Genomic DNA, 71,511 nt, shown 5'->3' with positions numbered 1-71,511 from the left:
ATAGTAGCTGAAAATTTTCCAAAACTAATGAAATGAAAGACAACAAACCACAGAGCCAAGAGGCTCTGGAAGTCTCAAGCAGGATAAATGCAGCATCCCCCGCCCCCCACACACCAGTCTAATTAGCATGTTCCATTGACCGAGAAAACCTTCAAGTGGCCAGAGGAAAAGAAACATTATATAATCACAGATGGTTTCACATCTGTGCAAGCCAGAGACAATGGAGCAACAAGTACAGTTGTACTCTTATCCATGGTTTTGTTTTCTGCGGTTTCAGTTACCCATAGTCATCTGCAGTCCTGAAACATTAAATGGAAAATTCCAGAAATAAACAACTTATAAGTTACAGAGTTTAAATTGTGTGCCATTCTGAGTAGTGTGATGGAGTAGCCGGCACACTCCCTCCCTTTGTCGTCACAAGAAGGATGAGCACAGTACAATAAGAGACTCTGAGAGTGAGAGGGAGGCCACATTACGTAACTTTTATCATAGTATATTGTTATAATTGTTCTATTTTATTATTAGTCATTGTTAACCTATTTCTGTGCTTGATTTGTAAATTAAACCTCACCATAGGTGTGTGTGTGTATAGGGAAAATCACATTAATACTACATACAGGGTTCAGTAAGATTCACGGTTATGGGCGTCCGCTGGGCTCTTGGAACAATCCCCCACAGACAAGGGGGACTGCCATACTGAGAGGAAAGCTGCCCGCCTAGAATTCTATACCAAATGAAATTATCTTGCAAAAATGAAGGTAAAATACAGATTTCTTTAGATAAACTGTCTGTGACAACATATTTCCAGCAAACAGACGCCGAGAGAATTCATTTACGCAGACCTATGCTGGGATTCCGCGCTAGGTGGAAGCTGGTGTCCACACACACATACTGAGAAACACTGAAAACTGTAAAAATAAGAACATATGTAAAAGGAATTTTTCTTATTTTTAATTGCTTTAAAAGACTGTCTAAAGAAAAAATAGGAGTGACATAGAGTTTATAGCTACGTGGAAGTGAAATTTATGGCAATAATGGCATGAGAATGGAAAGGAGAAAGCCATGATGTTGGCTTCTCGCGCCGTGTGGAAGCGGCACGTTGCTGGAAGAGGGACTCGATGAGTTGGAGATGCATATTGTAAACCCTAGAGCACTCACTAAGAACTTTTTTAAAGATATATAACTCATAAGCAAATAATGGAAGTAAAATAATGGAGGGTTTTTTTTTTTTTTAGCTAAATCATAAAAAATAATCCAAAAGAATGCAGGGAAAAGAGGGAAAAAATGAACAAAGAACAGATAGGACAAATGGAAAACAACTGGCAATATGACAGATTTAAGTCAAACCACATCAATAATTACAATAAATGTAAAAGCCCCAGTTTAAAAACAGACAGGTGGGTTAGGTTAAAAAAAAGAAAGAAAAGCTCACTTTAAATATAAAGACACACATTAAAAGTAAAAGGGTGGAGAAAAATACAAACGCTAATCGAAAGATGGAGTGGCTATACTAACAGACTATTTATTAACCACTTGGGTACGGTGCTCACCAGCTGCGAAACCGCGCCCACAGCCGACACTCACAGTCCGCACGGTGGTCTGTGCTGTGCATTGATGACAGAACCGTTTTGCTCTTGTGTGATGAGGAAAGCTTGAAAGCGCTGACAGCTTGTTTTACTTTACAGGCAGCTTTCCTTGTAATGTAAATCAGAATGGGTATAACATACATCTATGTTTTCATTACATTATTTTTAAATGCTCACAATTTTATATTGACAAATGAAAAATTAGAAAAGTCATATCAGAGCTATAGGCTAAAGTCCACGCTCAGCTGTGCACCTTCATCTGTGGCTGCTGACTACAGTCGACACTGGGCTGTGCACATTCATCTGTGGCTGTCAGCTATAGTAGACGCTGGGCTGTGCACATTCATCTGTGGCTGTCAGCTATAGTAGACGCTGGGCTGTGCACATTCATCTGTGGCTGTCGACTATAGTAGACGCTGGGCTGTGCACATTCATCTGTGGCTGTCGACTACAGTAGACGCTGGGCTGTGCATGTACATCTGTGGCTGTCGACTACAATAGACGCTGCGCTGTGCACGTTCATCTGTGGCTGTCAACTATAGACGCTGGGCTGTGCACATTCATCTGTGGTTGTCGACTACAGTCTACGCTGGGCTGTGCACATTCATCTGTGGTTGTCGACTACAGTCTACGCTGGGCTGTGCACATTCATCTGTGGTTGTCGACTACAGTCTACGCTGGGCTGTGCACATTCATCTGTGGCTGTCGACTATAGTAGACGCTGGGCTGTGCACGTTCATCTGTGGCTGTCGACTAGTAGACGCTGGGCTGTGCACATTCATCTGTGGCTGTCAGCTATAGTAGACGCTGGGCTGTGCACATTCATCTGTGGTTGTCGACTACAGTAGACGCTGGGCTGTGCACATTCATCTGTGGCTGTCAACTATAGTGGACGCTGGGCTGTGCACATTCATCTGTGGCTGTCTACAGTAGACGCTGGGCTGTGCACATTCATCTGTGGCTGTCGACTATAGTAGACGCTGGGCTGTGCACATTCATCTGTGGCTGTCGACTATAGTAGACGCTGGGCTGTGCACGTTCATCTGTGGCTGTCGACTATAGTAGACGCTGGGCTGTGCACGTTCATCTATGGCTGTCGACTATGGTAGACACTGGGCTGTGCACGTTCATCTATGGCTGTCAACTACAGTCTAAGCTGGGCTGTGCACGTTCATCTGTGGCCGTCAACTATAGTCGCTGCTGGGCTGTACACGTTCATCTGTGGCCATCAACTACAGTAGACGCTGCGCTGTGCACGTTCATCTATGGCTGTCAACTATAGTAGACGCTGGGTTGTGCACGTTCATCTATGGCTGTCGACTATGGTAGACGCTGGGCTGTGCATGTTCATCTGTGGCTGTCGACTACAGTCTACGCTGGGCTGTGCACATTCATCTGTGGCCGTCAACTATAGTCGCTGCTGGGCTGTACACGTTCATCTGTGGCCATCAACTACAGTCGACACTGCGCTGTGCACGTTCATCTGTGGCTGTCAGCTATAGTAGACGCTGGGCTATGCACGTTCATCTGTGGCTGTCGACTATAGTAGACGCTAGGCTGTGTGCATTCATCTGTGGCTGTCGACTACAGTAGACACTGGGCTGTGGACATTCATCTGTGGCCGTCAACTACAGTAGACGCTGGGCTGTGGACGTTCATCTGTGGCCGTCAACTACAGTAGTCGCTGGGCTGTGGACATTCATCTGTGGCCGTCAACTACAGTAGACGCTGGGCTGTGGACGTTCATCTGTGGCCGTCAACTACAGTAGACGCTGGGCTGTGCACATTCATCTGTGGCTGTCGACTATAGTCGATGCTGGGCTGTGCACGTTCATCTGTGGCCGTCGACTACAGTAGACGCTGGGCTGTGCACATTCATCTGTGGCTGTCGACTATAGTCGATGCTGGGCTCTACACGTTCATCTGTGGCTGTCGACTATAGTAGATGCTGGGCTGTGCACATTCATCTGTGGCCATCGACTACAGTCGACACTGGGCTGTGCACATTCATCTGTGGCTGTCGACTATAGTCGATGCTGGGCTGTGCACGTTCATCTGTGGCCGTCAACTACAGTAGACGCTGGGCTGTGCACATTCATCTGTGGCTGTCGACTATAGTCGATGCTGGGCTCTACATGTTCATCTGTGGCTGTCGACTATAGTAGATGCTGGGCTGTGCACATTCATCTGTGGCCGTCAACTACAGTAGACGCTGGGCTGCACACGTTCATCTGTGGCTGTCGACTATAGTAGACGTTGGGCTGTGCACATTCATCTGTGGCTGTCAACTACAGTAGATGCTGGGCTGTGCATGTTCCTCTGTGGCTGTTGACTATAGTCGATTCTGGGCTGTACACGTTCATCTGTGGCTGTGGACTATAGTAGACACTGGGCTGTGCACGTTCATCTGTGGCCGTCAACTACAGTAGACGCTGGGCTGTGCACGTTCATCTGTGGCTGTCGACTATAGTAGACGCTGGGCTGTGCACATTCATCTATGGCTGTTGACTATAGTGACGCTGGGCTGTGCACATTCATCTGTGGCCATCAACTACAGTAGACGCTGAGCTGTGCACATTCATCTGTGGCTGTCGACTATAGTAGACGCTGGGCTATGCACATTCATCTGTGGCTGTTGACTATAGTGACGCTGGGCTGTGCACATTCATCTGTGGTTGTCGACTACAGTCGACACTGGGCTGTGCGCATTCATCTGTGGCCGTCAACTACAGTAGACCCTGGGCTGTGCACATTCATCTGTGGCTGTCGACTATAGTGATGCTGGGCTGTGCACATTCATCTGTGGCTGTCGACTACAGTCAATGCTGGGCTGTGCACATTCATCTGTGGCTGTTGACTATAGTGACGCTGGGCTGTGCACATTCATCTGTGGCCGTCGACTACAGTCGACACTGGGCTGTGCACATTCATCTGTGGCTGTCGACTATAGTGACGCTGGGCTGTGCACATTCATCTGTGGCCGTCAACTACAGTCGACACTGGGCTGTGCACATTCATCTGTGGCTGTCGACTACAGTGACGCTGGGCTGTGCGCATTCATCTGTGGCTGTCAACTACAGTAGACGCTGGGCTGTGCACATTCATCTGTGGCTGTCGACTATAGTGACGCTGGGCTGTGCACATTCATCTGTGGCTGTTGACTACAGTCGATGCTGGGCTGTGCGTGTTCATCTGTGGCTGTCGACTATAGTGACGCTGGGCTGTGTGCATTCATCTGTGGCCGTCAACTACAGTAGACGCTGGGCTGTGCACATTCATCTGTGGCTGTCGACTATAGTGATGCTGGGCTTTGCACATTCATCTGTGGCTGTTGACTACAGTCGATGCTGGGCTGTGCGTGTTCATCTGTGGCTGTCGGCTATAGTGGTTAACAAGGGTGAAAAGGAATATCACATAACGACAAAGGAACCATGTCATCAGGAAGGCATAACAAGTGTGTGTGTGTGCCCGCAACAAAACAGCTTCAATTTTTATAAAACAAAAATTATAAAACTGAAAGGAGAAATAAACAAATCCACAATTAGGTACTCCAACATTTCTCAATAACTGATATCATAGATATAAAATCAATAAAGATACAACGGATCCTCAAACAACGTTGTTTTGTTATATAGTTGATGAGAAAAAAAAAAATCACTTCCTGTCTGGGGTCACTGTGTGGAGTCTGCCCTTTCTCCCCATGTCTGCATGCATTTTCTCCAGGTACTATAATTGCCTCCCACATCCCAGAGATGTGCCTATTCAGGGAAATTGTGTGTCTGCCTGGACCCGGCCTGAGTGAGTGTGGGTGTGTGCGTGAGTGTACCCTGCTGTGGGCAACTCCTGTCCAGGGTAGGTTCTCGCCACCTTCCCCAAGCTGCTGGGGTAGGCTCTAGCCACCCACGGCCAAGAACTGGAATAGTGGGTTGGAAAATGGATGGATGAATGAGTACAAATTGTTGTAAAATAAAAATTCATAAAGTCTACAATAATCACACAAATGCTTGACAATAAATGATGCAATAGGAAGGCACTTAGCAAACCCACTGTATTTGATCTTGTTGAACTGGCAGATGGCAGGGAGTGCTCCTTACGATGATTATTCTGCAAACGTTCATTCCTTGATTTAACCTGCCTGCAGTGAGTACTAACGGTGCGTTCTGCACCCCTGATGTCTATGGCCACAAAAAGCAGATAAAAAGTGTTACAATAGAAACAAAGGTATTAACCAAAGTTTTAAAGAGTTTTGAGGAGGGACAAGCGAGGCGTGGATGTGGAAAGACTCACCCATACCCATCACCAGTGATGGGGACTGAGCTTCCCTCCCCAAACCAGCCACCACCACAGCGTCAGGCACTGATTCACCAGAAATTGGGCTAATAATTATCATACTTGTTTTCATTCTTTCTTAAATGTACATACAGCTCACATGTATTTCACTGTTTAGTATTAGAAGTGTTTGGGATCTTTATGAGCATATTTAGAAGTTTGGTGATATTTTTGTGACCAGGACGATGCCATAGACACTTAACTCTTATTTTTATCGTCCAGTCTATGGTAAAATTTGTTTCATTACATGTCATTTCACCTAAAGTCACAGTTTCCAAGAATCTAGTCAATGACAGTGAGGACTGTACTGTATAGAAACCCTAAGCAACATCATCAGCCACTCGAAATGCACGGGCTGCCCGCCACACAGCCGCTCGCGCCTTGTTCTCCGATGCGTGTGAGCACTCACCAGGACAGGCCACGAAACACTTGCTGGGCCATTAAACAAGCCTGATCAAATTTAAGAGAATTAAACTGATATAAAGTGTGTTTTATGGCCACAATAAAGTTAAACTAGAATCACAAACAGCCATCTGGAAAATCCACAAATATGTGGAAATTAACGCATTTCTAAATATCCTGTGAGTTGATACAGAAATCATGAGATGACTTAGAAAATATTTTGGAGTGAGTGAAGTACAATATATCACACATTGTGAGACACACCTAGAGCAGTGCAGAAAGGGAAATGAATGGCACTGGATGCTTTTATCAGAAAACAGGAACAGCCTCAAATCAGTATTCCAAGTTTCCACCTTAAGGAAATAGGAAAAGAACAGCAAAAAATCAGGAGCAAGCACAATGAGGAAAATAATATGAGAGCAGAAATGAATTACATCAAAAAAGAAGAAAAGCGATGGAAAAAGAATCTATAAAACTGAAATCCAGTTATTTGAAAAAAATCAATAAAATTGGTAAAGCCAGAGTGATACAGAATAAAGGAAGGAGGCATGCATTGCTGAGAGCAGGGATGAAAAGCCAGACTCTGGCACTTCCCATCGCCCGCAGCGGCCTCCACCGACCCCGGCCCCGCGCCTGGCTCCTGCAGGGTGCTGCTGAGCTGGACGACCTACTTCATGGGGCGCCCGGTTGCTCGGCTATGAAATCGGGCTCAATGACTTCCAAGCTTCTGTCTTCAGAAGCGTCTCTAGAAAGACGCTACATTGGTCTGCTCTGGCTGCCATGGCAAATCCACAGGCTGGGACCTTAAACAAACGCTCACTCTCCACAGTCCTGGGGGCTGGAACTCGAGATCAAGGTGAAGGCAGGGTTGACTCCTTCTGAGGCTCCTCTCCCTGGCATGTGGGTGCTGCCTCCTCGCTGTGTCCTCATGTGGCTGGGCCTCTGTGGCTGTGTCCTCATCCCCTCTTCTTACAAGGACGCCAGCCCTGTTGGCTGAGGCCCCACCTCTGTGACCCCACCTTCGCTTACTCACCCCTCTAAAGGCCTGGTCTCTAAACGGTTGCATTCTGAGGTACCTGGGTATCTTAGTCCATTCTTTGTTGTTTTTACCTGAGACTGGGGAATCAGTAAAGAAAAGGAATTTATTTTTTACGGTTGTACAGGCTAAGCCTGAGGTGGAGGGGTGCGTCTGCGAGGGCCTTCTGGCTGGGGGGACCCGGGAGAGTCCGAGGTGGCCCAGGGCATCGCGTGGTGGGGCTGAGCTGCTGGCTCTGGTCTCTCGTCCTCTTCTCACAAAGCGCAGTCCACCGCCATAGCACACTGACCAGGCAGTGGACGAGCCGCCCATCGGCCAGGGCCCTCGCGGCCCAGCCACCGCTCAGGGTCCCGCCGCACCGGGGGCAGTTTCCGCAGGAGCTGTGGAGGAGACAAATAATCGGCAGTTAGGACAGTGAGTTTCGAGAGAAGGCCTAAGTCAGGCCACAACAGATAATGTCACAGCCTGGTGTGGAGCCACATGGCCTCGGGGCACATTGGCCAGGCCTGAGGAGAGAGGCAACTCGGAAAATAGCAGCTGGATGAAAAGAAGCTGGTTTCCACATTGCTGTGTGATTTCCCACTAAGCCTCCTTGTGAATACGTGGGATTTTCTGTCCCATTGTTTTGCTGCCTGGTGGCTGGCTTCCCTTCTCCTCTGTGCCTGCAGTCCTAGTGCACTTTTCTGCCTGGCTCCTTTTCTTTGACTTTATAAAGAAATGAGCCCCTGAAATATGACTTCAAGGGCAACTTCCTCCTTGGAGCTGCTTGGATGGGAGGTCCTGGTGGAGGAGAGAAGAGCCAGTGCCCTGGCCTGGGCTGTTTGCTTCCTGGTCCCTTGAGGGTGCGTCCTTCCAGAAGGCCGTGCTGCTTTCCTGCCCTGCAGAACCATGGAGCTGTCCCCAGGATGTTGCTGTCCCATGCGGCACACCGGAATTCTGGTTGTAGGGTGCTGCCCGCGTGGGCACTGTGCCTGTAGGAGACCTTCAGCAGGGGCCTCCGTGGCCCCAGCTCCTAGGGCGAGGCTGTGTGCTGCATGGTCAGTAAGTCCAAGGGGCACCACGGTGCTTGCTGTGGGCGAATCCATCCCTCTCCCTGGCCTGGACACTCAGCGCCATCTGTGAGCACCGGCTGGGTGCACCCACACCTGGTCTAGGGAAGGAAGCAGCTCAGGACACGTGCTGGGAAGAGCCAGGTGGGCAGAGGATGGTCCCCAGGTTTCCATCCCTGAAATGGGCTGACAGAGAGCGGGGCAGTGCAGCTGGGCCCCTCCCTGCCTGGCCCGGGCCCTCGGGTTTCCCCAGCCCCTGCCCTGTTCCATTGGGGGCTTCTTGGTTTCTTGTAAAAGATGCGATTAGAGTAACCCTGAAGCCTCATTCCCACCTTGTCTCATAAACAACAGGGAAATGCCAGTGACACGCAAGCTGTTCCTCAAACCGCCTTGTTTTTACGCTGTGCAGTGGAAACACACCACTTCCTCCCTGAGTCAGGCGCCTCCCGCCCGGCTCTCCCCGCCGCCGCCCAGGTGCCAGAAGCCGTCACTCTTTCCACCAAGCGCTGTTCTCCCGGTGGAGCGCGGCCCTGCGCGGGGCTGTGGGTTGGTGGGTTGTTGTTTTTGCTGTTGTTGTTTGGGTTTTCTTATATTGCATAAGTCACTAACTAGGTTAACAGCAGTGAGGCGGGTGTGTTCACCTGCTCGCCGGTGCCCAGCACGCACTGCTGGGGCTCCCCACGAGGGGCCCTGAAGCACAAGCAGAGGGTGGCCAGTAGACAGGCACCTTCTTGTCCTTGCCGTCTACACCTGCCACCCTCTTGGCTGCTGAATTCTGTCTGTTCTAGAAGTATCTGTGTGCTGCAGCTGGAATCCCCTCTCCCATGGCGGCCCCCACTCGTGCCCCTCAGAGCCCTCTGCCTAGCGTGTGAATGGACAGGTGACACCTGCTTCCACTTCCCCTGCAGGAGCTCCGCAGCCTGCCCTCTTCTTCCTGCTCCTGCTGTCAGCCCGCAGGGAGCCAGGAGGGGCTGTGCTGGGGAAGGGCCCACCGGCAGGCAGGCCCAGAGCCCAGGGAAGCAACAAGAATTATAATCTGGGGCTGGAGTCTGGGGGACAGGTCACAAAAATCTCTATAGAAAATGTGACTTAGCACTGAGCCAGGACCCCTGGCCATCCTCCCGTTTCCTCCCCGCTGGGGTTGTGGTTTGGTCTTTGATTTCAAGCTCATTCAGCATCCATTCAGCAAAATGCTGCCGAGCACATTGTCAAACGGATTCGCCAAATACTCACCGAAAGCCTGCCTTGCGGGGCGTGCTCCTGAGCGCCCAGCCCGCACCTCCCTCACAGCCCTGCGGCCGCGCCCCAGTCTTGCTCCCTGGGCGGGTCCTCCAGGGCAGGACGGCTCCCAGCTCACATCTTAGGGCCCAAGGGAGTGTTTCTGCTGGGGCTGGAGCGTGAGGGGCCCGAGGACACAGCCGCTGCTCAGGAGCGGCCCCTGACCCGCACCCGCGCGTGCTGGCCACTCCATATGCGGTTCCGACCAGCGCCCGCGCGTGCCGACCGCTCCACACGCGGTTCCGACCAGCGCCCGCGGTGCTGACCACTCCATATGCGGTTCCGACCAGCGCCCGCGGTGCTGGCCACTCCATATGCGGTTCCGACCAGCGCCCGCGGTGCTGGCCACTCCATATGCGGTTCCGACCAGCGCCCGCGGTGCTGGCCACTCCATATGCGGTTCCGACCAGCGCCCGCGGTGCTGGCCACTCCATATGCGGTTCCGACCAGCGCCCGCGGTGCTGGCCACTCCATATGCGGTTCCGACCAGCGCCCGCGGTGCTGGCCACTCCATATGCGGTTCCGACCAGCGCCCGCGCGTGCTGGCCACTCCACTCGGTCGCGCGCTCCCAGCGGCCCTGAGGCCGTGCGCTGCCACCGCCCCCTCTAACAGGCTGTGGCAGCGAGGCCCTCCCAGGCACCCAGCCATCAGCAGCGGAACCTGGGCCATACAAAGACTCTACCACGACGTTGGGGGTTGCGCACGGGAAAAGTGGAGAGTGCAGAGGTGAAATCAAAACCACCAACCGTGGAGGGTTCCGAGTGCTGAAAGGAGTGTTTGGTTTTGTTTTCTAAGATAGTGTCATGAGCTGAGTACCAGGAGCATTTCACGTGGGAGGGAGAAAATGACTTGGGTCCAGTGGGTTGAAAGTGTAGGAAAAAAGTGTATTTCAATTCAAGAAAAGGAGACATTCTCTGATGGCTGGGATTGTCACATGAGAGAAGGGTTGTCCCGGGTGGAGTGGCGTGAGCTTCCTGTCCCTGCACAGGGTGAGCTGAGGGCAAAGGGCCCCAGGGCAGACAGAGACGCACAGCCCTGTGGCCTTCCTTGCTGATTGCTAGTACTTGAAGGGTCACCTCCTGGCGGCTCCTACCCCTTCCGGTTCCCAGAGTGTCCCCTGAGAGCCCACTCCCAGGCTCTCTGGCAGCCCTGTGCTGGGAGGGCCTGAGCCATGAGGGTCACCGCCATGCACACCCACTCCCGTTTCCCTCCCGCTCCCTGGGACGACCACCCTAAGGACCTTGCTCTCCTCCCCAGCTGAGCGTCACTGCGGGCCTTAGAGGCCCAGCCTGACCTCCCCACTGGCGGGCCACCCCGGGATGAGACAGCAGTGTTCCAAGGGCCCAGGCAGGGCAGGGGCTCCTCCCTCCCGCCCTCCCCTCACTCCTTCCCTTGAGTTTCTTGTACTTTCATTTTCTTCCATCATGCTCCTTTTCAAGTTGGTCACTGAAATACCAAGCACAGCTCGTTTCCTGCCTGCTTGCGTCCCTGCTGCGCTAGTCCTCACATAGCTGTGCTTGCCTTTACTTCCCACTGCCCTTGTTTTACCCCAGCCAAACATTTCCACGGGGAACTTTCTCTCTTCCCAGCTTTTCTGGCAAGGTCAGTCTGCAACTCCTGCCCTGCGACCCCCGCCCTGCGGGAAAGCCCTGCCCTGCAGGTGTGGGGCTGCCCCCTTAGTCCCATCAGAAGCACCCACCTTCCTCCAACCAGTTGCTGGTGTCCCCATTTGCAGCCGGCCTGAGCCCAAGAGGCCCAGTGATGGCCTCACTCTTGGCCAAATGCTCTTTCCAAAAGAGGCACAGAATAGCCTTTCTAGTCCCTTCACACACCTCTTTGCAGCACACACTTTTTCTCTTGACAAATTCAAACACACCCTTCCATCTTAACAATTTTTAATCTTTTTGTTAAGAAAAAAAAAATCTTTTTGAATCAAAAGAGTAGTTTATTATATCTCAAACAAGAAGCAGTACAATTAATCAAAGTGTGCACCTAAATTATCAACACAGTTTTGCCATCTTAATGGTAGCTTGTTTATGCCAGCAGGGAAAAGGTCTGGACAGTGAGTGGTGATGAAATTGCGAAAGGCGTTTTCCACAGCTTGTTGAGAATTGAATATTTTTCCCTGCAAGACGTGGTCGAAAGCCTGGCAGAAGTAGGGTAGTCAATTGGTGCAAGGTCTGGTGAATATGGTGGATGACAGAGGGATTCCAAGTCCAGCTTCTATAGTTTGAGCAGTGTTTTTTGTGCAACATGTGTTCAAGTGTTGTCTTGCAAGAGGATTAGCTTGTCTCTGTCTACCAATTTTGGCTGCTTAATCTCAAGCATCTTCATCATTTTGTCCAACTGGTTGCAGTAGACATCTGCTGTGATCCACTGACCAGGTTTCATGAAGCCGTAGTAGACAATACCAATGCTGGACCATCAAACAGACACCATTAGCTTTTTTTGATAAACATTTGATTTTGGACTGTGTTTTGGTACTTTGTCTTTATCTGATCATTGTGCTGAATGCTAATTATTGTCAAAAATGACTCATTTTTCATCACACATAACAATGTGGTGTAGAAATGGATCACCTTTATGTCGTGACAGCAAAGAAAGGCAAGTTTCAAGACGATTTCTCTTCTGATGCTTATTAATTCATGTGGAATCCATCTATCCAGCTTCTTTATCTTGCTGACTTGCTTTAAACGGTCCAATATTGTTGGAATAGTGTCATCACACCTTGCTGCTAATTCAGACATAAGTTGAGATGGACTCGCTTCCACTACAGCTTTCAGCTCACCATTATCCACCTTGGTCTCAGAGAAAAAATATTTTAAACATACTTGAAAGTGACTGAAAGTAGTATCATGCCCCTATTACGCAGCCTTGGTAATTGTCCAAACTGGCCCCAAATTGGCCCCAATTGGTCCAAATTGGGTCTCATCCCCACTCCCATTTTTACCTTTTTTGTTTTTTGTCTTCAGACAGAGTCTCTCTCTGTCACCCAGGTTATAGTGCAGTGGTGTCATCATAGCTTACTGCAACCTCAAATTCCTGGGCTCAAGTGATGCCCCTGTCTCAGCCTGTAAGTAGCTGGGATTACAGGTACATGCCACCACGCCCAGCTAATTTTTCTTTATTTTGTAGAGATGGGATCTCACTCTTGCTCAGGCTGGTCTTGAACTCCTGACCTCAAGTGATCCTCCCACCTTGGCCTCCCAGAGTGCTAGGATTAGAGGCCACCGTGCCTGGCCTTTTTATTGTATGTTTAATAGTCATTGATTTATAAAATATGAGACAAGGAGCTATAAATGAAATCAGTAGCATTCATAAATGAATATTTATCTGCTTGATCACAACAGAACTGCACACATATGAAAACAGTAGCAGCAACTACAGGTGCCAGGCACTGTCTGCCCAGACACTCTGCTTGGTGCTCACCTGGATTTATGGTACTCTGTAGCACTGTGTTTCCCGAAAAATAAGACCTACCCATAAAATAAGCCCTAGAAGAATTTCTAAGCATTTGCACAATAGAAGCCCTACCCCGAAAATAAGACCTAGTGATGGGCGTGGCTACATAGCGCATCTGCACAACCCATGCATTTCGTCACAGAGCAGTAAAGAAGACGAGCAGCCCTTCTCATCTGCCCCATGAGAGCTCTATTGCTCGACATGAAAGATTGGGGCCAATGGTTCTAAAGGAAATACAGTAGCAAGAAATTCAGGATGGAATTCAGGGTTTGGAGAGTGATGATGATGTTCCAGAAGAAGACGACTTAATTATATTTGAATAAATGTAGATTGTTGTACCGTACTTAAAAAAATAACACATCCCCTGAAAATAAGCCCTAGGGTGTCTTCTTGAGGAAAAATAAGTATAAGACCCTGTCTTATTTTCAGGAAAACATGGTAGCTATATAGCCACAGGCCCAATTCTTTTCTGCTGTTCTTTAACATTTTACTTTGAAATAATTTAGACTTACAAAAGTTGCCAAGATATTACAAAGAATTTCCTGTATACCCTCCACCAGCTTCTCCAATGTTAGGACTTTACCACTTGCCTTCCTAGTCCCTCTCCAGCTATACATTTTTTCCTGAGCTATGGGAGAATAAGTTGCATACATTGCAGCCCTCCACCGCTAAATTCTTCAGCGTGTGTTTCCTAAAGTCAAAGACAAAGGCATTTCTCACATAGCCACGCTATAATCATCTGCATGAAAACGAACGTGGACATGGTCCGATCACACTCCAGACAGTCTCGCAGTCTCGCCAGTGCTTTTATAGAAAAGAAGAAAATTGTTTTTTTGGTCCAGGGAGCCATGGAGGCATTCAGGTGGCATTTCACCTCCCGCAGCTTGGGACAGCTCTGTACTCCGTCTGTCCTTCATGCCCTTGAAAACTCCTCGTTATTACCGACTTATTATTAGCTGGAAATCCAGCGAGGAAGCCGTGTTACTTCACTTGCAAATTCTTTTCTAAATGACAGGCACTATTTTCTCCAGCCCCAGAGTGCTGGAGAGAGCTGGCTCTTAGGGATGCTCCCCTGACATGAGCCTGAGAGTCTGCAGCAGCCTGCTGGCCTCGTGGGGCCGGCACCCAGCCACCCTGCACATCGCCGATGCCCCGGGAAGATGGCCAAAACAACAGGCATCATGAAGGCCCTTACTCTTCCCTTGGCTCATTTTCCCCTGTTCTCTGCTTTAGTTTGGGCTCCCAACTAGAAAGTTAGGAACTCAAAGCGAAAAGCTGTGCAAGAAAGGAAATGTCGCCAGAACGCCCTGCTGGGCCCTGCCCGCTCCCAGCTGCGGCTCTGCTCCTGGGATCCTTGCAGAACCCACTTCCAGACACAGCGCAGAAGCCTCGGTCGAGAGTGCCCAGCAGAAAGCCCACGTCATCAAATTCAGTTTGGTCACAGACAGAGCTACACAGCCAGCAGGAGGGCTGGGGACAGCCATGTCACTGTGTGGGCGGGGAGGCCAGACGGCTGCAGAGGACAGCCTTGTGCCTTCCCTGGTGAGATCACGAGATCCCACTGAAAAGCTCAGGCCCGGGCACAGGGTGTGCACACACCCCGGGTGATGCGGACATACCTGCAGAGGCACAGGTGGAAGGACCCATATGCTGGCTCTGGGCAGGGAGTGCGGCTGGAAGCTTTGTTCCTATTATGCGTCTTGCTGTGCCCCACAAGTGTCATTGCCTTGATACGTTTTTTTAAAGACCAGTGAACTCAGAGGAACTGGATCCTTGTCTTGGTTTCTTGTCTGGGGATAGCTCCCTGCCTGCTTGATAATGAGTATATGCTTCACCTGCCCCCGTCCCCCCGCAGAGTTGCTGCAAGGCTCAAGGAACATATTTAGTATTTACTAATCTCTGTGTTCCAAGTTGTGGCAGTAGTACTAGTATTGCATTATTATTCTTAAAACAGTGCAAAAACAAACATACATTAAGACACTAATGAGAGCCATGTGACATCACTGAAACAGAGAGAGAATGTTATTAGGGAAAATTTGGGGTGGGCTCAGATAAGGTGAGGTGTGTATTCACAAAGGTGCTAGTCACAGTGAGGTTGCACACGAGCAGTACGTGGACATAATTACTCAAAGGGTCATGCCCTTGACCCACTCCCTCCATTTCTGAAAATGTATTCCCTGGAAGTAATTATTGATGTACACGAGTACATCTAATGGAACCAACCAAGATGTCAACAACAGAAAACTAAGTAATAAAATGTGGTACTTAATTGTGCTGTCATACCTGCAGCAACATAGGAAATGTTTATGCTGCTACAAGCAGGCAATAAAAGTACACTTACACTACATTATAGCCATGTAAAAAACGATGTGCACAAGGACAATGGGAGATCATTTTCTAGGTTTTCACTCATTTCTCTATTCAACGACCATTTGCACTCCGCGATGTCCCAGGCCCTTTGGGGAGCCCAAGAGAGATAGCTGGGGGTCTGGTGCCACCGTTCCCAGGCAGTTGTCGCTGCACAGGAGAAATGATGGTGATGCACAGCATTTTCTCTCCAGAGAAACTTGTTTTAAGGGACATAATCTCTGATCAGGAACCGTGATGGCAGACGGCTGTCCCCGCAATCAGGAAGCCACAGAGGTGGACACAATGAAGCTGGAAGAGGTGGATTTAGGAAGGACTGTTTCACAAAATATGCAGTGAATCTGTGACCTTTGTTTGCCCTGAGAATTGTACAAAATGAATACACAAATAGGTTCCCAAAGCTTTAAGTGTACTGACCAATGCCAGATCTGTCAAGTGGTGTCTGGGGGAACATGGCTGTCGCCATTGTGAGCAAGCGAGCCCTTGTGTCACAGAAGCCCAACTACCACCAGAAGCCAGGAGGCCAAGGCCTTTGTCCTCCACTCCTGTGCACCCCTGCCTGAGGGTTGCTGCCAGAGGTCCCTCCCCACCCTTCCCTGCACACAGGTGGACCTGGGGCTGGGGGACACAGGCAGACATTCGGATGTGTCCTTGAACCTGGATGTTGACAGCATGGAGGATGGTCCTGCATCTTTGGGATTTTCCCTGGCCTACTGGGTTCCTGAGCTTGGGGGCACCCTACCCAGGGCAGGTGCATCCAGAGAGGGGAGTCTTCCTCAGGGTTTGTACCCTCCACAGGCAGGCTCCTGCTCATTGGCATTTTCCATCAGGTGGTGGTCGTAGGGGATGGAATTTTGCTAAAGCAGGTTACACTCCTTTCCATGTACTGGCCTCATCATTTGGCCTCCTTGGAGATGGACACATCTGGAAAGAGCTATGAGAACTCACCCAGATGTGTCTCTAGGGAGAATCAGGAACAACTGTTCTTGCCAACCCAACACACGTCCTGGGCCTGACCCTCCTAGGAGGGCAGCCAGGTACACACACAGGATTCTCCTCTGTCAATTCTGAACCTGCATCCCACCTGCACCCCAAATAGGAGCCGACTCGGGCTAGCCCATTCTGACAGCCTATCCTTCCACCAGGACCACAGGTGCTGGGCAATGAGGAGGCCACTCTCCTTGGGACTAGAGACACCAGAAGGATTTGGGAGGGAGCAGAGTAAGTGCAAGGACCCTTCCATGGGTCCAGGGTGAACCAGGATTGTCAGCCACCCTACACTTATGAGAGGTCCTCATGTTGCATGTCCTGGTGTGGACGAAGTGCCCACAGGGAATGAAGGCCTGCCTGGGGAAGGCTGCAGCCGGTGCCCTATGCGCAGAGCACAAAGGGAGTCACCTGCAGCATGCATCCTGCCATCAGCCCCACCCACCCTTTTAAGCCCACATACATGACAATGGCGTCTGAGCATGGTGGTGTGAAGTGCAAGGCCTGTTTGTAACTAGAACTGCACCCAGCCCCAGGCTAGAGTCCCATGGGCAGAGCATTGGGACTGGGAAGAGGGGAGATGCAGGAATGCCTGGGCACTGGCACTGGGCACACAACTCCATTGTGTCCTTGAGAGGGGATATTAAAAATTGGTGCTCAGTGCTTAGCACTGAAATTGGTGCTTCCTTCTTTGCAGATAAGCTTGGACATGTTACCTACTTCCGCAGATGAAATGTGAGAGGAAGCGATCCCGTCACCTCCAGGTGGACATGTTAAAAACTAGTAAAGACAGAGCTTCAGTGCAGTAAATAATGACCCAGTTTCTCCAGGAAGCTGTGGAATGCAAAGGGATGGGATGGGATGGGATGGGATGGGATGGGATGGGATGGGATGGGATGGGATGGGATGGGATGGAATGGGTTGAGTTTGGATTGGTTGGCATGGGATGGGATGGGTTGGGATAAGATAAGTTCCGATGGATTGGGATGGGATGAATTGGGATGGGTTGGGATGGGATGAGTTGGGATGGGTTGGGATGGGATGAGTTGAGATGGGTTGGGGTGAGGTAAGATAGATAGATGGGATGATATGTATTAGAAGGGATGGGATGGGAATGGATGAGATGGATGGGATGGGATGAGATGGATGTGAAGTGATGGGATGGGATGGATGAGATGGATGGGAAGGGATTGGATGACATGGATGGGATGGATGGGATGGGATTGGATGGATGAGATGGATGGGATGGGATGGACGGGATGAATGGGATGGAATGGATGGATGGGATGGGATGAGATCGATGGGATGGCTGGATGGTATGGGATGGATGGGATGGGATGGGATGGATGGATGGGATGGATAGGACGGATGGATGGGATAGGATGGATGAGATGGATGGGATGGGATGAGATGGATGGGATGGCTGGATGGTATGGGATGGATGCGATGGGATGGGATGGATGGGACAGATGGATGGGATAGGATGGATGAGATGGATGGGATGAGGTGGTATGGGATGGGATGGTTGAGATGGATGGGATGGATGGATTGGATGGGATGTATGGATGTTATGGATGAGATGGATGGATGGATGGGATGGGATGGGATAGATGAGATGGATGGGATGGGTGGATGGGATGGGATGGAATAGATGAGATGGATGAGATAGATGGGATGGGATGGGATGGATTGGATGATATGGATGGGATGGGATGGATGGGATGGCTGGATAGGATGGGATGGGATGGGATAGGATGGGATGGGATAGATGAGATGGACGAGATGGATGGATGGGATGAGATGGATAGATGTTATGGATGGGATGGGATGGGATGGGATGGATGAGATGGATGGATGGGATGGGATGGGATAGATGAGATGGATGGGATGGGTGGATGGGATGGGATGGGATAGATGAGATAGATGGGATGGGATGGGATGGGATGGGATGGATGGGATGGCTGGATGGGATGGGGATTAATGGCATGGTATGGGATGGCGGGATGGGATGGATGGGATAGGATGGATGTGATGAATGGGATGAGGTGGGATGGGAAGGGATGGGATGGATGAGATGGATAGGATGGATGGGATGGAATGGGATGGATGAGATGGATGAGATGGATAGGATGGATGGGATGGATGAGATGGATGGATGGATCAATTGAATGCCATGGGATGGCATAGATGAGATGGATGGATGGATGGGATGGGATAGATGGATGGGATGGGATGGGATGGTATGGGATGGGATGGATGGAATGGGATGGCATGGATGGATGGATGGATGGATGGATGGGATGGGATGGGATAGGCAGGATGAAATGCTTAGAGTCATCTCTTCCCAGCTCCCAGGCCAGCTATGACATGCTGGGTTGAACTGGTGATACACACAACCCCACATTCCACACCAGGAGGAAAACAGCTACTCTCTGGCTGGACAGGGGGCTTGAATAAAGATAGTTCAGTAAGAAGCTGTAATGCAAAAGGACTCTCTCAGCAGAGGGAACAGGATACACTCAAACAGGCTAGTTTAATGCCAAATGTGCCATATTGCTGGGGCTGTTGTTTGGTATAAGATTTGCCCTGTGAACCTCAAGGGACGTAGATAGAGATGCTCAGTGGGCTGATGTAAGTGGAAGTGTTTTGCTGACTGAAAAGTGCTGGACAAATGCTAGCTACCTCAGTATCACCAAGCGCCACGTCACAGGTTGCAGAGTGCCGATTATTACAAAAGACTTGGCTTACACCTGCATTTCATGTGGCTGCACAAGCCAATCTTGTTGGAGCTGTCTTTTCAGAAGAGCTGCTGCAAAACCCTTTGCTTAGTTTCCTTCAGTTTCCACAGCTTTGCTGCCAGGGAATAATTTTGTTCCACCCTTATCTGCAGATCAATAGGGCTCTCCTGGGAAATTAAAATTTCCTATGTTTTCTAATATTGTGTGATACTCTTCTTGGCCATTCTATTTGGACAATGAATATGCATGGAAAAATATGATTTTCAATGCAACTAGATCAGTAAATTGTACTTGGTGCATTTATATCAGGAGATATTGAGGGGGTGTTTTTCCTGGTAAATTCAGATGTATTTAAATAATGAAAATCATACATACTTAATACAATCCTTAATTTATTTGTATTATATGTTTATGTTAAATAAAAGTTTTCTAAAACATACGTGCTTTTAAAATTAATTTGTTTCTTGGCATGATGTCTGGGATTTATTTCAAAATAATCCCAGGGGAGGGGCAGTGGCCAGGTCACAGATGAAATAAGACCAGAGCTAGCAGTGAGCACATAGCATCATATTCTCCACGGCAGTGTGTGCTTGCAACATAATACGTGGTTTGAAAGTCACTTTATTTATGCTTGGAGCAGACAAGTTTACCTGAGGCATCAGAGCAATTCCTGGTACTACTGCTGACAATGTAAAATGTTTAATGAGGTCAAATACAGTACCATAGAGGTAAGAATAGTTTTCACATTTTTTAAAGGTTTAAAAGAATATCTAATTCAGTGAACTGGCTTTGCCCCATGGTCTGTAGTTTACAGACTCCTGAAATGATGTCAGGTAGAGGTGAACACAGAGAAGAAGGGAAGGCAGGGTCCCCTGAATCAGCCCCCAGTCCCTTCTGACAGCCCTGTCTCACCAAGTGTGACAACTTCAGTGTCTGTAAATAAAGTCTCATTGGAGCCACACTGATTTCTTCGCAGGAAAAGGTTGCCTCCTCCTGTGTCACCTCATGTAAGTTTATGCTTATTTGTTTATTATCCGTATCCCCAGCTATAGTGCAAGTGCCTAGAGGGCAGGCGTCTGCTGTTTAACACTCTTCCCTCTGCAGAGAGACCCTGTGCAGATACTTATGGCCTAGAGCTGAATCCCAGGTCCCCCTTACAAACTATGTGACCTTGGGCAACTTATTGACCTCTCTGTACCATATCTGTAAAATGGGATGATCACAGTACCTTTCTCATAGAGCTCTCTTAATGAATCAATAAGTCAACACTGGCAAATGAAGCTATTTATATGTCCCTATGGTTATTACTCTCAGGGTAGCAGAATTCCTGCCAGTAGAGCTCCTTTGTCTTGTATCTATATAGCTGTGTCCTTTCAGCTGATTTTCCTAGATCTACCCTCCTTGCCAAAACAAAAGAAAAAAATATCCACTCTGTCCTAAAGGAATATTGACCTCTCCACTCTTACCAGGGTCAAACTATGGCAGCTTTTATAGCATGGCATTCCCCCTCCCTTTACCATCAAGGATTTGGGATCACTGGTTGCTCAGGCTCCCAGGACACAAGCACAGGCCCCTGGCTGTGCACACCCCTGGAAACTTCAGACAAGCACCTGTGTTTTCTTCACCCTTGTGCCTGGTGGAAACACCATCCTTCAGTATTTGGCTAAGATGCATCTCTTTGAAGAAGCCTGCCCTGATGATGCCCAAAGGTGGTGTGCCTGTCCCTGGAGCCTGCTGCCGCTGGGCACGGGTTCTGGTCAGTTAAAATCATGTCTCTACGCCTATGTAAAATGGAGCAGCTACTATGGAAAACAGTATGGTGGTCCTCAAATGGTTAAATGAAATTACCATATCATCCAGCAATCCCAATTCTAAGTGGAAGTCTAAAAGAAATGAAAGCCAGGTCTTGAGACGTGCACACCCATGTTCATAGCAGCAGCATCACAGTGGCCAAAGGGTGGAAAGCTGTGGAAAGGAAGGGAATTCTGACACATGCTGCAACTAACACGGATGAACCTTGAGGACATTGTGCTAAGTCACAAGTACTGTAAGAGTCTACTTATATTCCTAGAGAAGAACTCTATGAACTTAGGTTCATAGAGACAGAAAGTTGAATGGAGGCTGCCAGGGCTGGGGAGGGGTACAGGGAGTTGGTGTTTAATGGGGACGGAGTTCCAGTTTGGGAAGATGAGAAACCCTGCAGATGGATGGGGGCAATTGTAGCACAACAATGTCAGTAGACTCAATGCTACTGAACCGTGGTGCACTTAAAAATGGTTAAAATGGTAAATTTTATGTTATGCACATATAAATAATTGAAGTCTGTGTCTCCATCATCTTTCTCTTCCTGGCACTTAGCTGAAAGCCTGGTGCTCTCTCCTGTCTCATCCCAGAGCAGAATGAAACACATTCTCTTAAACATTCACAACAGTTTCCAATGAAATTGATTTAGGAAAATAGCCAACTATTACTCAGGGTCAAGGCAACAGATGGCGTTTGGTCCAGCAGTTGTGCGTGGCCGCAGACGGATGTGACTGTTTGCCCGCAAAGCCCAGGAACAGACGCTTCCATGCGTGACCGCCACCGCGCCTGCGCAGCAGCAGTCGCGTCCACGCAGCAGGGCGTCGCGCCAGGCCCCGCGGCAGAGGCCCACGCGCAGGCTGGTCCTGGAGAGCCGCGCAGTCCGGGGGCGGGACGGAGCTCAGGCCCGTCCCGCAAGGGAACTGCCCGGCGGCAGGACCACACTCACAAAGACGCGGCGTGGCAGTGGCAGCGCCCACCCTGCCCGTGCTCCACACCAGCGGAGCCCAGGCCGAGACTCCCTGCCTCCGCAGACAAAGATCGCTTCTCTCCGCTCTAACGCGACCTAATCAAAACCAAATGAGGACAGCTTGCAGGCAAATCGCCTGGTGTTTCAGTTCACACCAGTGGCTGAGGCCAAGGACTGGGGGAAACCACACAGCATTTCTAATAACTGAAGAACTGCGTTTGACCTGGGGGTTCTCCCTGCGAATGCTGACAGTTGATCAGGCCTGCAGAGAATGACAGGCGAGCATCGGTGGAGATGAGTCACAGCCGTCCCTGGCCCTCCTGCTGCCCTGTGTCCTCCGGTCGCTGCCTTTCCCTGTGCCTGTCTTTGCTGCCCAGCACGACGGTAAGGGTCTCAGGCACGGTCAGCCCCTTCGTAAAGAACAGACAGAGCCAACGTACAGAGGGGCCCTGTGTACTCCTGCCGGGCCAATGTGAGCTGAACTTACTTCCTTTAAAAATCGCTCTGCCAGTCATGCAATTAAGGTGATTCTCACTGCAATTATGAAATGTGTATCCCGAGTGTGTGACATCTGAGGTTCTATGTAAATGATCCATCTAAGATTAGTTAACTTCTCCCCCAAAATATGCCATCTTTTATGTCTCTGGAGTTCTCGTCCCTTTCCTTCTAGAGGTGGAGCTGGAGGCAGCAGTCCAAGCCAGTTACCCTGCACTCAGAATCAGTAAGTGACATCCAAGCCATTTGTTAGTCCCTAGGAATGCAGAATGGGTAAGACACAACCCAGGGACCCCACTGCATCCTCAGAGCATGGGCTCCATGGCCCCACAACCTCTCAGGAAGCCAGTCGGGTCAGGAGAGCCAAGGAAAGGGGTGGCTTGAGATTGTGCCTCTCCTGTGCCAAGTGTGCCTGGGTGTAGCTGCTGCCGACTGCTGGTGTCGTGGCATTTTGAGCCATGCCCATCAAGAGAGAAATGCCAAAGGAAGAGAAAGAGCCATGAAGAGTTTGGTGACAGACGCAGAAAAACATCGACTACTGCTCCCCGCCCTCCCTCCCTCCCCAGGGAGCCACCTGGCCAGTTGCTACGGCTCCGTACCCTTGTGCCAGGCCAACAGGAACATGTTCCCACCAAGCAGAGGGGAATGCTTGAGAGGAAACAGGATCTTATGGAAATGAAAGAAAGATAGCTGAAGATGTTGGCAAAGGCAGAAAATGCAATGGTGCCTGGGACAGTCCCCAGGGTTTACCACCTTGTTTTATCCCAGTAGAGTCACGGCCTGGCAGGGCTGCCAGCCAGGTCCTATTCTGTGTAGATGGGATAAGGAAGTGAGTGTTTGACATGGGAGTTGCCTGCTCACCCAGCCTTCTGCTGTTGTTACGGTCTCTGCCATGCCTGCTTCTCTCCTCTGATCCTTTCTTGACCCTGAACAAAATGTTGAGACTCTAAAAGTTGTCAGTGACATCATCTTCTTTCTTTCCTTTGTTTTTCTTTCTTAAGCTTAGGTTTGGCTCTTCTAGGAATATAATCTATTAGAAAAATACAATATTGTGGCATTCCTCAGAGGGAAAATGATTTTTCTCAGATATGAAGCTACCAGAAATACCTACCTTTAATGTAGGTTTTTTTAAAATAAAATTACATGCAGTAAAATTCACTCTTTCCGATGTAAAGTTTTATAAATTTTGACTAATGCATGTCGTTAGGTAACCACTACTGGCACAAGGAAGACTGAATGTCCCATCCTTCCCCTAAGACTTCTTTGTGCTGCCTGCACAGACCAACACCCCCCCAACCCCCTCCCCCACTCCTCCCCCGCCCCCCCCCCCCGCATCTGTTCCTCATTCCTGTAGAGTTTTGCCTTTTCCGGGAATATCATATAAGTTGGAACCATACACAAGGCAGGTTTTTGAGTCTGGCCTCTTCCACTTAAAAAAAAACACATTTAAGATTCATTCATGTTTATGTGAAGATAAGTTTTCATCTTTCTGTATTAAATACCTAGCAGCAGGATATTTTGATCAGATGGTACGTGTATGTTTAATTTTGTAGGAAACCACCAAACTATTTCCCAAACTCATTTAGCATTTTTCACTTTCACCAGCAATGAATGAGAGTTTTGTTGTTCCACATCCTCATCAACACTGGGTATTGCCAGATTTTTTGTTTTGTTTGTATTTTATCTATTTTGATGGGAGTGTGGATCTCATTGTAGTTTGAATTTGAATTTCTGAAATGATTAATGATATTGAACATCTTTCCACGTGCCATCCATATACCTTTCCTTAGTGGAGGTTTGGTTGCTATTGAAATACTTCAACCATACAGGTGTAACAGGCATTCGTCTGCCCACTCACCACTAATGTCTAGGGTTTAGCCACTCTCCTGAAGTTGCTGTGCATCACCCCCATGAATGTTTTTGTTCATTCGCTACTTTACGTAGGAAGCTAGAGAGGTGGAATGAAAACAGAATGTTTCCAGAAAATACATCAAGAAAATGGAGATGGCCACCAGTTTCCAAGACCTGACCTTCATGTCCGCGTCTCCCAGTGGGCTCTGCAGGTTCATCCTGGCTGCAACTCTCTGTTGTGCGGCAGCTCTGCCCTCCTTCTTGAGGTCTCTCTCTACGGGGCTGGCTGGGATATGAGTGTAACCTCTGGTGGATGTGGTCACACCCAACTGTCTCTTCTCAGTTCTTTGCAAAGCCATGACTGTTCCTCTGAGAGTGTGGTTTGAGGTAGCTGCTGGATTTGACCCTGACTTCAAGAAGCTAAGGGCAAAGCACCTGTGGGAACTCCCCTCCCGCACTGCACTGCCCCACAGGAAGGACATGCAAGTCAAGTGTCACCCCACCTCACCCCACACCCCGCATGGCAACTCAGTAGGAAAGACTAGTGGGGAAATGGGTGGTTGTGGGAGCTCTCCATGGATCTGAGAGGTTTAGCCTATCTGTCTAGGGAACAGGGGCAAGAAGGCCAATGTCATGACTCTGAAGTCAGCAGACACCACCCAGGAGTCAGCCATCTTTAAAATATGTATTTCCATGGACACCTAGGCAGAGGTGGCATGAGTGAACCCAAAGGCACCCCACACTGGGAAACAGCTCTGCTTGAGCCTGGCTGCTGGCAGGTCAATGGCAGCACACTATCTTGCTGTGGTAGCAGAGCATATTTCAAAGTTGTGTAAGATTGTGGTGACACCTCTCTTAGAGAGAAGACTCGTTTCTTGGTACACGTGTTGCCCTAGGAGAGTTACGAAGCTTAACTCAATGTCTTATCTTCACAAGACCATGTGGTTCCAGTGGGGCGTCCCCAGTCCTTGGAGACAGCCCAGAAGCACATCGGCAGCTACTCAATGCACAGGAAACAGTAATATCAGCATGTGGCAGAGTCACAGTGGCTCCAGCAGGGCGGGGCGGGCGTGTGACCCACTCCACTGCTTTTCACTCCACTTGCCTAAGTTTCCCCTTTCTTTTCTGACTGCTTCTGTTTATATTTCTTCCCAGGCTGAGTTCGTTGTTTATCCTCTGCCTTCTCATGTTCCTTGTTTTTTGTTTTTTCCCTGTTATTGGACGTGTTTCATCTTGCCTTTTAGTCTAGTAACTAATCCGTGTGTCTGCTTCCCCAAGTAGACTGAGGGTAAAGAGGGCTGCTCTGCACGGTTGCCCAGGCTTTACACTGCCCAGCTCCGGGCACCATGGACATCATAGTCTCTGTATGTGTATTTATAAGAACATACATATATAATATGTATATATTTATTAATACAACTTTCTGGTTGTTGGAAATAAGATTGCTTTAAGTAAGAGGTTCAAAGATCCAGTCAGGCTAGTTATGGACCATGTCCCTTTAAAAAATATAAAGGTTTTGCTTCAGCTTTATGGAAAAATTGAGTAGACCGTGCAGAGTTCCCAAAGGCTGCCATCCACCCAACAAGAACCATGTCTTTTTAAACATCAAGCTTCCAGAAGGTTTTCAATATATGGCTTTTAAAAAATTGCATGCAGTTACTAACCACTGGTAATCTCTATCAGAGTGTGGTCCTGAATTACCCCAGATGATGAACTGAGAAGGGATGTGTTTCCCAGAGTCCCTGAAGGCACTTTACCTAACAGTGCTGATGCATTCCAGCAGTCCGTGTGCCGAGCGCCAAGCAAGATGCTTTCTGGACATCTTGCACTTTCTGGGATTATGTAGTCCTTAAACATCAGTGGAATAGGTATTCATATGTTCATTTTAGGCTTGAGGTTACCCAGGCTAGGGTAGGACATCATTTGAAGTCACACCTGTGAGAAGCGGCAGCATCAAGACCCAGGGCCAGGACTCCTGACCTGGGGCTGTGCCCAACACCATAGCCACTGGCCACAGGTGGCCACTGACTGCTTGAGGGGTGGCTGGTCTGTAAGGAGATAATGCAGGAAATGTCAAATACCCTAATTCGTGCAAAAAAGAATGTAAACTATCTCATTAACAATTGTTTCACATTGAGTGCAAACACGTTGAAAGGATAATAATATTGGATTATACAAACAATATTATTAAAATTAATTCCACCTGTTTCTTTTTGCTCTTTCTAAATGTGGCTACTAGGAATTCACAGATATGGTTCCCATTTGCAGGCTGTATTGTGTCCCTGTGGGGTGCTCTAACTGCTAGGAGAAACTGAGAGACACCTCCATATTTTGAGTGAGAATAGCAAAACAGGGACAATAGAGACCTGGGTGGTCTTGGCTTGGTCAGCTGTCCTGCCCTGGGAAGGCCCCTTTGCACTCTGTGCCTCAGTTTCCCTCTTTAGGAAAGTTAAAGGACTGGCCTGGGTACGTGTCGGGAAACTCTCCTGATGCCAGTTTCAGGCCAGCCAAAGGGACACTGGGCCCTGCTTCTGGTCCTTCATAAGAACACAGCAGATTACCCTGGAGTCTGTGGCTCAGGGACATCACTGCCCAGGAGAGAGAATAATCATCTCCTCAGGTGTAGAGGAAATTGCTGTAATGCTGTTGCTTAAAGGCCACTCAGCTCATGCACTTGGAGGACTTGTGGGGCTAAGGGGAGTCCACTAGCTTTAGTTCTCAGCAACTCTCCTCCCCTCCTTTCTTTCTTATGGTTTATTTCATGCACAGAGGGCCTTGATGTCACTGTTTCCCTGTAATTTGTAGATAACATCTGTTTCGGGAGATATAGAATACTGCCTCTATCAGTGCATTTTACAAGGAAGCCCTATCTTGCGTGGAAATTAAACAAGAAATTAGAATTACTAATAACGACCCAAGTTGAACTTAAGGTAGCTAAATGAGGAGAATAACCTCATTGAAATAAAGGTATAGAACAACAAATTGTACCCATTGTAACACTTTCCACTCGGTTCCAGTCAGACCCTTCCCCAGCAGGCACCCTCTGTATACACAGTGCTCTGCACGTTACTCCGGCTGCCCTGGTAGGAGAGGGTGTGAAACAGTGAGGTGCTTGGCTCTCCCTGTCTGCTCTGCTCAGTTACCCCCTGGGAAATTATGTTCAATATTCAAGGGCTAAGAACAGGATAAGGGAGAAAGGACAGTGCCTGTTTCACTCCTATCTTGGGATAATAGACTGGACTCTGAGACAGTCACCATCCCCACAGTTATACCACTCACCTCGATGCCTCCTTTCCACGTGACTTCTATGGTATTAAAGGAATTCTTTTCAAGCCTGGTGACATGCATGAGAAAAAGAATAAATAGATGAGCTACTGATGCCAGGTGGAGAGGGTTTAAGGAACCAGGTGTCTTATGGCAAAGGGGGAGGGGATAGAGCCTACACCAGCCACATTCACCTGGATTTATCCACTCTGCCCCATCCCTGATGAAGTTAAACGTTGGGTTTGGAGAAGAGCAATCTCCGCCAGGACGAGAGAGCAGGGGTGTGTCTGAAGGGCAGTGGTGACCCGAGCTGGCTGCCTCCCCTCTGACAGCTGGTCTTCCTTAACCAGTGGAAGCAGGTGGAGCACTTGAGTCCCTCCTGCACTCCAACCTCACTCAGCACCCTCGACTGTCACAGATATTCCACAGATGATGCGTCAGGACAAGGAAGGTAAGCTTGGGCCCTCTCCTGTAGAGCTGTTGGGTCTGTGGGAACGTTCACACCTTCCAGAGGTACCAGGGGCTCATGAGCATGTACATGGGGCAGGTGGGCCTTTCACCCAGGCCGTGTGGCAGTGTGGTCCCTAAAGGATAACTCCTGCCCTGCGACAAGGGACAGAGACGTCCATGTGAGCCTGCAGGGCATCTCTGCTCCCTGAGTGGAGCTGCACAAATGTGGTGACCTCAGGCGCTCTTTTCCAATAGTGAACATGGCTGCCATTTATTGAACACTTGCTATGTGTCGGGCAGGGGCAAAGTGCTTCTCGTTTATTCTCTTGGCTAAGCCTGTGGCAGAAGCACTTTGTACCAGTGTCCCTATTCACTTGCCTAAGTCCTGTTCCACAGTCCCCCTCCAGCACTGAGGAATGCAGTGCTCTCCTTCCCACTGCCCTGGAGGCAGGGGCAGCCCTCACAGGAGCTAATGCACCCTCACCCCTGAGTCACTTCTGTATTCATGGTGAGCAGGGTTGAGTGCCAGCCCCCTCTCCTGGTTCAGCCACACAGAAGCCTGGTGCAGGTTGTAAGTATGGGGCTTCTCAGAGACCTTCACAGGGGGGAGTGGCCCGAGGGCCTGGGGAGAGTGCCATGGGTTCCTCTCCCTCCCAAGGCAAGTGGGGTGGGCCACCCCTCCTACACCATAGCCAAAGGAGGAGTGCTCCATGGCACAATGCAGGGACTGCACATGCAGGCGGAACGCACAGCTTATCTCCCTGGCCACTGACTTATCTGAGAAGTGGGTGAGGAAGCCTGGAGAGAGAGGGCAAGGGAGACAGACAGATGCAGCCAGTCCTGCTCAGTGTGGCATGAGTGGACATGCAGAAGTCCCCAGGCCTGGCTTGACCTGCAGGGGTGGGGGTTCCAAGGGCTTTCTTCTGGTTCATACAAACCAAAGTCCTCAGTGGCTTTCCTGCATCACCTAGGACTCATGCATGACAGCAACATGTGGACACCCCCAGCTGGCAGAATCCTCCTAGAAAAGGCTGAACTATCACATCACCAGGGAGGGGAGACCCCAGTTGCTTCCCATCTCTGCTGTCATTCCTCCTCACCCTTACCCCCAGAGCAGCTAAAACCAGAAGTGAGAGGAGTGGAGTGAGAAAGCAAACCTGACTTCACCCGGAGGTGTGGGTGGTGTGCTGACAACCCAGGGCTTACCCCAGCCTGGAGGAGCCCCTGGTACCTCTGGAGGCCCTGACTTGCAGTGCTCCCATCCCTGTGGTGTGAACAGTGGTATCGGCTGTGAGCTGCCAACACTGCACTCCTGAGCACAAGGCTGAAAACTATGCACAGCAGGGTTCCCTTCACCCCACAGGTGTGATGTACACCCTCAAAAGCAGAAATACTAGTAAAATGCAGTCAAAGAATTAGGAAATAATTAATATTTTGAGTATCATTATCTTTGTTTCTAACATAATTCATTGTAAGTTTACATAATTTAGTTTTTATGATGGCTCTGTTCAATGACCACTGAAAAGTGCACACTTGGCCCCAGGCACATTCTAGTGGGGAGGGCAGGAGGAAGAGATGGGTCCAGTGATGCCCAGCATATTGTCTTAGGGCACTGTGCCTGGCCAGCGCCCTCCTGTGCCCTGCAGCCACACACAGCCCAGGGGTTGCCACGGCTCTGGACTCACAAGAAAACCCACTGTGCGCTCTTTCCGCAAGCAGGCACCAGAGATAGCGGCCACCAGAAGATGCCCCTGAGAAAACAGACCCCGGGGTTTTCAGAGCTGCACACACTGGCAACGCTTCCCTAGTAGGGTCCACTCTGTGACCTCCCAGGGACACTCCAGAGCCCGGCCACAGTCCCTCTGCGGAGCTGCCTCTGCCCTCTCCCGAGGCCCTTCCATTTGCCCCTCATGCCCACCTTCGGGATGCAGCTCCCTCTGCCCAGCTGCGACCGCAGAGAGCTGGCGGCCGTGGCCTCGCGAGGAAGCGCCTGGCGCAGCCCGGCCTCAGGCCTCGCGCCGGGAGGAGGCCGCGGCCCGGCGCGGGGCGGGGCAGCTGCAGGCGGCCTTGTCCCAGGAGAGGCGCGGGAGGAGCCGGGACTCAGTTCCGGAGGAGATGGGTTTGTGTCTGCCCTGACCAACGGCTTTGCTTGTGCTGCCGGTGGCGGGTTCCCATCGCGATGCAGTTTCTCGCCACGGGCCAGGCTTGCAGGCCGCGGGACAGGCGGCGCGCTTCACGCAGCGCCCCGGCCCGCAGCGCCCCGGCCCGCAGCGCCCCGGCCCGCAGCGCCCCGGCCCGCAGCGCCCCGGCCCGCAGCGCCCCGGCCCGCAGCGCGGCTCCACTTCCAGCCCGGCCGCGCGCGGGAGGGTCCGCCGGGCTCGGGATGGAGCTGGAGGCCCGCGGAGCTCGCCTCTGGCCCGAGCGCCCGGGTCGCTCTCCGGCCGGACCCCGCCCACCCAGCCCGGGACCACGCCCGCCCGCCCTCCGGGGCTCCTCCCTCGACGTCCCGGCGCGGGATCCAGCCCGTTCTCATTCCCATCCTCGGGGTCGCGGAAGCCCTCGGGTTCTCTGCGCTGCCGCGCAGCTGAGCGCTCGGGGCGCCGGCCTGGTCCCGAGGGCGGAGGGGGTGGGGGGGAGCCGGCCTGGCCCCGAGGGCGGGGGGGGGGGTGAGGGGAGCCGGCCTGGCCCCGAGGGTGGGGGGGGGTGAGGGGAGCCGGCCTGGCCCCGAGGGCGGGGGGGGGGCGTGGGGGGAGCCGGCCTGGCCCCGAGGGCGGGGGTGGGGGTGGGGGGAGCCGGCCTGGCCCCGAGGGAGGGGGGGCGTGGGGGGAGCCGGCCTGGCCCCGAGGGTGGGGGGGGGGTGAGGGGAGCCGGCCTGGCCCCGAGGGCGGGGGGGGGGGGGTGAGGGGAGCCGGCCTGGCCCCGAGGGTGGGGGGGGGTGAGGGGAGCCGGCCTGGCCCCGAGGGTGGGGGGGGCGTGGGGGGAGCCGGCCTGGCCCCGAGGGCGGGGGGGTGGTGAGGGGAGCCGGCCTGGCCCCGAGGGCTGGGGGGGGCGTGGGGGGAGCCGGCCTGGCCCCGAGGGCGGGGGGTGGTGAGGGGAGCCGGCCTGGCCCCGAGGGAGGGGGGGCGTGGGGGGAGCCGGCCTGGCCCCGAGGGCGGGGGTGGGGGTGGGGGGAGCCGGCCTGGCCCCGAGGGAGGGGGGGCGTGGGGGGAGCCGGCCTGGCCCCGAGGGCCGGGACCCGCTCGCCCCACTCCCTGCCTCCCTCTTGGGGAGCCGCTGGCCAGGGAAGCTCCTGCCTCCGTCCCTTTGGTGACCGCCGGACGAACTGGAGGTTGTTCGCGCTGGAAGGGGCCAGACTGCCCAGGGCAGCAGCCGCGCAGACGAGGATGAAGTGACCGGCCGGCCAGGCGCAGGCAGCCACCGGGCGGCAGTCCGCACTGAGCAAGGACGTCGCTCGCCCTGGCTGTCCTCCTCCACCCCCTTTTCTTCACAAGTGGACGATACATTTGTTATTTTAAAAAATCTCAATCTAAATATTTTTAAAAGTTTAATGTTTTGCGTAACGGATGTAGTCCTAAATGTCAAAAAAAACCCCACGAATTTTCCTTGCAGTCCTTACGAACGTGATGGAAAGCCCTCCGCGTGGTGGCATTTGGAACCTTTAGAGCTCTGGGCAGGAGGTGGTCACAAAATCTCACCCCGGGCCGGCGCGGTGGCTCACGCCTGTAATCCTAGCTCTCTGGGAGGCCGAGGCTGGAGGATTGCTCAAGGTCAGGAGTTAGAAACCAGCCTGAGCAAGAGCGAGACCCCGTCTCTACTATAAATAGAAAGAAACTAATTGGCCAACTAATATATATAGAAAAAATTAGCCGGGCATGGTGGCGCATGCCTGTAGTCCCAGCTACTCAGGAGGCTGAGGCAGGAGGATCGCTTGAGCCCAGGAGTTTGAGGTTGCTGTGAGCGAGGCTGACGCCCATGGCACTCTAGCTGGGGCAACAGAGTGAGACTCTGTCTCAAAAAAAAAAGAAAAATCTCACCCCGCAGGTCGCCTGAGTGAGCACAGTCATGGGGTTGATGAAACGTTTGAAGTCCTCTGAATTGAGTGTCTCAGCTTTAGTTGTTCGTACTTGCTCTCTTTTGCCAGGAAAAAACCACAGCATGTAATCATTTTCAGAAAAGAGTCGTGTTTTAGCAACATGAAAAAAATATGTCCATGCTGACGCAGAACTTTGACTTTATGTTCCTTATGCAGGGAGAGGCAGAGTCCCCAACGAGCCTGTGACATCGTAGGAAGGGATCCAGTCATCAGGTTTCTAAGAGGGATTTGCTTATTGGAGATTCATGGTTGTCAGAGGAAACTCCCTGTCTGTAACTTGAGCGCTCCGCGGCCACAGAGTGGACGGTGACCGGGACTAGCAGGCGCTCTAGGTTGGTAGAACCTGAGTCTTCACAAGGCAGATTCTCTTTAGGATCTGCATATTTCATTTCTGTAAATTTAATGTTTAAAACGTTAAAAAAATTTCTTCTTTTATAAAAAGCAACCCTTCTTCATTGCACTATTTTCAATAAAGTTACAGGGTAAAAATGGAAAATATTTCCCATAAAGTCAATAATCAAGAAACTAATTTTTCTTAATTAAGCAAATTTTCTATTCATTTAATAAAAACTATACCCCAAAAGTGCCCTGTAGGCAGCCAAGGGACACAGGAATTTGGTGTCTCTCCAAGGAGTTTGCATGCCTGCCACAGGAGGAGTCAAGAGGACTTGAGATGGTGCTCCGAGGGGCATCTTTATTTCAACCGTTATTTTAAATGAATAATGGGAAATAGATACATTACTGGCACATCAAATATGTGGCTTTTTATAAATTTTTATTGGTTAGCATGATGCTAAAGTAAATGTTTACATTTAAAGAGTGAGTTAAGCTAAAGATTTTAAGAAAATGACAATATTTTAAAAAGTATTTTCAGAGGTAATATTTAAATGGATAATAGTATATTAAATAACTAAGAGTCATCCTAAATTTTAACTAAATATTTAAATAAATAATCATAAACAAAAAATTTGAAAGTGGTATAAATATGACTGAAATTTAGGAAACACTGAGCTAAGGTACTGCCCTACTCTTAAAGGTGCTTATAATGAATACCAGGTATATAGTATAACAGTAGCTGCTAAGGTTTGAATGTATCCCCTGAATTTTATGTTTTAGAAACATAACCTTCAAATTCATATGTTGATGGTGTTTGGAGGGGGGACCTTTGGGACGTTATTTGGATTAGATGAGGTCATGAGGGGCCCCTATGATGAGACTGGTGGCTTTATAAGACAAGGAAGACAGACCTGAGCTGACACACTTGTCCCCTTACCATGTGATGCCCTCAGACACGTGACATTAGGATGCAGCAAGAAGGCCCCTACTAGATACACTGGTGCCCTGCTCTTGGGCTTCCCAGAACTATAAGAAATAAATTTCTTTTCTTTATAAATTACCTGGTCTATGGTATTCTGTTATAGAGACAGAAAACAAACTAAGATAATAGCCAATGTTTACATAGCATTCAATGCCCCAGACATTATTCTCAGCACTTTATCCACTAATCCTGACAATAACCCTATGAAGACAAGGGTGCCCCATTTTACAGCAGAGAGCTTTATAGCAGGAAGATGGAGCACCTGGGTAGGACCAGCTGGGATTATCTTGCTTCCCTGACACTTGCAACCCTCAGGAGATACTTACATCCCTGCCCTCAGTGCCCCCATCTACAGGGTGGAAATGCAATGCCTGTCTCCTAGGGAGACTTTAAGGATCATGGGATCTGATACACGTCAACGCACTTAGCACCCAGTAAATGTTAATTTAAAGTGAATTTAAATGAGGGTTAACTAGACCTTAACACTTAATCCCAGATCCTTGGTTCTTCTCTCTTTGTGGAGCAGTCCTATTCTCTCTGCTTCAACTCTCTTTCCCCACCTAAACGGATTGGTGCTTCCATCTGTGCAACATCTCTCAGTTGGCCTCTTTTCAAAAAGGCCAAGTGCTGGCCGGGCAGGTGCGGTGGCTCATGCCTGTAATCCTAGCACTCTGGGAGGTTAATGTGTGAGGACTGCTTGAGGTCAGGAGTTTGAGACCAGCCTGAGCAAGAGTGAGACCCCATCTCTACTAAAAATAGAAAGAAGCCAGGTCTGGCAGTCAGCGCCTATAGTCTCAGCTACTCCAGAAGCTGTGGCAGTTGGACCACTTGAGGCCAGGAGTTTGAGGCTGCTGTGAGCTAGGCTGACGCCACAGCCCTTTAGCCTGAGCAACAGAGTGAGACTCTGTCTCAAAAAAAAAAAAAAAAGAAAAGAAAAGAAAGAAAAGAAAAAAGAAAAGAAAAGAAAAGAAAAGAAAAGAGAAAAGAAAAGAAGGAAGGCCAAGTGTATCAGGAAGTCTGGGTTGATGCTGGAGGACCGCTCACCGGCAGCCTGGATGTGGACATATGGTGCCACCTCGCTGTCTCTCAGTCCCTCAAAGACAGAGGGAAGGCAGGTTGGCTTCAGAATCAGAGCTGAGGCTTGGAAACCAGAAAGATCTGGGTTAGAATCCTGGGTTCCTCTTTCAGTTGTTCAACTTTCAGCTAATAACTTTGTGTTTCTGTGCCTCAGTTTCTTCACCTTAAAAAAGGAGAATGAAAATATTTCCTCCTCGGAGACACCCGGCCCGCAGCGTCTGTCTCAGTACTCGCCTCCCATGCCCGCCCGGGGCTGTGCTGTTGAAGCTGGTATCCCTGGAAACCAGCAGAAGGTCAGGAACACAGTGGGTCTTCAGCAGATGTTTGCGGAATGAATACATTTTTTAAAAAATCAATGTTTTTCAGAAAATAACAAGCATTGGTGAGGATGTGGAGAAATCGGCCCCCTTGTGTGCTGCTGGAATGTAAACGGTGCCGCTGCTGTGGCAAACACTGTGCGCTCCCATAAAAAGTTAACTAGAGCCCATGTGACCCAGCAATCTCGCCTCTGGTATATACCCAGAAGAATTGAAATCAGCGCCCAAGCCCCGTTTGCCCACCCATGCTCACAACAGCATCATCACACTGCAAATGTGGAAGCAACCCACGTACAATGACAGCTGAATAGATAAACAAAATGTGGTCTGTCCACACAATGGAATATTACTCAGCCTTAAAAACAAAGGAAATTCTGACACATGCTACAACATGGATGAACCTTGAGGACATTGTGCTGGGTAAAATAAAGCAGACACAAAAGGACAAATACTGTGCAATTCCACTTATGTGCGGTCCCTAGAGTAGTCCAATGAAAAGACACAGAGAGCAGACTGGTGGTTGCCAGGGGATGCAGAGAAGAGAGACGGGCAGTTCACTGGGGACAGAGTTTCAGTTTTGGAAAATGAAAAGAGCTAGAGATGGATGGGAGTGATGGCTGCACAACAATGTGAATGTACTTAATACTACAAACTGCATACCTAAAAATGGCTGAGACGGTAAATTTTATGTCATGTATATTTTCCTCAATAAAAAAGTATCAACATTTTTATGCTTCCTGTTTCCAAGTGACCTTAAACGTTGATGTTAACATGAAGGGAAACAGTGGGGCCAAAAGCAAGGCAAAAGCCTCCAGGGGCACAGGGGTGGGAGATGACTGAGAGAGGGTCCTGGGATGGGGGTGGGGGGTGAGGCTGGAGAGGAAATAGCAAAGTCCATCAGAGGTCCTGGCATGGTGGTGGCCACAGCCAGAAGGCTGAGACAGGGCTCATCCAAAGTGTACTAGGTCAGAGGACAGAGCATCCATCCCAGAGAAAATGATTTGGAGAGGAAGGTATGCAAAGGGCAAAGGCAGGGGAAAGAAAGGGAGAGGAGCTAGGCCCTGGAGGTAGTCCCTGGTCTCTGACCAGGCCCAGAGCCCCTGGTCCCTGCATCTCCTGCCACAGAGAGGGGCTCCTGAGGACCCCACATAGCAGCCCAAGAAACTGAAAAACCACCCAAAAATGTAAAGGGACTTGCCAACTTAGAAAGATTGTATTTGTGCTTTTTCCCTCCCTTCTAGTAACAAAATATGTGGTCACTGGAAAAATTTGGAAAAATATGAAAAAGCACACAAGAAAATTAAAAGTCCCTATAACCTCACTTCTCAGAGATAAAATTTATACTATTGACTGTTCTTTTTAAAAAATTACACATGGATTCCATAAAATTTTTTAAAAATTATGTTATTTTGAAACCCACTTTCTCTTCATACAACAAAGTAACAACCATTTCTCATGCCAAAAAATACTTGTAGATGGCACCATTTTTAAGTGCTTACACAGCATTTCATGCTACAGATGGACCGTCACTGAGCCAGTGCCCTAGTGGCTGGTGGTGGACTTGCTGGACACACCCACCTAAGGTTCCCCCATTTAGTCATTTCTCATCTATTCATCGGGTGTGGACTGCGGGCCAGGCACTGTCCCAGGTACTGGGTTTATAATGGAACACACAGTTCCTGTCTTCAAGAGAGACACATTAACAAGCAGGCAATTACAGTAAAAAATGGCTGGTGTTATGCTATGATCACAGTAGGTACAAACAGCTAACGTCCATAGTGGTGTAAGTCTATTGCTCGTTTTCAAGAAAGGTAATTCATATTTTCTTTAACAATATCGTTTTCATTTTAAGCTCTTGTTTCACTAGGGTGACGGAAGCTCAAGTTCAATTCATTTGGATCCCTCCCCTTCCCTGTGTTGGGACTAAATTTGGCCTGGCATCTGTGGAGCCAGAGCACATGGAGTGGTCTGGTCCTCAGCCTGGCCCTGCTCAGACACAACCTGGGCTGCCTGCTCCTCAGTCTCATGTCACTCGTCCACACAGGTTACCTGGAGTCACCTTTCAGTCCTGCCCCCAGCCCCTCCACACCCCTCTTCCCAGGAGGCAGGTCATTCTCCTTTAGCAGGGAGCAGCTGGAGTCTGCACGGTTTCTTCTCACACTCGGACTGCCCTTCTATAGTCCGGGTAGGAGGCAGGAAGGGGTGAAGGGATTTATCTTTCTCAAGTTTCTAGACAGTCTGAGTCTTGGTCAGCAGTGTCTGAGCTGCTTGGGGAGTTAGAAAAGGGGAGATGACACAACTGGGGAAACTGTTTCTTAATATTTCAGAAATGTCACCCTTCACAGACCCAAACAGCATGCAATAAGAAGAGAAGGAATGCTTCCAGAAAGACAGTATACCACAGCCACCACCACCCCCAGAAGGGGACTTGCCAGGTGAGCAGATGGCAGCAGGGAAGTCTCCCAGGGGACAGGTTGGGGTTGCCCTTGAGGGTGTCCCTAAGGACAGCAGTTTGTCAACAGGTTGTGAGGCTGGTTGTCCTTAAACACCCTATAATTCATAACTCTATTCTGATTCAGCAGATATCTATCTGCCTGGTTTAATTTAGGTATAGCCTGTCCCAGAAAAAAAATGAGATATTATGACTCTGGAGAGATGCAGTAGAACTTGGTGCATTTTTTGGCCCAGATGAGCATTGGCAGTGTGTGGGTACAGGCATGTTTGGTTGTCGGGTGACAAGTGCTTTTAGGAAACTGAATCTAATACAGTCAAACTTGCACTCTAGTTAAGGAAAGGGTTAACTGACAGAATAAACATTGGTACCTGAGGAAGGTGCAAAATTACTCAAGAACAAACTCAGGGCTCAAAATCCTTGGAAACACTCTTTTAGATATAAACACTATTTGAAGAAAACTTGTTTATGGACTGTACTGACTTGAATCCATCCATATTTGTTGAGCAAATAGAGCCCCAAGAAACAGCATGATAGTTTATTTTTCTATTATTTCTATTTGGTTTTGCAGAAATCAAAATATTTCTCCCTCAAATATTGAGGATTGCTAAGTCAAAGACACTGAAAAGGCAGAGACACTGCCTCAGCCCGCTTGGCTGATGGCAGGACACGAGTCCTTTCTCACTGGGGACGGACAGCACGTGGCACCGGAGAATGTGGCATCTGGGGACAGGGGTACCACCTTCCCACATTTTCCCACTGTTGAAGGATGGGAACTTCTCTTTCCTTTGTCTTGCCACTCTGCTAAGATCTATGGCTCTTCGTTCAACTCCCGTTATGGAAGGCCCCAGCCACTGTCTTGAGAGAGACTTCTGAACTGGGCCCCTCGCGTGGTGGGCACAGTGTGCATCCATCACCTTCTGCTGTTAATCTGACTTTTGTTTTCTGAAAGTGTCTCAACTAAGAATTTATGGGAGATGAGAACAAAGATTAAACTTTCTCTCCTTCAGTTTGGCAACCACAAAGGGACTACTGGAGATGAGTGGAGTCTGGGTGACCTGGCAAAGCCAGCAGGAAAGGTAGGACCAAAGAACAGCTCTTCAGGCCTCTGTAGTGACGGGTACAGAGGGAAACATAAATGTTTTTCTTTATTCTTTCCTTTCCAAATTCAAATTAACAGGAGAAAATTATTTGTATAAATTGGCTCTTAGATATAACAACCCTGGTTTTTTTGTTTTATTTTGTTTTTTTGTTTGGCTTATTGGTTTAAGTTACCTTGAAAAAATTAAACTGGCTATATTTCAAAGAAAGATTTTTTTTTTTTTTTTTAAGAGAAGCTCTCTTTCCAAGTGCCTGTACCTTCATTATAATATTGACAGAACGCATTCAGCCAGGTCTCTAAACCTTTCTCAGTCCCTGGAGATGTCAATCTCACTGTCTTTGAAATGTTAACATCCAGGGAGTTAGATAAACGGTATTCCAGCAGAGATTGGATTTGAAGCAGAGTTAAAGTTTTTTAGACCCGCCACACAATTTCTTTCCCTCAGGGGATACCTTTAGCTCAGGAGATAAAGATTTATATGAATCCGTTTAAATTGCTTGTCTTAAATTGTTTGTATGACCTTTGGCCTTTCGGGGTACCTAATCTGGCTTTTCTTTCCTGTAGAGACCGTTTTTCTCCTTTGTTCTTTTGGACACTCAGGTTGTTAGGCCTTTGTGTGCAGGTGGTCCAGAGGTGGGGAGCTTGCGCACTTCTGATTTCAAGAGTGTTCTTTTTTTAAGTACCAAAGGAAGCAAGAACAGCTTCAGCTTTCTCTGGTGCACCCCTTTTAATAAAAGGATTTGTTCTATAAAAGTTGGATTCAGTCAACAGACCATACTGAAGGATCCGGAAGGCCACACGTGGCCCAGAGGCCGCAGGCTCCCTGCCCCTGCAGTGTACCCCATTTGTCGCTAGCTAAAATCTCCTATCTTTTAAGATGACATTGAGAGTGGCCCGGGTCTTGTTGCAGCTTTTGCTCCCTGTTTGGAGACCTTGGTGTTTTGGTCTCATGCATGGATATTTGTTTTGGTTTTGAGTCATTTGTTCAGGTATACCTTTGATTTAAAACTTTGGTTTATATTTAGAGTGTGATAGAAACTATTTTTTGTTGTTATACTCAAAAAAAAAAAAAGAAAAAGAAAAAGAAAAGAACTATTAAGCATTTTAGAGACAACCAGCTCTAAATCCAAAACAGAAAAATCTTTTGATTCCCACTTAAGCTGGAAAGCTACTCCCTGATATAAAAGAGTGAATTAAAGATAGTGCAGTTGAATGGATGGGTCAGTCCCTGGAGTCAGTCAGGCTGCAGCACAGCTCTTATGGGGATTGAAAGCAACTATCTGTCTCACAGATGGAGTCTATGCAAAAACAGAAGTGTGCCTCTTAGAACAGCTGGTAGCTCACCTATTTATATTGAGATGCTTGCAGAAAATGTAAGAAATCAAGACATTAGAAACAAGATTGTCTTACTCTTAAAAAAAAAAAAAGAAAAATTTTAAATAGTGATTGCCCTAGACCTCTATCAGGCAAATATGCCTCCCCCTGCCCCACCCCTCAAAAATCTTTTTTGGTGTAAATTTCAAAAAAGAAAAAATCAAGTAACAGAAATGTTTGCTATTTACCTGGCTTAATTCTGATAATAAGATACTTTAAAAAATTATTTTAAAAACCCAGAAGTCAGCTTAATTAAAACTTGATTTTAGGCTGGGCACGGTGGCTCACGCCTGTAATCCTAGCACTCTGGGAAGCCGAGCCTGGAGGATCGCTTGAGCTGGAGTTCGAGACCAGCCTGAGCAAGAGCAAAACCCTGTCTCTACTAAAAATAGAAGGAAATTAGATGGACAACTAAAAATATATAGAAAAAATTAGCTGGGCATGGTGGCACATGCCTGTAGTCCCAGTTACACAGGAGGCTGAGGCAGCAGGATCGCTTGAGCCCAGGAGTTTGAGGTTGCTGTGAGCTAGGCTGACGCCATGGCACTCTAGCCCAGGCAACAGAGTGTGTGTGTGTATATATATATATATATATATTTTTTTTTTGAGGTCTCTGTTTTCTCTATAAAACTTCTCAGCTGACTGAATTTCTGTCTTCCTAAACTCCTGCTACCTATGTGTGCTCTTTCTGCGTCTCTTCTTATTGGCATGGTTTTTGCCAAGGACAATATAAAACTTCATTAGCCTTTAAAAAAAAACCTAAAATTTCTTCAGACTGGCTCCTCTAAGTGTTGTTCTTCCACTCACTTGTCCTGCTCCCCTCTGCCACCTTCCATGCCACCTGAGGGCCCAGAAGGGACTCCTGGGACTCCTAGGACTTCTTGAGGACACAGAAAAACATGCCATGGAAGCCCCCTTTTGGGGGGAAGCTTTGTCTTCCTCATGACTCCCTAAGAATTGTGGGTGGATAAGTTTTTTTCAGGTCTAAAATTCTACTCTCTTTTACATTGAGATCCTTGCTCTTTTTGGCTTTTAGATACATACATATGTACATGTGTGTTATATGTTGTACCTGCATGTATGTATTGTCTATACTGTGTTTGTATATTGCCTACATAGTAGCAAACTAACGTAAAGGTAAATGAGTACTCATAAATCAAATAAGCTGCCAAAATTTTCATGTTCACCTGACTTTAGCAATCTTTGGTAAATAAAAATATTAAAAGCAGACATATCTATAAGCATTGGATGCAATACAGACACAAGTTTCTGTTGGGTATTTAAGATCATAAAAGTATGAATGTTACTTAAAAGCAAGTAAATTAAATAAGATGTAAATAAGATAAAAGTTTATAAATGAATTTTTAATAATAATTATGTTTTATAATGTTTACTTAAAAACATTTCTCAAGTCTTTTTGGTAGTGCACCTTAGAATCTTGTTAGATAAGTTAAATGATAGATATTTACTGAATATCTCAATAATTTCCAAACAAGATATAATGCTAAAACATTAGTTATTAAATATAAGTTTAAGCCTATACACTTTTGACTTATTTCAGAAAAACAAAAAGATATTTAGGTTTATTAGTAATTACGTCCTGTTTCATAGGTAAAAATTTGTTCTATGAAGAAGCTTATATTTCTAAAACTTATAATATATGTATTTGTAAGACATTTTGGCATATGACAATTAAAATTGCTTACTTCTAGGCTTTTCACTAGAAATTAAGGTGACTAGGAGTTAAAATTGTAATTAATATGTGTAATATCAGCATCATCTCTCCCCAGGCAAAAAAAATTATGTGTAATAAAAGCTACTGAATATAATAGAGACAATTCTATATACAGGGTATATAAAAATAAGATGTGTTTTTGGTGAAGAAGGTGATAAAAAAAAGACATAAAGATGTGGTTTTGTTAAAGAAAAGGTAATTTTGTATAATTTAGAGATTACGTAAATATTACTTCAACATAAAAAAATAAAGATGATATAGATAAAACTGAATAGGTAAAAAGTGATAAAAAGGTTTTATAAAAGATAAATCTCATAAAAATTTTATAAATAGAATTTTTGTAGGACCAAACTGATATTAAATTTATTATAAGGTTTTTTAAAATGCCTTAATATCACTGACACAAGACTAAAATTTGGTGTTCTCTTTCAAAGAAGATTTTCAGGTGATACTGCTAAAAGATAATTGAAGATCTTGGTTTACCTTTTGAGTAAACTACCAAAAAAGAGAGGATGGGGAGAAGCAGATTCTGTCTGCCTCATGCTGTCTTTATTGAGTCTTTTTATTATTTAGAAAACAGAATCTCCTCTCTATCTAGTAAGGGTTTTGTTTTTTGAAATTTTTTAATTATCATTTTGGCTAAATTAATGATTATTATTTTACAGTGACCTCTGATCCTATTTTGATCAAGTGTTTTAAACCTTTAACATATTTGACAAAATCCAATGTCAAATTCTAAAAGTCTTTTTGACCTCAAACTAACTAACTTTGAGATATCGCAGAGGGTCCCTGAAGCATCCAAAAAAAGAGAGAGAGAGATGATAAACTAGCTTATTTGATATGTTAAATTATATGGAAAGCATTGTTAAACAAAAAATGTTTACCTTTGAGTTACATTTGTATGGATATGTTAATATTTATTCCAAAATTGTATGAGATTCCCCCAAATCTGATATGTTTTGGTACATGTTGTCAGTCATAATTATGGCTATTATGTTAAATTGTTGTAGGCCACAGAAAATAACCAAATTTTCTTGTCCATTGTCTCTTTAACCATGTCTATTTTAAGTATCATCTGCTGTTAATTGCATTATTCTGATGATTTTTTCTAAAAGCTCTTTGCAAAACCTAAAGTGTTGCATTTTCAAGGAGGTTCATGGAAAAGACTGCAACAAGTATTCTTGAATATAGGTTTCTGACAGCTTTGAGATCATGTCATCGGACTAGGTAAAAATTTCCAGAACTGTAATGAAAAAAACTGGAATCATAAAATTGCTAACCCAACATCAAGCAAAACGAGATTTAATTACATGAAACCAAACCGAAGAAGGACTGGAATAATTTTTTATAACTTTTTTGTTTAAAGCATTACTGATTCTTTTTATATTTTGCTTTCCAGAGTTAAAAACATTTTTTTCCTCTTAAGCTATCTACAGCTTACAGCAATTTGGTAAAGTATATTTTGGGGAACAATAGTTGAAACATTTACTTTCTCTCTACTTGATCCCTCCAGAACTTGGAAACTATTTTTGAGTATTCTTATTTTTATGTCAATATATTAATAGTTATCTGCATTAGTTCAATAAAAATTTGCTCTTTTTGTAGCAGGACAATTGGAAACACAGGTTACATTACCAAAGCTGCAACTGGGATGTCATATTTTAAGGTATGACCAGCCCACTTTAAGGAAATAAGGTCGACTTTAGGGAACCGTTTAAGCCCTTGGCCTGGTACCTTGTCTACATGGCTCCCTTCCAGAGTTCCCAGCCCTACTGTAAGTAAAGAACATCACTTTCTGACAGGCCTAGGAGCCTCAAAATATTTGAGAGAACTCAAGAAAAAATTTGGCCAGGTACTTCAGGTAAAATCTGATGGCGAGTCTGAGGCTTGGTTTCCTCACCTGGAAAGGCTTTCAATGGTCTAATCTGAAACTCTGTGTGAAAAGTTCCAGCAAAGCCAACTTAAAAGTGCCTATATGATAAATCACTATTCTCGCTGTACTTATGTAAATGATCAGGCCACATATAATGAAACCAAACTTATTTTTTAATTAAATTGGACTTACTGTGATTATCTTTGGTGAACTGTGGGTGATTGTAAAGAGAAAAGCTATGCTTCAGAAGAAAACTATAGCACAACTATTATTAGATTCTAGCCCTGTCCATTATTTTTGAGTTTTATTATCTGGACTGAATCCTAAGTTTTTAGTTTCTTTCAGTATCTGGTTATGATTCTCCAGACTAGCTTTTCTAATTTTCTCCCAACTTTCTGACTTGAAATCACTAGAAGTTAAAACTGTACCTTTCTTGAAGCCCTGACAGCTAAAGCTAGACAACCTGAAATAAACTTTGGTGACATCATCACAACTTATTTATGGACAAAAAGTACACTGGAACATCTGATCCAAACTACAGTCCAGAAGAATCTGTCAGATGGCCACTGCCTGCCCACTCCAGCTGAAGATTCTTTGAGCCCAAAACTAGAAATCTTCTCAGCTGGCTGCCCTCAGACTCAGAGAGCTTCAGACTGCTCCAAACATAACCTTTGTGTTCCTTTTGTTTCCACAGAAATGTCTTATTGAATACCTGTGTGCCTACACTCTGTAGGGATCTGGCTTCCACAGAAACCCACTCACAACATAACCTCTGAGATAGGGCGCAGCTATTTGACCCAACTGACCTGGTTCAGGACTAAGAGACTGATACAATAAAATACGGGACAATGTATTCAGATTTTTTTCCTTTCTGCTTGTTCCAGTCTGTGTTTTCCGCTCCCTTCTCCAAATCTCTTATCTGAAAATCTCTAACCTAATCTACCAACTTGGCTTTTAATATGTTAAACTTTCTGAAAGTTTCAAGGGGGAACTGAAGGAAAACAAAATATTTCTCCCCCAAATATTGAGGATTACTATAAATTAAAGACACAGAGCATGCAGGGAACAGTCTTCCTCAGCCTCCACCTGCTTGAGGTAGGACAGGGACCCTTCCTCACTGGAGACAACTTGCTTGCTGGCCCAGAGAAGGCACCAGCAGGCACCAGGGCAATCTGGAAATAGGTTTTACCACCTTCCCACACTTCCTCCCCTTTTAAAAGACAGGAACTCCTTTGTCTTATCACTCTGCTAAAATATATGGCTCTTTGCTGAGTTACTATTTCATTTAGGCACCGGCCCCCAAGCCACTGCCTTGAAAGAGAGGCTTCTGAACCAAGGCCCCTCCCAGCACCTGTCATCTGCTGGGTTTTCTCTTGTTAATCTGACTTTTGTTCTCAGGAGAGTGTCTCAACTAAGAACTTCTGAGGGTTGAGAATAGAAAGTACATTTTCTCCCCTTCAGTTACTATTTTTTTTTTTTTTTGAGACAGAGTCTCGCTTTCTTGCCTAGGCTAGAGTGAGTGCCGTGGCATCAGCCTAGCTCACAGCAACCTCAAACTCCTGGGCTCGAGTGATCCTCCTGCCTCAGCCTCCCGAGTAGCTGGGACTACAGGCACAAGCCACCATGCCTGGCTGATTTTTTTTTTATATTATATATATTAGTTGGCCAATTAATTTCTTTCTATTTTTATGGTAGAGACGGGGTCTCGCTCAGGCTGGTTTTGAACTCCTGACCTTGAGCAATCCGCCCGCCTCGGCCTCCCAGAGTGCTAGGATTACAGGCGTGAGCCACCGCGCCCGGCCCCTTCAGTTACTATTTAGCAAACTCCAAATTATTCTAATCTAATATTCTGGGGGTGTTACATCCAAGCTACAAACTTTTCTGATGGCTCCACATAACCTTTGGTTGCAAGGATTTTAGCACCACCAGCTGAAGCCGTGTTCTTTGACAGTGTTCCTGTGGGACTGGAACTGAGGAGGGAGACCCTCTCCCCTGCGCTGGGGACAGAACAAGCCTGGGGTGATGTTCACAGCAGAAGTCAGGACCTCCAGGGACTCTACCTAAACCCTGTGCTCCTTATCCACGAGCAGTTTCCCATCTAGTTTTCACATCCAGAATGCTGGCAACTCAGGAGTATTAGACCTTTTGAAATACAGGAGAAGGGAGAGGAGGCAGGTGCCATGGGGCAAAGGATGACCAGACGCTGTCCTGAGGCATATTTACATGAGCTGGCCTGGTGGAACTGCCCAATGTGGGAACAGCATTTGCCTTTTTTTTTTTTAAAAAAAAAAAAAAAACAAACTGAACACTCTGAGATCTGATTTCAGGGACACATATGACAACCAGGAAGGAAGTAGGCTGCCAGAACAGCCTCACTGAAAGGACATAACAGCAAGAGGAAGTATTTTAAAAGTTACCCAGATGAATGTTTAATAACACACACAAACTCCATAACAAAATTTTAGTCTTTATTTGTCAACTACCCCAAACCATGAGTTTACTGCACATATTTTTCTGTTCTGAAGGGCAATTTACATCAAAATTTGTGACATATGCAAACTGTGTCCTCAGAACATTCCAGTTCTTGAGGCATCCTTGCCTGTGGGCATCCACAACAGCAGAGCCAGCAGGGCACTGGGTTCAGGCAGGGGATCTGACAGGTCCTACCCACCGGCAGGCCACTGGCCATCAAGTGGGGCTGCAGGGTCGGCTTGGGGAGAGTGGACCTCCATTGCCTGTAAGGTCCTGTCTCAGAGAGCCTGGAGCAAAATAGCAAGCGTCTCTACTGGAAGAGGGTCTACCGCTGGCCTGTCTCTTCTCCTCCACTCCAGCTATTCTTCATGAGCATGTTCCTAAAAGCAGTGAAAATAAATAGCAGGAAAATAGGCCATCGCTGCCTTCATGTGGCAGGCTATCCAGCAACAGTTACCAAGGGAAGGAGGAGATCCACCTGCCTTGACCCGGGCTCAGTCCCAAAGACAGGGTTGTGAAAAAAGCAACATGCAAAATGATACATATGGTGGGACAGCCTCAATGCAACATTGAGATGGGTACAATCAGCGACAAACGATCTGGGACCTATGGAATTAAAGCATAGACCTCTGGAATCTCTCCACTTTCAGAATGTTCGCCTGTCATGGAGGGGAAGCATGTGATCTGAAAGCAATGAAAAGCGGTTTGAACTGTCTGGAGGTGCAGCACATCAACCAAGGCAGTATGAGTACCCAAGACTCCCAGAGCTGTCCCAGCCCTGGGATTTAGTCTCATTTATGCCTTAGCCTAAGGCCCCCCTTTCTCTAAACACAAACTCCAGGCAGGTGCCTTTCTAACTCAAACCCAATTGACAGTCTAGCTGGGTCCTCTGTAGCGTGACTAACAATCCCATTTTGCCAGGGATGGAGGGGGTTCCAAAATTTCAGTTGCATGCAGTTGGTCGCTTGGTTCTCTATAGTGTTCCAGAAGATATTAACTACTGCCTGAGTTTTTACTTATATGAAATCCCAAGAACAAGAAAAAGCCAAGAACACACCCCTGTGAGACATGAACATTTTCTTCCCTGTGACCCAGAGCTCTTAAGCATAACAAGTACTCTAACTCTTCAACTACATCTTTCATTGAGCATACACTAAATCCTAGTTTGCCGATTCCTTTGCCTATCAAGACAAGGAACAAGGAAGCCATTCTTTTCAAAGTCCTGAGACAGCTGTCAGGATTCTTAACCCCCATGATTGCATGGTTGGTTCATTCCCTGGGGCACCCTCTGGAATGCAGCTGTGCCCACCTATACCATCACGCCGCTCTCTAGTCAAACTGTGGATCCCTCAAAATTAAAAAGCTCAAGGTCCAGAGGTATAAAGGTAAGAAAAGAGGTAGTGGCCAAAGTCAGCAAGCATGTCCCAGGAAATGCAGCTCTGCTGTTAATATTAAACAACAACAACAAAAGAATTCCCATAACAATTAAGATCAAATGTCTGTGTGGAGAATGAAGAGGACACAATGCCCCTGGAACAGACTTCCAAGAGAGTTTCTCTGCAGTGCTGGCGGTGTTAAATATTCTCCAGTGAAGAAAGCCACACGTAGGGGCCTCGTGAAACAGAAGTTTCTCATTTTGTCGGTTTCTTCTCCTAGGATAATATATCCTAAAATTCTTTGCATCTATAAGATGTATAAATTACTACAGTTCACAAGACACTATCTGCTCCCCAAAACATATCCATGCTGAGTGGCTACTGAAATATCTTAAACCTAAACCCTCCTGGCACATTGCAGTGGAATTCTGCAATATTGCCTCTGAAAAGAATGAGGTAAGTCTTTGCTGTCCAGATACAAATAACACTGTATGAAAGTGTGTACAAATGGGCTCCATGGTTTTTTTTTAACCATATGTATGGCTGTGTATGCGTATATATATAGATAGATAGATAAAAAACCAGACAGATAGACGTGGCCTTGCTCTGTCACCCTGGCTGGAATGCAGTGGCCTGATCATACCTCACTGCAGCCTTAAACTCCTGGGCTCAAGTGATTCTCCTGCCTCAGCCTTCAGAGTAGCTAGGACTGCAGGCATGCACCACCACGCCCAGCTAATTTTTGTGACTGTGTTTTTTGCAGAGACAGGGTCTCTCTGTGTTGCTCACACTGGTCTCAAACTCCTGACCTCAGATCCCCCCTGACTTGGCCTTCCAAAGTGTTGGGATTACAGGTATAAGCCACCGTGCCTGGCCAAGTTCATGTATATTTACAGAAAAGTGAAATGTGTTGGAAAAACAAATTGAACTCTTCTTGTGGACACTTCTAGGGAGAAGAATTTGGGCTGGGAAAAAGGAGATGCTTTATATTTTTTGCGCTTCTATACTGTTAACATTTTCTGTAGTTAATATGTATTATCTTTGTATTGAAAACCCCTTTTAAAAATCACCAAAAAAGACATTCCAATGCTTCATTGGTTGCAAAACTCGATAAAGGCTAAAACCTGTGTAACACAAGGGATACAGCGAGCATTTAATGTGTGCTTGTTGAATAAATTTAAAAATACAGATAAGAATAGGAGTAGCATATATTTGAGAACTATCAAATCTTTTGCTGAGCCTGGAATTAATGGCAATTATTTTTTAGTATGAGTATTATTTAGTATTGGAGTGCTACACCCCATCTAAACAGCTGCACTTTTCCAAAATAAACAACAAAAATGTAAGTGATCAGATTTACTTAAGCAAGTAGAAATGTTTGGGATTCTATAAAAAGATGTATTTGGAAAAAGCTCAGTAATTTTAAAGCCTTGTCAAACTATAATTGGCATGAGGAAGCATATACTATATTAAATAGGCAGAAAAAGCCTGAGTCTGCAGTTGCACAGTCAGTTAATCCTGCCCTCCTGCGCCCTGACAGAGCTCACCAGCCTGAGATCATGGCCCTCCTCTGCAGTGTTACCGCGGGTAATGGCCGGAGCCCAGCAAACAAACAGAAGAGGGGAAATGGCACAACATTTCAAAAATACATCTTCAGTACTCGGACGGTTGCTCTTCTATCTTTTTTTAAAAAAAAAATCTTTAAGAAAAAAGCTTTGGCAATCATTTCCAAAGAATGAGAGACAAAAAGACAAAGAATAAAAAAAAATCTTAACCTCAGCCATTAAAACAATGGTGAACCACCTCTTGCATTTTCCTGGATGGAGCTGGAGCACATTCTTTTAAGTGCAGTACCCCAAGAATGGAAGAACAAGCACCACATGTACTCACTAGCAAATTGGTACTAATTGTTCAACACTTATGTGCACATATGATAGAGTGTCAGGCAGGTGGGAGCAGGGAGAGGCTGGGAAATCCACACCTAACGGACCCACTGTGTGCTCTTTGGGAGATGGGCATGCTTGTCAGGTGGTGCAAAAGCAATATATGTAACTGAAACTTTTGTAGCCCATAATACTGTGACATAAAAAAATCTTAACCATTTCTCAAACATCACTGGATTGTAGGACAGACAAAAATGTCCCATCCAAGAGTGGCCATAATACTTTTTGCCTCAAGAAAATAGTAAGAGTCTACCCAACTGGCTTCTGGGAGAGACCAAGGAGAGGTGCACATGGAAGGCCAGGTGGACGAGCAGGAGACCCCGGCAGGTGCACAGGCATTATGGCTGGACCTCAGTCAAAGATTCAGTTTCCTTCACTCAGCAAGCATTTTCCACAAAAACTACAGCTCCTACATACATTAATACATTTCTTTGTGGGCAGAGTTGTCTCCAATTTAGACTTTACTTCCCTGAGAAATGGTACAACACCATCTGAGTGCTTTTATCACTCTAGTCAGTGGCCAATCCTGAAACACAAGTTTTCTTACTCCAAGCAAGAACTGATCTACACCAAATTAAAAAGGGCAGTTTAAGTAAATGTAAACACACCACTTGGTCAATTTTCACAGTTATCGTGGATGACAGCAGTCTACAGAACACTGAAATCATTGTCTTGGGAAGACCGGGAAGACCATCCTCCTTTTGGGAATGTGCTCGTCCTTTAATCAGCCAATTTCCTACACACACTCTTGCTGTGATGCTCAACTGCTGAACCGAAGCCCCATTTCTGATTTCCTCAAGAGAAAAAGATGTGGGCAAGATGTGGGCAAGACTGGGTCTATCCTCATTAAAGTCAAATATTTACAATGAAACAAAATCACTTGTCTTTCCATTTTTCATTCTTGAATGGAGGAGTGACGGATAGATCTGTGGTAATCCTCCGGACTGCTAATGTGTTCGGGCATGTCATAGCCCCTCAGGAAATGTCCACTGTTTTGTTGAGCAAAATAATACAGTTGTCTGGCGAGCAGAGGCTCCACCTTTAATAAGAGATTTTAAAAGATGTTATTGAGATGTCCTGTAATCAGCCCATCATTAAATACCTCTCAAATTCTAAGGAACAGTAAAGTCCAAGGTTTTATGCTATAACACATCAAAACATTTCATATCTAGGGCCATTGAAGAACCAATTTTTAGTTAGTCCTTATGTAAAGCCATCTGTAAACAAGTAACCAAAATGTACTGAATTCTGGGTTAATGGTGCTGCTTTTCAATCAACTGCCACTTAATATTTACATTTAACTAAGACCAAAGCAGATCAGATAAAATAATCAAATTAAAAGGAAGTCTTAGGTAATATTCAGAGTAATTTAAGCCAATGATTTTGTTTTTCCACAATTGCAGTTTGCAGAGTTTGACATTCAGAACTCATCCGGAATGACTTCATTTCTAGACAATCTAGATAATTTTAAACCAAAGGTAAAAGAAAAAGAAAGTAAAATTAAACAACAAAACTGCTATCATGGGAAAAGAGAAGTTAATTGACCTCACATTTATCTAGTTTGGTTATTAGTATGGATCACATTCACAAGAAAAAACCCTCAACTTCCAGCTTTTCCTGATCTTATAACATCTAAGACAAGCTGAAAGCTCTCAATAAATTATGCTGTTAAATTGAGTCTTTATGTTATTCAATATATAATGACTTAAGCGTAACTCCTATGTAAGAACCTGAAATGAATTGAATCTATAATAAAAAAAAGTAGAACTCATGGATGTACATGAGTATGTTTTCCTTTTATGGACCATACAGCGCCATTTTCAGGAGAGCCTTGCATCCAAATAACCCTTAAAATCAGGTTGATGCCAGAGTGGATCATCAACTTCTTAAATGTTGTTTAGCAATGACAAGTTTATTTAGCGATTTAGCAACCCCTGTTAACAAAGTATCAATTATTATATCAATAATCATATCAATTATTATGTCAATCACTAGAGAGAATTCATGAGAAAAGTCTATGGGATTATATTTTGGTTAGTGTGTTGGCTGTTTTTTGTTTTTACAATCTTACAATGAAGAAGGAGGGCTTCTGTGTTCAAGATAAAGTAGTGTTTTATTTCAGTTTTCAACAGGAAATATCATCAGAGCTAAAATAAGATCTACATTTTGATATTACGGGTATAATTTTTTAGCTGGTATTGATCGCTCGCTATCTGGGCCCATTAATAGCTCTTGAAGGTATGTAGCAATGTGAAGTTTTCAAATTAAAAAATCTTAGGTATTCGTGATTAATGCTAAATATTATCTGTAGAAACCTTTTTCTTTTTTATGAAAAAGACATTTACTTGCCACAGTTGAACCCATCTTGAACTATGTCAGAGAACATGATGGTTCTCGCCTGCTTGAACTCCTTGACAGACTTAGCTTCTTTCAAATAACATATGTCCAATAATTAAACAATTTCTAAGATTCCAGAAAGAAAGAGAGGCTGTGAAATATTTGGAGGGACCCACAAAATAAGTGCACCCCTGCGTGGACAGCTTCTGCTTGGGAAGAGCTTCTCCCCCAAGGGAAGAGCCGCGCGCTAGACAGCGTTCCCAAAGCAGTCTCAGACACGGAGGATCTCCCTGGCAACTTTTAGCACCAATCCCTTTAAATCCCTATCAAATGGGAATATGACAATTTTCCTGAAAAATAAGAAGGATGGAACAGGTGGTGCCCTCGGTTTGAGGCCTCCTCCCCAGGTCTGTGGTGAGCGGATCTCGTGTCTGTGAGCACGTGTGGGGCCCGGGCCGTGCGCCCTCTGGGCTGCGCTTCCTCTGGCACTATTCACTTCACGTTTAGGACTTCTCTAAACGAGTCCCTGACCTTGGTACAGAACGGGGACACTCAATTACGTGAATGTAACTGACTGAGTACTCACATGAGCCGTGATGAGCTTCCGTTGCCTCTGGGGGTCTGGAAACTCCTCCCCGAAGCACAGCGTCACCTGGAATCTTGGCAGGGGGCGGCTGTGGTGGGCAAATGCTTGCAGCTCTGGAGAGGCCCACAAGAAAAAAAAAACAAATGATGCTCAGAAACCCTCATCACTGAACAATGCCAGGTTAAACAGGAAACAAGAGCATTCTGTGACTCTGAAGATGCCAGGAGGAAGGGGCATGCTTTGTCTCCCTCAGCAAGGCTCTTAACCTGCCACCCTAGACACAAAATCCCATGGGCTTCATGACAGTGTGTGCGGCTCCCCTGGATTCTTCACGGGACATGTGGTCCCAGGCTTACAAACACTGATCTGCAGTGCCAGACCCATGAGGGGCAGAAGGTAGCAGACAGGAGTGAAGTTGGGAGAAAAAGAAGAAATGTAGTCCTATTAAGGCAAAAGACCAACTTATGCAAAGGAGAAAATTTCCTTTTAAAAAATCATTATGTTCTGATATTCCAGGATTATTTTAAAACTTCCTCCCCAACTACAGAGCCACATAATCAAGTGTCTGTGCTACTGAGGACAGCTACGGGACTCGGCACCACAGCAAGCATGCAAGGCCAGCCCGGGGACTGAGCACTGCTTGGGCATCTGTGAGGCCTACACGTTGTGGGACAGACGATAACCTGATATGAGAGAGGCGGTGATGAAGCACACTGGCCCCATGCTCACAGATACGCATAGGCCGGAGCCACCACTCCCATCCGAAGGGTGACAAACAGACGGGAGTGCCTTGGGCAGATGTGCGCCCCGGCTCTGGCTGACCCATGCTCTCCGCCCATGTGCAAGATGGCTCTCCTGCCTAGAGCGACAGTAAAATGTTATGTCTGCAGAACAGCGGAGTTTACCCAGGAGCCACTAAAGCTTCCGCACAACAGCTCCTCGGATGTGTCCTTATCAGATACACACCCTCGGGCCGGGCCTCTGGGGCTGTCCCTGGTGGTGTGCAAATCCTGAAGGGGTAGATATCAAAGATTTCCACTGTTCTCTTCAACTGAAGAAACGTTTCTAGCTAACTCACAGGACTATTTGACTTCCTGCCTTTTTTTTTTTTCCAGAATTCAAATCAAACCCAAACGACTTAGTCAGAATGTGTAAAATACATGCACACTGCCGTGGTTTGAGACTACACCTACACAAGCCGATCAGAGTGGCAAGCTGGCACAATTCTCTGAAAAAGTCATGCCTCAAACACTTGATAACATGAGAACATTCAGTGGGAATCCTTAATCATGCAGAAGCTGGTCTACACAGCTGCAGTTTTTAAGTTCACAGCACCCTCCTAGAACCTCAGTGAACACTTTGAGGTAAGAAGTTATAATGGGCAAAAAACACAGCCCCGGATTACAGATGAAGGGGTAAAAACCAGAGCAGCTCTTGCTCACAGATAAATATTAAATTCTGAGCAAGGGAGTTCGCAGCTTGCGGATACTCACTGGTGCCCCGCCTTCTCGCAGCGCACCTGTGACTCAAAGCGTGCTTTACAGTAGCCTGGTCACAATGGGGGTTCTATCTCCTAAAACATGCATGGCAAGAGAAACTCAGAGAAGCAAGTGCCAGTTTCCTGGGATGCCTTAATTAGAAAGCCCTCACCTTGTGGTATCTTATGAACCCAAAGACACTGAGATCCACAGTCTCTGAAGAAATCCAGACTCAGCAGGCCTCAGCCTTCCTGGGACATGTGGGCTCTTTCAGACCCCAAGGCAGACACAGGAGATGCCAATGGGGTGCCCCTTAGTGGCTTTCTCAGTTCCCTGCATTAGCATCACACTGACCTCAACACAGGTGGTCCCAGCAGGGGCTTGCAAACAGTTCTGCCACTAGAGGGAGAGCTGTCTGGGCGGGTGCCTTCCTCACCTGCCACTGCCTCAGAAGGGACACAGTTCTCCCTTATCCTTTTGTCAGCCTCTGTGTGAAGGTCAGTTATCTACAGACACTATTTGTTTTGGGCACCGAAAGACAGTTTAGATGAGCTTATGCAAATTTGGGCCACTTACACCCTAAAGGGTCAGCAAATGTCTGCAGTGCCAGAGCACCCAGGTGCCTCACATTTTTATGTTAAATGAATTGAATGAAGAAGCATATTCAGGAAAAGGGAAGGCATGTGAAAAACCAAAGACCACAGGGTAGTTCTGAAGGGGACCTCATGAAAGAATAGGTTTAGGAAAGAGCAGAGGAAGAACTGGCAGTTAGCTGGCAGGCAGAGCAGCTCTCTACCCCAACCATGGCATCTTGCATCTGGACAGCCAGATGAAGCTCCAGCAGAGACATGGCCAGTGGTTTCACAAAAGGCAACCCAGGGCTAATTTAATCATCTTGAAATCAAAACTAGGAAAACAAAACTTACTGATTCTTAAAAATAGGATTAGAAACATTCATATCACAGAGATAACTCAAAGCACTCTCATAATTTCCTCTTTGCAAAATCAGTTTAGCATACTCAATCCTTGGTCCCACCTGCAGGGCAGCATCTGCATAAGGGTGACACATCTCATAACCAAGAATGTTAACAATATACTTCTAACCTTTATAATTTTTCTAGGAACCTGAAAAGAGCTGCCACATCAGCAGACATGCTTGCTGAGATCATACTGCAATAAAATGTAACCTTGTTAAGAGGTGACTCTTCGCTGAAAACTAGAATTGCAAGAAGTCAGCCTCAGTCACTGTCCACCTGGGCCATCTCATCCTTCATCCGGACCCTCTTCTCACCCCTCCATCCCACAGGTCAGACTCAAGTCAGACAGGAGACCTAGACCTAGTCTGGGATCAAGCCTGCTGGGCTCCCCTGGTTAAGAGGAGGAAGACTTCAGCCAGAGGTAGAAGGGATCCTGTCATTTCTGAGCCCCGCCTCTGGGGCAGGCAGATATGTTACCTGACAAAAACTGCTGGGTGTCAAAGAGCTTGCAGGTCTGGTCTCTCTCCAGTTTGTTGGGCCGGTCGCTGCACAGGGCCAGGGGCCCATCCCAGTAGATCCTGCTCTGGCACAGTCTTTTGGCATAAAGCCCGTCGGGGGCCATCCACAGGACCACACCCCTCTCCAGGTGGCTCAGCAGTTTCTCGATGTTTTTCCTCTGGCCATTGTCCTCAGGGTAGGGGAACAGCACCTGGTCCAGGTTGCTGGCATCGTAAGTGTGTCCGTGGGAGATCCGGCAGCCCTCCGGGCTGGACGTGGTCAGCTCCTTCACCAGGATTTCCCGGTAGTACAGGCAGATGTGCAGCCGGCAGTCTGCAAACACAGAGCCTCAGAGTCAGTGCTAGCGGGCCGACGTCACCTGCCATGACGCCAACGAACGGCCCAGAGCAGACTTGCCCAGAGCAAAGCGTGTCTGGTGAAACCAGAGTCCCAAGATGCTCTGTACACGAGTGAAATGTTCCAGGCCTCAAGTGAGTCTGGGAATTGCTGCACCCGTGTCTCCCCGCCGGGAGCCACAGACAGTACGAGCACGTCCAGCACTTTAGAGTCCTGTGGAGAGAAACCTACTTAATTTGTCCAAACTAGCATTTTCCAAATTTATGTGGCCACAGATGCTTTTTTTTTGAGGGGCCATATCTTTCATTAAGTTTTTGCAGAATATGTTTACCTCATAATAGAGAACACCACTGTTAAGAATTTAATAAGTCACTTTTTTTGGATGATGATGCTGACAGTGGTAACAACATTTATGTCTAAAATACTATGTGTCACCAAATGAGAATTCATCTTTAAGCAAATCAATTTTGATTCTGAAAGTTTAATTTCTATTAGCAAAAAACTATAATGATGTTTCAGAGAGAAGAAAGTATGTCCACATACCTGAAACTTTCCTAAATATCAGTATCAATATGACATCATTTAGGTTATATATGTTTATGTGTGTGTATATATTTTTATATATGTATGTGTGTGTATAAATGTATATTCACCTTTTTAGAACCTGAAAGGGTAGTGGAATGTGATGTTTTTATTTTCTATTTTTGTTTTTCTGGTTTTAAAATTGATTTTCCACACTGGATATATGCTGGTTTTACCATAAAAGTAATTCTTGTGAAAACAATTAATGAGACAAATGCTCTAGGAGTTAATCTGCTGAAATTCCCACTACGCTTTGTGTTCAAGTTTGAGAAGAACTCTAAAACTGTACTAAAACTTAAAACAAGATGAAGCCATTTATAATAATTTTGCTGATTTCAGAAATATCTTTAAAATATCACCTGCAGACTGAAAGAACCAATCAGGGTTTGCAAAGCCTCCTAAACCGAATTGCAAGAGGGCAACTAGGACAGGAGGCAGACGCCCACCGGTGCTTGCCTGGGACTTAGCAGTGAACGGGAATCACGGCTCTCCCATCAACATGCCCAAGGCTGGCAGTCAATCTGTATTATGCACACCCGGATGAGAAACCCACAAACCCTCTTATTCTTCAGTGGCAGGCTTTGAGACTTAGCCCACATCACTGTTTCAATCCTCTGCTTTGATACACCAGCTGAGAGCAAGTCAGACGGCACGCCCCAAGGAGAGTGGGTGGTGGCCATTTGAGGTGACTCGTGGGGCAGGTTTCATTTCATTTAATGTTGTCAGAAATCACGAGGTCACAGAGATATAAATAGCTGTTTATTTCTACTCTTTAGGCACCCACACAAGTCTTAGGTACTCAAGAAAAGGGTTTGAAAGTTTCTAAAAACAAACACAAGCCTTCCTGCTTGGAAGCCCCTCCTCTGAGAAGGTACCCTTAGTTATTCATGAGCATCTCAGAAGGAAAGCACTTGTCTCACTGGGGACTTCAGAGCTGGAAGGAGCTGGAAGGTAAAACTCCACGTCCCCTGTAAGCAAGAAAAGTGCCAACTCTCATCTCTCTGTAACCTTCAGAATTTAGTTTGTTTTCTGTTGCATATTTTTAAAGAAGTCAGGGGGCAAGGTGAGAATTCTAAACTTTAAGCTATTTGTTTTTAATATAAATACAAATCCCACTTAAAAGCAACCCAAAATATTATCTATAAAATAAATATACATGTACCACACATGCTAGTAAGCCTTGAGGTGCCTTTCTTAAAACAGGTAAGATCTTGGAGAATTTTACATTTTTTAGAAACGGAACTTTAAAAATCATATTTATTTGTAAGCTATATTAAAGTTCAGAAGAAGACCAAAATGTGCATTACTTTTAGGCACACTAACATTACGGAGACGAGGGACCAGCACTAATGTCCCTGGGGAGCAGGTGAGGAGGATGTTTGTGTCTAAACCTGGAAGGATGGTCAGCTTCTCAAAATGAGAAGCCTTTGCACTTTCCTAACAAATTATTCTACATTGTGAGAGCACTGGCTGAAGGGGGCCCTCAGTAAAGGGAATTGGAGTATTTGCACATTCTTGGAGATTCTGAGAGGTGCCAATGGAGAAGTTAAAAGGATTCCATTCAAACTAGCTGGGGGACCTGTCATCACAGTCACAAGCTGGCTTCTCACTGCCAAGTTTTCTGCTAGTGCTCATTATTTACTGTGGTGCCCAGCCTGAGTGCAGGACCGGTCTACACCTACTTCGGACCCCAAAGGGAGGAAAGCGAGTGTATAAATGTCCATCAAATCTACCCGAAGATGACGAGGAGCCAGCAGCAGAGGCTGGCCTCCTGCAGGTGCCTCCAGAACCAAACGCTGCACTCACCTGAGAGCGCCAAGGCTTCAGCAGACCTTATGCTTGGCTCTGTGGGGATTCCGGGAGCCTGGGACTCAGGTGGGGCACAAGCATAAAAGGTTCCTGTCACCTGGCAACCTGCATTTGCAAATAAAAATCAGATGATGTCTAAATAGAGAGTCCGATGCACTGGGAGGCTGCCTGAGGTGTGCACTAAGCCTGGGAAGAAAAGGGCAAGAGCCTTACACTCACCTTCTAACCCACACCTGGCATGAGCAACTGGCAGGGCACGCTCTTGTGAGGCAAGGACAAGCCCAGGTTCCACTGGAAAAACCAGAGTTGAAGGAGAAAAGAGCTGTTGCACAGCTTTAGAAGGAAACTCTCTCTCCACAATTGATAAACAGGGAAACCGAGACTCAGAGAGATTAAGTTATTTGCCCCTGTTCACACAGCAAGTTCACAGCAGAGCTGAGAGCTCAGGTCCATGTGAGTTCTAACACCGAAGAGCCCGTTTAAAAACTAACAAATGATTTAGTCCATGTTTATGTTGCTTGCTACTTCTGGGTGCAGGACAAAACTCAACCATGCATGGATAGAGAAAGAACATGTAACAGAACACCTTCTTTTGCTGGCACTTCATTTACCTATGCTTCAAAATGTCTGTCTATTCCATCTTTTTGCACAATTCTAAACACTGCCTCTTTACTATGGTTATTAGTTCAAGAGAGCTGATACACTGGACACAGGTCTGAATTTCAGAAGCTAGTTTAATGTTAACTGATTCCTCCACTATGATGTGGGAAACAACCTTGGCTGCAAATCACTCTTGAAAAACCAATACAACCAAATTCTGAGCTTTTTTTGTAAACATGCCACAAAATACCAACATTAAATAATGGTGCACCTCTTCACTACCAGAAGCCCAAGATGACTTGAACATGACTGGGAAAAAAAAGCAAATCGGCCAAATTGTGAAGGAGCAAATAATCCTAGAATATCCAAAAGGATCAGTGTGTTGACCTTTTTCAAGACTTCTATTTAAATAACTAACCCCAAAGTCTTGAAAGCTTGAGTTTTGCTGCATTCAGCACACCTTGTGAAATTTCCCCTGCACCTAGCAGTGCTTCTGCTGAGTGAGCTCATTCCGATGTCATGGGAACTCCTATGGGCATGGGACCACATAAAATCCTGAATGAGCAGGTTTGTCTGGGACTCAGTAGCTAGGCACCTGCAGGAACATTTTATGTGTTTTTCATGGTGTTCTGTGAGCTTCCAAGATCTCCTCTATTAAAAAAAGGGTGGAGGGTGTTTTTAGCTACCTGGAATGATCTCTGTGATGCTTAAATAAGACTCCATGTACGGCAATGCCTAGCATGGATCCTGAGACTAAACTTGTTCTGGGACCTCACCATCCTGCAGGACAGAGAAAATCCTCCTCGCCCCTGTACTGTACGTGAAATCTATCTAGCAGCCCCTGAGAAGGACAAAGAGCTGCAGTGCCACCCAGAAGAACAGACGAAGGTTCACCACAGCCCACGGCCAAATTAGGTCTTCTGTCCCATGCTCCAGTGCCTTCCTTACCATTTTCACAAGCTGGGCCTTGCCAGTGGTGGCCACGGTGTCCAAACGTCATGGGACATTGGTATGGGATTTCAGGGTGTGGTTGATCAGGGACGTAATCCCTCCAGCTTCGGTCGAGGGGTGGCATCACGTAGTTATGAACCTGCTAAAAAAACATGGGGAAGCTGAGATAAAAAGCACTGGCACCGGGAAAGGGCGTGCTCTTATATCCTCCCAAACTCTTCAGGGAATCCCTTGTTAGGCTAGTGGCCAAATCATGCCAATCATTTCACCCTAAGTGGAAGCTATCAAAAAGCACAAAGTCTGTGGCCACATACTATCAAAAAGCACAATGGAGACACTGTTGTAATGTTTTATAATATGTAAAGCTTCATCATATGGCTACATCTGGCACCAAAACTTCTGCAGGGAAATTTGCCTTCTTTTACCCACCAAAGTGGATAAAACAGAGCTGTCATTCACATCAGGAAAGACTACAGCGATCAGCTGCCCTGTGGTCTCACATGATATAGCATTACTTCCAAATCTTCTACTTTCACAAAAGGTCTGTTTCCCAGAAGATTTGAGAATCAGGAAAGGCATATTCCCACAGGAGGACACACCCAACCCTCCTCTACTTAAAACCAACACCGGCAGCAACACCACGTGGAAAGTGGGACATTCACGCAGTTGGACCAGTCATAGCAAAGACCAAGTTCTGCTGTTAATGGTGTGTTTCCCCTGTGCCAGGCAGCGCTTCACACGGCCTCACACAGACCCAGCCTCGCCTCGCCCAGGGCCACCATCCACTGTACCTGGGCCGGGAGTGGGGGGTAAGGAGCCGCCATGGGGTAGGGGTGATTCATGGTCATCTGTGGGTCCTCCAGGGTGAGCTGCTTTGCTCCTGTGTGATTGGGGAAAAGGGAAATGGCACAGAGAGAAAAAAGGAACTGACTTAACTAAATGTCAAATCTTGGAAAAATACCTGAGGGTTTAATTCTTAGAATGCATAACACAGTGTGGACAAATAAGGCATTTTTCAGCAACTCGCTTGGGCAGTTATTTATTCATGCCATCTTTTCCTATAAGGTCTGACTTGTGTAGGACAAGTACATAAATAAAGGAAATACTGTGTGTGAATGTGCCTTAGATGTTTCCCAAGTGAGGTCACCCGTAGGATTTGTTTAAAATGCAGATTCCTGGGCTCTACTCCAGACACACCAGCCAGAATCTTGGAAGGAGGAGTCCAGGAATCTGAATTTTAATAAGCACCCCAGCTGACCACTGACACTCTAAAAATCCACATTTTTATTACCACAGATAGTAACAATATATGGATGTATGCTTCCCTTCTACGAAATGGTTCCTCATCAAAGATGATTAGGTAAGTAAAGCTTTAATGAGTTTTTTAGTTTTTTTCCTTTTTTGAAATTTGTCCCATGCCTTAATAAAACTGACTAACTGGAAAACACACACATACTGAGGCTTAGAGTGTGAGAAATGACCCTATGCTAACACCACAAGAATTTCAACTTATGGCCCAAACAACCTGGGCAGGAAGCTTGTAGGCCTGAGCACGAGGCCCCAGGTATCAGGCAACCAAAAAGAAAAAGCAGAGGGCCACCCTCAGAGTGGAATTAAGGCACTGCATGTATACACTGCCTCTGCTCTGTGGCCCCAGTGCGGGAGGATCCACACCTTTTTTGGCTCCCTCGGGAACAATTCTGTACACTTTGTACGGGTCCGAGATGTCCAGCTGGCTCCTCTCAACTAATTCCTCAAAGTCATTGCTCTTGTTCAAAGCACATCTTAGACGCGTCTTCCAGGTAGGGGGGTCTGGCTTATCGATGCCTTCTCGAAACTTTCCTTTAAATAATGCCCAAGCCTGGTGGGAAAGGATGAAGAGATCAAAAACTAAAAACACAGATCTTTTTAAAAAGAATCTGGGAATTGTATTTTTAAAAGCAAGAATGGTACTTAGGTGCTTCATATACTGTTTACTCAAACTGTAAGACAGAAAGACTCTAGTAGTCCCCCGGCAGAATATTTTTCACCTTGGACCCTATCATTGCCGAGTTTGACATGAACACTGTCTGGGTATTTATGAAAGGGGGGTGAGATGTGGCAGTCCCTGAGTGGGCCCTCCCCACCAGTGCATTTGACTAGGACTAGGGCAGAGCTGTGGTGTGGGCAGCCACCCACAGAGGACATCTGGACAGTCACCCAAGCTGAAGTAGCTTAAGAGCAAATTCAGAGCAAATTCCCTGAGGAAGTCCCCTGCCCCTGCTCTGCCCACAGGTGAGGGCTGCGCTGCAAGACACAGTTCCCTGGGGGGACAATCACAGCAGAGGCGCCCACATGGCTGTGCACACGCACGCGCACACACAAGGCAAGGGGAGAAAGATCCAGAGGGGGACTTGGAAAGACAGTCAGACAGAGAGAGACAGAGGCAGAAGCATGGAAATACCCAAAGAGAGCTAGGAGGAGAGGAGAGAGACTGAACCAAAAGAAAACAATCTAGAGACAGAGACTCAGAGAAAAACAGCAGAAGAGAGAAACAGACCAAAGACGACACAGTGAGAGCGATAGAGAAACAGAGTTTCTCAAACGCAGGAATCTGGGTGCACCAAGAAAGAGGCAGGAGATCCCGACAAAAGGGGAAGAGAGGGATCCAGAGACGGGGTCCAGGCTCAGACGGAAAGAGAAACCCACAGAGAAACAACCAGGAACCCTCAGGCCTTTAACCGCCCTCCCAGGACGACCCTCCAGGGATTTCCCTGCTCCCAAGCCACGCGCTCAGGATGGGGACCCGGCTTCCCGTTTGCGCAGCGATCAGAGAAGTTGAGCGCTCCCCTCCTCCTCTCGCGGCGTCCCCACCTGACGCTCCCCGCCGCCCCCCGGGGCCACCCGCCCCTCGGCCCGCGAGCCCCAGACCTTGAAGAGCGCGGCGTCCTCCTCGCGGTTGTAGTCCTGCTTGCCCGCGTGCTTCCAGGGGATGCGGAAGATGCTCTTCTCCTCGTTCTCCCACACCAGCCCCGGGTACTTGCCGCTGTCGATCTGGTCGATCAGCCACTGGCGCAGCTTCCCGTTGCCGCAGCTCACCGCGCTCATGCCGAACTCTCCGCCGCGGCCGCCGCCGTCCAGGTTCATGCCCGCGTGCCCCGCACTCGCTCCGCCTGCGGGGAGGACGGAGCCGCCCGTCAGCCGCGGGGCACAGCGCTCGGGGCAGCCTGCCTGTCCCAACCCCGCTGGCAGCGAACACGAGGCCCTGGAGTCCCTGAGACCACGAAGCGCGCGGGTGCCGCGTCAGTGTCGCCAAGGCCCCTGAGGAAGGCACCTTCGGGCGGATCCGGGAGCGTCCCCTTGGCGAGCTGTGTTGCGGCCTCCAGAGCGCGCCTCCCGCAGAGTCCATCCGCCACCCCACCTGCCGCCACGCTCCTTTCCTTTAAGGCGCCACAGCCCCGGGACTCCCTCCGCACTCGCAGCTCCCACTGTGCACACTCTCCGAACTCCAGCCGCCACCCTGCTTGGCACTCCGTCTGCACGGTCTCCTGTATTTCCGCTCCCCTTTGCCTACTCCCGGGCCGTTTCCAGCCCATCCGTCCCAACACTAAGTCTCCACTCTTGTCCGCTCAATCCACGCTCCCTCGGTGCCCGCGCGCAGAGGGCCTGGCACGCGGGCTCGCCTGCGGCTGGGTGTTCCAGATCCCCGCCGCCGCCCTTTCTCCTCCGGCATTTGTGCGCTTTGTCCCCAGAACAACCCCCAGCCCTCCCCAGCTCGCGACGGTTAAATGGACCCTCGAAGCAACAAGCGGCAGAGACGCAGCGCTAGGCGAGGAGCAGCCGAGCAGCCGGAGAGTCAGGCGCGCAGAGCGTGAGCCTGGCCCAGGCGGCCCGTGGGGGACAGCGGAGGCGTCGAGGGTGCTGGGGAGGGCGACGCCAGCTTCCCGGCCTGAGAGGCGAGGGGTCGCGCAAGCCTCGACCCGAATTCGGAGCTCCTCCTCGGCCTTCACCAGCCGAGGAGCCTCGCACAGGCCGCTGCGGTGAGTTTGGGCCCCTTAAGAACGAGGAGGGGGGGAAGGAGCCTTGGAATGGAGCCGACAGGGTCAAGGGCTGTCCCCAGCGAGCGAGGCCTTGTGTGACGTCCCTCGACGGCCCCGCCTCAGCCACTCCTGGGGCCCCGCAGGAAACGGCCCCGAGCGACGGTCCCCGAGGCCGCGCGCCGGGCTGGTGCGCTCGCCCTGCGCAGTGCGCGGCGGGCAGGTCGCAGAGCCCGAGGGAGCCCCTGCCCGCTGCGGCTGCGCTGCCCCAGCGCTCGCCGGCGTGGGGCTCGCCTCCGGGGCCCCGGCTCGCAGCCACCTACCCCCAAACCCGTTAGCCCATCGTTAGCCCATCCCGTCCAGCGCGTGGTGGTCCCGGGCGCGGGCTGGGCAAACCCGCGGGGTTTGGGAACGAGAAGAGCCAGCGGGCTGCTCGGGCGCTTCGGGAGGCACTCGGGGTCCCTGGCGGGGCGCGCTCCCTCCCCACTCCGAAGCCGGCGTCCCCAGCACTGCTATGGGATGGATCCTCTGTTCCGCGCTCTGGGCCCTTTCCTCTCCGGTGCCAGGCTCACACCTCCTCCTTACCTCACCCAGGACTCGAAGCTGAGGGCAGCGGCCTGTCCCAAGTGCAAGTGGTGAAACTAAGAGCGCGAGATGGGAAAGAGGAACTTTATAGCGCTTAAAAGCCGCGCTGGGGCGGAGCCTGCGGCGGGCGGGCCAGGCCGACTCCGCCTGCGGGTGGCGGAGATTGGGGGTAGGTGGCTGCGAGCCGGGCCCGGAGGCGAGCCCCACGCGGGCGAGCGCTGCGCGGCGCGGCCGCAGCGGGGCAGGGGCTCCCTGGGCTCCGCGACCTGCCCGCCGCGCACGGCGCGGGGCGAGCGCACCAGCCCGGCGCGCGGCCTCGGGGACCGTCGCTCGGGCCGTTTCCCGCGAAGGGCGAGGTACGAAATGGGGTTCTCGCCCCCGCGCCGGGACGTGCCGGGAGCCAGTCAATGCCTAATAACAGCTAAACGGCCCCGGAGTGGCCCGGGCGGGAAGTGGGGCGTGTAGTAGCGGGAATCCGGTGCGAAGGCGACTTCGCTCGCGAGCGTGTAGCCACGGACGGCCCAGGTGGGCGGCGCGGGAGCACCCCTGGCAAGGCCACTGACGCCAGGAGCCTGCCCCTCCGCGGTGTTCAAAGAACATAACACTCATAAAAATGGGAGATGGTCCGCCGCGAGCTGTGCACTGTGGTTCCACACTGCGTCTGCATGCTTGCAATGCTGACGGTATAATTTTGTATTTATTAAACCGGTGAATTGAGGCGACGGAGACAGTGCACGGGCCCCCAAGTTTCAAATACAGCAACACAAAATGCGGGGGCGAGGGGCGAGGGTCGGGTCCTGAAGCAACCCAGTGCTTAATCGCTTCCGGACTTTCAGTTCACCTTAAAATGACGTCGTTTTAACCTCAACCTGATAGAAAGTAGTTTAGTAGTGGGATAGTAAAGTCCAAAATAGGAAAAATATTTAAGTGGACCCGAGATTTTACTTAATTTTCTAAGATATCTTTAATCTCAAAATTAATTCCCTGAGCCTTCACCCACCGATCTGTCACCTGACCAGCCTGGATGCTCTGCGCACGTTTATTGACTTAGCGTTTTCAGGTAAACCGTCAGAGCACTGGTTTCTGTATGATTTCAGGCCACTACCACCCCAGGTCAACTCATAACTTTTGAAAAGCTTTTGATTTCACTTATTTCTCAGTTTTTCTTTTAATCTTATACATTGGCTCAATGTCTCCTAATCAAAGAAGAAAGTAAGTTTAGGCTAGAGCAAAACAGGTAGTGAGGTATGGATAAGTATGCTTTTCCTAAAACTAACAGACATTCTTAGAAATTAACAGGATGCCATATTTTTATTTTATCCAAGTAAATTTTTCCATTATCACATTGTCAGAGTCTATGTAATAAACAACAGGGTTTTGTTCAAGAAAATTCTGGTCACAACCTGTTTTTCTTCCTTTCTTTTCCTTTCACAGATTCGTTCATTCAACAAATATATCTTGAATGCCTACTGCTTGTCAGGAACTGCTCTAGAAACTGGGTGTCCCTCAGGGCACAAAGATCGCTGCCTCAGGTCGCATCACATTTTAATCAGTGAATTACTTTTCCCCAAAAAGTTCACAAATATACCAAACAAGACTGTTAAGTACAAAATTGGCAAACTAGAGCTTTCTGCGCTTTCACACAGGTGTTCTCTGCACTAGGGTTAGTCAGTTTCACCATTCTCCTCACTCATCCACATCCTCTGCCCTTAGCAGTTCAAAACAACCATCACTGCACGAAACTTTCTGAGCCTTCACTGGCTCCCATGTTTTAAATGTGATTGCTAATCTTCAACGCCATCTTCTGGTTTACTCACATGTCACATTGATCCACTAGAAGTGATTTTTTTTATGTTGAAGTATAATAAATACAAAGAATAAAATATTTTAATCACTACAACTCTTGATGTCTTCATCACTCCTGAGGGAGAGAGCAGTGATGAGATAGGGGCTGCCAATTGCTCTCCAAGGACTTTCACACCTTAGTCTTGGTGGAAACAAAAAATGACAAAGGTTTTCAAGTTGAAGCTTCTACCCTAATCTCCCACGGCTCCCATCACAAATACTCAGACTTGAGAAAATCAAAGTGTTTCTCAGTAAAAGATTAGACATTTATCGTCAAAAGTAACAGCTTGTTGAAATGAAAACAAATAGAAAATCATTAGGTGAATGCCTATCCCAAAGGTTGATTCTGGTCCATGAGGAGGTTATTTATTTCAGTCAATTATCTATATGTGGAAGTTTTATTGTAGATAGAGCCCAACCTGAATGGAGTATTTTAATCTCTAATTCATATTTATCATAAAGAAACTGTAAGAAAAGAGGAATATACCTAAATTCAATATTTTAAAAATCAACCTTTTAAAATTACACATTCGCATATAAGAAAAATATTTTAGAAAAACTCATACGACACACAAACAAAATAGATTATTGAAATCTTGGTTTGGATAACACTATTTTCTCACTAATTCATTCTTTAAAATGAGGGGGACTACAATTTGTTAGAAACAATGCAACTATATCCATGGAAAAATTTAAAGGGCAATCATTTTTAATTACTGGAAAATCAGGAAAATGCTAAAAATGTTATGTTATTTTGATATTGTTCATATAAGATAAATATCTCTTTCAGGGCTCTTTGGCTATATGTATATGCAAATCTAATTATTACCATTGACTGTGACATGCATGGAAGGGAGGTAGTATTATTGGTGATCAAATAAAGGCTCCAGTTTGAGGGTCAGCTGGGCCTGGTTCAAACCTGTGAGGTTTTGGGTGAGTGATTTAACCAGTCTTAATGCACAGTGAGAGTGATGGTGGCCCTGCCTCCTAGCAGTGCTATAAGAATGAAATGACGCTTGGCACAGTGCCCAGCACATCCTAGTGCTCAACAATTGGCACTATTATCATTTACACTGACCTCAAACCTGTAGGGAAGTTCACAGACTTTACTTCATTCACTCTCCATATAAATCTGCCTTCGAGGCAGGGCAGACAGTATTCAACACAATTGTGAAAATAGGGGAAAAAAGTCAAGAGGTCCATTGGGATCCCGATGGCTTGCCCAAGGACAGAGCTCTGAGGAACTGTTCTTTTTCCTTGTACACAGGTATTTAGCTGCCTGTTGTGTGAATATTTCAGTCAGCCTCTGAGTGCAGGCTGTTACTCAGGAGGTGGCATTTTCATTCCAACGCTGGCATTCTCTGGCTGAGTTAGTTGGGCTAGGACACAGTCTTCTCTGGCCTCATTCTCCCACCTACAAAGTGGAGGCTGACAGCAGGTGACCACCAAATGCTCTTCCAACCCTAGGCGATTGTTTTCTTCTTTCTCCTGCAACTTACAAGATTAGTGGCTGCCAATGGACCCTTTTGTTTATGGTGAATCAGAGTAAGAAAAGCTGTATTTTTTTTTAAGCCACCAACCTAACCATTGGTCTCCATTCTTCACAAAGCTATGTTCACTTTGAGGAAATGGGAGGAAACTGGTGCTGCTTCTCAGCCATTCCTCTTTAATATTTAATTCTCTGTAGAAAAAAAAAATCTAACCTCATAAGCTACTTATACAGGAGAGGAGTTGGGATGGAACACTCTGCAGAGGAAATTATATGTTAAATGACTTCACTGTACACCCAGTTTAAAAGAATTGAGTTAAAAATTCTTTGTAAAGTGATACATTCTTTGGTAATACCAATATGAAGCATTAACCTGGATTTTTTTCATATGGGGCTGTAAATTTTCCTAATTTAATTTGCAAAATACTCTGATTTCTTCAATGAAAGAGTGTACAGAGCCACAGCATTACATGTTGCCAGAACACAGGCTGTTCAGGACCAACTTGTGAGCTCTGTTAGGGCACAGAGTTCATACACATGGCTTTTTCCTAGGCAAAGAGCATAACCCACCTTTAGGCTTATAGGAAATGGGACTTGTCATTTTAATAGATTATATAGTAAGTCACAAAGTCAAAGCTAGGAAGGCAGTGTTGTCTCCTCTCCCCGTGTTTGTAAATAACTCTTCCCTTTTTGTTTTCTCTTGCCAGCATTCTAAGAAGTCTCCTGGAAACACTTCCCTTCCCTCTGACTTGTTATGTTCTCTACAGAAGTAGTGACGTGGCTTTAAACAAGGGGCCACTTGATCCTGCCAACTCCCTTCACCAAGCCAACAAAAATGCAAATGGTTTGCAATAAGTTTGGGCAATTTTCTGAAAACTGAAGCAATAGGTGAAAGGCAAATGGCTTTGTCTAATTCCATCCATTTGTAGTAGTTCATAATGTTGGGTTATTCTAAAGTTCATCAACTGTTATTTCAGCTAAAATTGTGAAACAGTGTACCATACTTTTCACGCATACTCCTGAGACTCTGGGGCATTTTCAGGAAAAGTTCGACCATGCTGTGGTAACAAGACCCCTCTGAGATTTGAGGGGTGAGGGTTGCTTCTTTCTCACATGAGATATCCATGGCAGGTCATCATCACTCTGAGAACCCAGGCTGACAAATCAGTATCAGTCTGGAGCATCGCTGGTCACTTTGTTGAGAGAAAAGTTACCATGTGCTATATTTTGGCAGTGAGTCACATCACCACGATGCATATATCCCCATAACAAGACAAGAACTATGTAAAGGAGGAATTATCCTGGCCATAGCATGAGTGTGGTAGGAGAGAGAACATTGGCCAGGAGTCGTCGGGGCCCTGGGGAGAGGCAGATGCGCTGATGGACAAGGAAACCAGAGAGGCTGGGTGGACACAGTGTGGTGAGGTGGGAGTGAAAGATTATGAGAGAGTTTCTAGGCTCAGGGGAATGATACAGTCCCCTGTATTCTCAGTTTTATTTACCTGAGGTCAACTATGGTCTGAAAATGTTAAATGGAAAATTCCAGAAATAAACAATTCATGTTTTAAATTGCCCACTGTTCTGAGTAGCATAATGAATCTCACATCATCCCACTTTGTCCACCCAGTGAATCACCCCTTTGTCCACTGTACCCACATGTGTGTGCTACCCACCTGCTAGTCACTTAGTAACTAAGAAAGTAGAAAGATACCATGTTCACATAACTTTTATGACAGTATATTGTTATAATTGTTCTATTTTGTTTTTAGTTATTGTTAATCTCTTACTGCATCTAATTTATAAATTAAAGTTTATCACAGGTATATATGTATAGGGAAAAACATAGTGTATATAAGGTTCAGTACTGTCTGTGGTTTCAGGCATCAACTAGGGGTCTTGGAACATATTCCCCAAGGATAAGGACACTACTGTGTTAGGAAGAACCTAAGTAAGGAAGTTAGGAGGCGGAGCAGGTTTACAGGGGACTAGACAAGTGAAGTTTGTGACCATGTCTCAATGTCTAGGTTGAGTATTTATCCAGAGTCTTTTGCTCATCTTTGAACCATAGCATCTAGAGGTGCTAAGTGGCTCATAGTAATAAGCTCTAAACATGTCTTGCCTCTCAGATCTTGCCTCTCACACTTTGGGTGACGAGAACAGAGTGGGACCCTAGTCCTCCTTCACCTGCTAATGGGGGCAGGGACGGACTCTGAGAGGGAGGTTAGCTTGTATTGCTAGGGAGCATTCTTGGCAGGGAGCAGGACTGCCGAGAGAGGACCTGAGATACAAGGCTGTACCAAGAAGACTTCAGTAGATGAATGCTGCAGAGAGCTCTGGAGCTGGGACGAGCCTGCTGCAGGTTGGGGTGAGGGCCAAGTTGGGATAGGGCCTTGCCACACCTGCACTGACCACTCACTGGGTCAGGCTGGCCCAGGAAAGAGGTATGAGCCGGGCAAGGTGGTTTTCTCCAGCTGAAGCAGCTCCCACAGAGGCTGCCTGCTGAGAACACCCCCCAGGAGCAGTCCCAGCACCGAGGGGAGAAATTGCTTCCTCCCAAGTGGGAAATCATAGCAGTGGGAGACAGCACTCACTGCAGTCTGGAACGCACTCTGCTTGGACCCTCTTCCTCTTCTAGCTCCTGCAGGCAGCTCCTCCCGGGCCGCCTGCAGGCCCCCCTCCCTGGAGTAGGGTCACCAGTTTTAGCATATGAAAATGCAAAACTCCCACGTAAATGTGAATTTCTTGAATTGAACATTGAACATTGAATAATTTGCTTTAGTATAAGCATGTTCCATACAGTAATACTTTAGTATAAGTATTCTTCCATACTGAAGAAACCATTTGTTGTTTATCTGAAATTGAAATGTCTATCTGGTAATCCTGATCTGGAGGAAACATAGAAAATAAAGGTGAGTGGGGCAAATTCCAGCCCCAGCCACTGTAGCTGGTCTTGGGCCATGACTAAAACTCATCGAGTGCCTCTCCCTCTGTCTGCCAGACCCGATCACCTTTCACCAGCATCTCTGCTGGGCCAGGGGTGCTGCACCTCTGCTTTCCAGCACTGCACAAGGAGGACCAAGAGGTGCCCAGCGGGTGGTGTAGGTACTGCCCCACTGTGTAACAGCCGTCCCACATCTTCTGATGACCTAGCTCAAGATGGCCCCTTTGCCCTGCTGGGCCAGGCCCAAGGAGCCTCCCAGAAGCCTGCCACACCTTAGAGATCGATGGCACCCACCCTATGTCTCCCAGGTTTTCAGAGAAGGGAAGTGGGAGTTCCCCGAGTGCTCACCAGGAGTGACGGTAAGTGGGGTGGCTCTTCCTCTCTCCTGCCCCTCCCAGGCTCCCTGACCCTCGGATCCTACAGAGGACAAGTACAGTGTGAGGTTTCTGATTCAGCGTGTGCATATCATCCTCCCACCCCTTCTCCCACCACACATCCCGGTGGTTGTCCTTCTGCCTGGCTGGGTGTGGGCCATCGTTGTCTCATACTCTGGGAGCCTTCCCAGTTGTGTGTTTCTAACATCTCCGGGGGCCTTGTTGGGTGTTCAAGGGAGTGTGACCACAGAGTGAGCCTCTTTCTCTTATCTGAATCTGTGCTTCCTCCTGGCCTAGCCCACAAGTGCTCTCCCAGGCTCCTGCTGGCATCTCAAGGAAGGCACTGCTGTTCTTTCAGGGCAGAGCCCCTTTTCTCCTTAGCATGCCCAGCACACCCCCATCCAGGCTGATCTTGGCGGTGGGAAGGTATGCTGCTTTGCAGGAGGGAAGACTGCATTGTTTCTAATCGAGGGGAGCACAGCTCTTAGGAGGCAGGGGGTAGAGTTCAGGGGAACCTGGGGAGCCCAGAGTTCCTATAGATTCCTAGCAGCTGAAGGAATAAATCCTGCAAGGTGCCACTTGGACCGAGCCTTCCACCATGTGCTGCAGGGACCGTGTGCAGGACATGTTTCCCTGGGGCTCAGTGTCTTATCTGTCTAATTTGTGCACTTGTTTCCTTTAACCATTGCATTAGGCAGTGCCTCCCAGGCCAGTGGAGGGGATAGCCTCACAGGGGGTCATTGCACTTCTCAGCAAGAAAAGGGCAGGAAAGGACCCCAGTAGTTGCTTGGCACAACCAAGCAGAAGCAAACATGATGCGATGAGGCAGGTGGGAGTTTGCAAGAAAGATGCCAGGCGAGCAGTGATATTTGAGCAGAACTTTGATGGG

General features: G+C 47.5%; 1 protein-coding gene and 2 long non-coding RNA genes across 3 annotated transcripts; 1 reads left to right on the top strand and 2 right to left on the bottom strand.

Moving 5' to 3' along the window:
* The first annotated feature begins 11,635 nt into the window (after positions 1-11,635).
* Positions 11,636-17,310, top strand: LOC105873512 (uncharacterized). The gene is made up of 2 exons (XR_012923197.1): positions 11,636-16,308; positions 17,195-17,310. It is a non-coding gene; the product is annotated as an uncharacterized LOC105873512 (long non-coding RNA).
* An 8,437-nt stretch (positions 17,311-25,747) lies between these two features.
* Positions 25,748-30,498, bottom strand: LOC142876313 (uncharacterized). Its single transcript, XR_012923196.1, has 3 exons — positions 29,984-30,498; positions 27,631-27,685; positions 25,748-26,399 (listed from the first exon to the last, which is right to left on the bottom strand). It is a non-coding gene; the product is annotated as an uncharacterized LOC142876313 (long non-coding RNA).
* A 19,175-nt stretch (positions 30,499-49,673) lies between these two features.
* IRF4 (interferon regulatory factor 4) lies at positions 49,674-64,032 on the bottom strand. Its single transcript, XM_012768498.2, has 9 exons — positions 63,974-64,032; positions 62,283-62,524; positions 61,047-61,233; positions 60,164-60,252; positions 59,370-59,511; positions 57,819-57,926; positions 55,053-55,406; positions 52,121-52,233; positions 49,674-50,236 (listed from the first exon to the last, which is right to left on the bottom strand). The coding sequence occupies exons 2-9, from the start codon at positions 62,496-62,498 to the stop codon at positions 50,093-50,095; spliced, it is 1,353 nt and encodes a 450-aa protein (XP_012623952.2). The 5' UTR covers positions 62,499-62,524; positions 63,974-64,032; the 3' UTR covers positions 49,674-50,092.
* Between the last annotated feature and the right edge of the window lie 7,479 nt (positions 64,033-71,511).

The sequence above is a fragment of the Microcebus murinus genome, chromosome 15 (assembly GCF_040939455.1).
Source record: "Microcebus murinus isolate Inina chromosome 15, M.murinus_Inina_mat1.0, whole genome shotgun sequence".
NCBI classification, from domain to species: Eukaryota; Metazoa; Chordata; class Mammalia; order Primates; family Cheirogaleidae; genus Microcebus; species Microcebus murinus.
The sequence above is the reverse complement of the archived record's forward strand: the minus strand, read 5'-3'. Positions and strand labels throughout refer to the sequence as shown.

Bases quoted from the DNA above. Each gene is read 5' to 3' on its own strand.
- IRF4 (XM_012768498.2), bottom strand. From the start codon at position 62,498: ATGAACCTGGACGGCGGCGGCCGCGGCGGAGAGTTCGGCATGAGCGCG. The intron at 61,234-62,282 runs GTCTGGGGCTCG...CTTTCCCACCAG, and splicing joins AGGACGCCGCGCTCTTCAAG to GCTTGGGCATTATTTAAAGG. The intron at 57,927-59,369 runs GTAAGGAAGGCA...TTGCAAATGCAG, and splicing joins AGGCCCAGCTTGTGAAAATG to GTTGCCAGGTGACAGGAACC.